The 66,803-nt window shown below is 35.0% G+C and overlaps 3 protein-coding genes across 4 annotated transcripts; all 3 read right to left on the bottom strand.

The window, feature by feature from the left end:
• Positions 1–7,097: 7,097 nt before the first annotated feature.
• On the bottom strand, positions 7,098–15,298 carry LOC131154952 (uncharacterized). Of its 2 annotated transcripts, XR_009136710.1 has the most exons (3): positions 14,940–15,298; positions 7,493–8,320; positions 7,098–7,286 (listed from the first exon to the last, which is right to left on the bottom strand). XR_009136710.1 is itself a non-coding variant. In XM_058107799.1 (2 exons), the coding sequence occupies exons 1-2, from the start codon at positions 15,156–15,158 to the stop codon at positions 8,207–8,209; spliced, it is 333 nt and encodes a 110-aa protein (XP_057963782.1). In that variant the 5' UTR covers positions 15,159–15,298; the 3' UTR covers positions 7,999–8,206. The 2 variants fall into 2 exon arrangements, 1 of the variants encoding a protein (XP_057963782.1); XM_058107799.1 differs by lacking the exon at positions 7,098–7,286 and having other exon boundaries at positions 7,999–8,320.
• A 3,704-nt stretch (positions 15,299–19,002) lies between these two features.
• LOC131155912 (uncharacterized) lies at positions 19,003–20,181 on the bottom strand. The gene has a single exon (XM_058109361.1). It carries the CDS (start codon positions 20,179–20,181, stop codon positions 19,003–19,005), a length of 1,179 nt encoding a protein of 392 aa, XP_057965344.1.
• Positions 20,182–22,110: 1,929 nt separating this feature from the next.
• On the bottom strand, positions 22,111–46,857 carry LOC131154951 (uncharacterized zinc finger CCHC domain-containing protein At4g19190). Its single transcript, XM_058107798.1, has 7 exons — positions 46,480–46,857; positions 46,306–46,368; positions 46,035–46,186; positions 45,778–45,903; positions 26,539–26,740; positions 22,898–23,012; positions 22,111–22,784 (listed from the first exon to the last, which is right to left on the bottom strand). Exons 1-7 carry the CDS (start codon positions 46,693–46,695, stop codon positions 22,366–22,368), a joined length of 1,293 nt encoding a protein of 430 aa, XP_057963781.1. The 5' UTR covers positions 46,696–46,857; the 3' UTR covers positions 22,111–22,365.
• Positions 46,858–66,803: the final 19,946 nt, after the last annotated feature.

The raw sequence follows: 66,803 nt of genomic DNA, 5'->3' as shown, positions 1-66,803 counted from the left end.
TTTATCCAAAACCTAAGCACATTGCACTTTGCATTTTAGTTATTCTTCACAAGTGCTCAATCTTCTTTTGCTCACTTATCTTATAAGATTCATACCTTGAGAGAATAGAGTAAGGATTTGGTTGTATTTCATATTGGCTCATTTAGGGAGCATTAATTTGTATTCCAATCTCCCGTAAGTTTCTTTGTGAACCATTGTTGTAAGGTTCTTTGTGAACCAAAGCAAAGGCTCTTAGTGACCGCGGTAGGGATTTGTTCCCGAGTGTAGGGATTTATTCATGAGTTGTAAGGCTTTTCCGCCGGTGAAGGAGTTTCCTTAGTAGATTGTGGAATCCTTGGCTTGATGCTAAGGCGTGGACCTTGGTGCCAAACCACGTAAAAATATCGGTGTTGTTCTTTCTCTCCCTCACACTCTTTATTTTATATCTTGTGCATGATTTATATTTATATTGTGATATAATTTCTTGTATCTTGCCAAGAGTTTTTATTTTGTAGAAAAATACATATTCCGCGAAAAGAGTCTATTCACCCCCCCTTTAGACTATATACCCCCGGGGCTGGGATAACTAACAGAATTTATCACTAATACTCTACTATTAGTGACGATTTTGAGCCGAGCCAATGTAGAATTTATAATGACGGTATTAGGGTTTTAGTGATGGTTATAATCTATCACTAATACTCTATTACTAGTGACGGTTTTTAAAATTCGTCACTAATAATAGTTAGTAACCGCAGTTATGGAAACTAATTCAAAACTATCACTAATACTTATGGAACCGTCACTAATAGTATTAGTGACGGTTTTATGATTATTAGTGACGATTTTGATCTTTTACTAATAACCTTACTTTTTGTAGTGGGCTTTTTTAGCCTCATATGTCTTAGTTCTGAGGAATACCCTATGACGGGAATGGTGTATTGCCAAAAAGGGGGGGGGGGTGAATTAGATATTTAAAACTTCCTAGGTCAATCATGTCCTATTTTTGATTCACAATCAGTATACTGCAACCTAAGGTCTTTCTAAGCAATCACCAATTCCATAGATATAAAGATATGCAAACAATTAAATCACGCGCAATAAATTAAATATATCATTTAAGTGTGGAAATTAAAGAGATAAGAAAAGAGAAAGCTTAGACACGATCCTCGCGACCTTGCCTCTTAGTCCTCGACTCTCTAGGTCTTCCGACAACCTCGAGCTTTCCGACTACTTCTCTGGCTCCAGTGTCCTTATTCTTATTCTGGCTACATGAGGATTTACTTGCGTGTGCTCCAAGTGTTAGAAAGAATAACACAAAGGAACTAGTGATTCACATTGCTACGACTTACAGAACCAGATTTGATCGAGCTATAACGAATCTATTGGAATGGTTTGCTGATGTTCATTTGGAGATGTTGATTTCGCTCATTTTGACAGGGAGGATGTTTATGTGTTTGTTCGCATTGTCTTGCGTTTGTCGAAAGTCTAGTGTTTTTTTTTTTTTTTTTATGATAAGATTTCCTTATTTCTGATTGCCTGTTCGGTTTTCACTTATGTCCGGTTCTAGTGTTTGCTTGTTTTTCAACTCACTGTTGAGGTTGTCCTTGTTCTAGCGCCCGTCTTATAATGCGGTTGCATTTTCGAAGCTCAGTACCTATGTTTTCTTTGATTTTTTAGTTACAAAGATTGTCAGTCTAGAGCCTCGCACTTCCAAGTGACTTCATAGCTCTCCACTCTCATCTCTAGTTTGATCTGCTAGTCACTGTCGTTGTCTTCGTCTTGTCTCCAGCTCACTCGTATTTGGTCTGATATGCTGCTCAGCGATTCCTTCTCTCTAACTATGTCGTGTCTTGTCACTCCTCCTCAGAGACAGCTGATCTCTTCGTTTGAAACAACTTCAGATCTTGCCTCGGAGTTTTCAATAAATTTCAGTTGATGCAGATTTATGGATCTGCTTTGTCTTCTTCTTCTTCTTCTTCTTCTTCTTCATAAATTTCTTTTTGATAGACCGCACTGTCCTTGATCAACACCAAGTATTTTCTCTTGAGCATCAAGTTCCAGTAGTTCTTGTTTCACATTATCAGTTCGTTGAGTTCGATTGAAGAATTCGTATTCTACACAAGCTAGAGTTTCTTAATTTTTCGAAGGAAGTTTTTTTGCAGGATTTTCCTTCGTTTTGTTTCGTTGTTGCCTTCAGCTTGGCCATATTTTTGTTTTTCACTTTGCAGCAATTTTTTTCTTTGTCGACATCTCATCATTCGACATTGTTGTCTTTGTCGCCTGCTCTGTGCATCGGCATCTCCTCCTACGGATCATATCCATCTGTGCTTCACATCAATGGAGTCTTTTTCATGATCTTTTACCATGGAGATGTTAAATATTTATTCACCATTTCCATATTGAGGGGGCGTATTAACGAATATTGTATTCTTGAATTGTTAGTTTAGAGTTGTTAGTTCAGTTGCTAATTCAATTGTTAGTTCATTACATGTACTAGTATAAATACTGTCACTTGTACAACTTTTCATCATTCTGGAATATAAAAGTGTTGGATGGTCTTGGGTCTTCTCAACTCTAAAAGCTAGCTCATAGGGTGAGGTTTTCCCTCACACTAAATTATTGACCACCAACCCCTTCCACAACCGATGTGGGATAGTTCCAATAATCTCTCCCTCACATCAGGCTCCAAATCGGCCACATACTCGACATCCCGGGGAGAATGTTGAACCATGAGTTCTGATACCAGTATTGGGTGGCCTTGGGCCTTCTCAACCCTAAAAGTTAGCTCTTGGGATAAGACTTTCCCTTACACTTAATAACTGACCACCAACCCCTTCCACAACTAATGTGGGATAACCCCAACAATCTAAAAGAACATCATTAATGATCTCAAAAATAGACTTTGAAGGTGATATTAATCTTGAAAAAATCTCAAAAATCCTAAACCTAATGGAAATTTTAGAGATAAATGCTAAAAATTCAAATTCTAAAATAGTCAAAAGAATACAAATGTTTGACGAAGCTAAAGCAAGACTTCCCAAAGAAATTTTTAGTAAAATTGATACAGAAATTAATTATTAGAAGATTAAACGAATCCTTGAAGAATTCAGAGATTGTTTTGTTTATAATGATTTTTGCCATATGAAAAAAAAAAATTAAAATTTGATCTCCAATTTGACAAATGGAGTATAGAATCCACTAAATGGGATCTTGTGAGCAAATTTGTTTTTAATCCACTAGAACATCTAGCATAAAAGGATTTCCTACTATTGTTAAATCAGTTAAAAAAATAAGATGCTCAAGAGCTACAAAAGAAAAATTATAACGTTCGAAATTTACAGCTCTCTGGGATGGAGAATGAAAGAAAAATTCTTCCAGCCATATCAAATTTGACATCTTCATTCCTTTTGGACTATTCAAGATAATAAAATTCTTTCCTATCGAATTGATTCTATGGGCAAAGTTAGAAGAGATCTTGCTATTGGTTAAAAATAAAATTTGCAGGAATGGCAGCTAAAGGAAGAAGATTAATCACAAGATTTTTATTAGAGTTCATCTATAACTTTCATGAGAATCAAAAAGAAAAAATTAAAACTTAACAAAAGTAAGTAAATTAACTGAGGTTGATCCACCAATTGAAGTACATCTTTCAATTAATGATTTCAGTAAAGAAAATATTGCTAAGATGAACTAATTAAATCAAGAAGCTAATGACAGTTATTGGAATATTTGCACATTGAAAGATCTCCAAATATATTTATACCAGAGTACTAATTACCTTTATTACAACGATATCTCCAATATCAAGATTAACAGCCCTAAAATTTTAAAATATTAAAAACATAACTAATTAAAATATTTCTCCTAACTAACTCTTCTATCCCACCCATGCTTCCGCTACACTACTCTGATTTCGATTAGACTCCTCAAGGTATCTGAAATGTTAGATAATAATGTGGTGACACACCTGTCAATAAGTAAGGATTAGATTATTATCAGTATGTGGCTAAAATGAGCTTGACAATATAAAACTATATTTAATAATTTTACTTTAATAAAAACTGCATTTATAAACCGTATGTCACATATATAATTAAATATACGGACTCTTCTTCAAAACATCATTTAAGTCTATTATTGTTCACAATCACATAAATATATAAATATGTATAAAAAAACTCCTTTTGACCTATGCAGGTCATGTTTACCCCTATGACCGGATTGTGCGGTCCGAAAACTGGGCTTAACTCGTTAGCCAACCAACCAACTAGACTAAGTCAAATATCATGTCCGTAAGTTGGATTTGCCTATCACATTCATACTCATTCTCATATTCATACTCATACCCCATGCCAAATCCACTATCCATCGTCAATACTGTTTATGCAATTAAACAGTATAATAATCTAATCATGTTCTCAATCAAACACGTAAAAAATATAACACCGTAAAATTCACAATAAAACACATAACAAATATAACACCACAAAAATTTCAAACTTACTCAAATATGCAATAAAATAAAATAAACTCATGTCACACAATTTGTATAATAATTATAATTTCATATAATCAATCTCACATATTTAATTTAATTTTAATATATTCAAAAACCCCGATATAATCCAATTCCCACGGTTTAATTGAACTCAGACATATATTTAAATAATATAGATATGATTAAATTTACGTAATCAAATTTAATCAAGTATAATTTTATTTGATATAATCTAACCCACTTACATTAACCCTAGAATGGTGCCTACGACGTGTGGATAATGAAATTTTTCCAGTTAAACTATTGAAGAGCGGAGTTATGATCTGAAAATGATATCCGTTCTTCAATTTTGCAGAGAAATGGAAGAAAAATTGAGAGAGAGAGAGAGAGAGAGAGAGAGAGAGAGAGAGAGAGAGAGAGAGAGAGGCTTCTCTAGGGGGTTCTTTTGATATCCGCTTGAAGGAATGTTATACATATATATTATTTAATTAATATTAATAATTTTTAATTAATTTATTTATTATTATTATTATTATTATTATTATTATTATTTTAACATCATTTCACTAATTTTGTATATATATTTTTCAGGTCATTACATTATCCCCTCCTTATAAAAATTTTCTTCTCGAAAATTTGGTAAATATAACCCTATTTGAAATCTAACGTAACCTTAGGTTTAAAACTATCTTAATCTACTCATTCTTATCCTTGTTCTAATTAATACATATATTCTGGTAAAAATCATTCTTAGAATCTCAAAATCTATATCCTAAGCTCTAATACCAACTGTAGCGACTCGGATATTTGCACAGCGGAAGAACTCAAATATTTTTACTAGAGTACTAAAAACCTTTATTACAACGATATCTCAAATATCAAAATTAACAACCCTAAAATTCCAAAACATTAAAAACATAACTAATTAAATATTTATCCTAACTAACTCTTCTATCCCACTCACGCTTCCGCTGCGCACTCTGATTTCGATTAGGTTCTTCAAGGTATCTGAAATGTTAGATAATAATGGGGTGAGACACCTTTCAGTAAGTAAGGATTAGATTATTGTCAGTGTGTGACTAAAATAAGTTTGATAATATAAAAATATATTTAATAATTTTACTTTAATAAAAATGACATTTATAAACTGTAGGTCACATATATAATTAAATATACGAACTCTTATTCAAAACACCATTTAAGCTTATTAATTGTCCACAATCACATAAATATATAAATATGTATAAAAGAACTCTTTTTGGCCTATGTAGGTCATGTTTACCCTCATGACCGGATTGTGCAGTCCGAAAACTGGACTTAACTGGTTAGTCGACCAACAAACCATACTAAGTCAAATATCATGTTTATAAGTGGGATTTGACTATCACATTCACATTCATTCTCATTCTCATACTCATACTCATACTCCATGTCAAATCCACTATCCACCACCAACACTGTTTATGCAATTAAATAGTATAATAATCTAATCATGTTCTCAATCAAACACGTAATAAATATAACACCGTAAAATTCACAATAAAATACATAATAAACACCATAAAAATTTCAAACTTACTCAAATATGCAATAAAATAAAATAAACTCATGTCACACAATTTGTATAATAATTATAATTTCATAAGATCAATCTCACATATTTAATTTAATTCCAATATATTCAAAAACGCCAATATAATCCAATCCCCGCAGTTTAATTGAACTCAAGCATATATTTAACTAATATGGATATGATTAAATTTACGTAATCAAATTTAATCGAGCATAATTTTAAAACAAAATCTGACATAATTTAGTTCACTTACACTAACCCTGAAGTAATGCCTACAACGTGCGGATGATGAAATTTTTCCTGTTAAATTGTTGAAGAGCGGAGTTATGACTCGGGAATGATGTCCGTTCTTCAATTTCGCGGAGAAATGGAAAAAAAAAAAATGGAGAGAGAGAGAGAGAGAGAGAGAGAGAGAGAGAGAGAGAGGCTTCTTAGGGGGTTCTTTTGATTTCTTGAAGGTTATATATTTTTTAATTAATTAATTAATATTTCTTTTTTTTTTTTTCTTTTTTTTTTTATTCTTTTAGTATAATTCTACTAATTATATATATATATATATATATATATATATATATATTTTAAAGTCCTTATACATAATATGTAAAATATTATGAGAGACAAATGACACCATCAGAAGTGTAATGTACCACCCAAGAAGGCAACAAGACAAACAAACCAATCTTTTAATCCTTCCAACTTAGCAAATAAGGATGCTGGATATAATCCATGTGATGTTAGTTTACCCTTCTATTTTATCCGTACTCCTTACTCTGTCTCTATATAAGGAAGCTTGTTATTTAAGTAGAGACAAAGAACCAGTCCATCTCTTCCTCTAAAGTTCTAAAACCTTTTTCCAAGTGTTAATCTTAGTTAATATTTTCTAAGTAATTGTTAGAATTTATAAGAACTAGGTATCTTCTTGTTGTATGAGTCTTAGTGTATTATACTTTCCATATTGTTCTTGTCTGTTTATGTTCATGATGTACTTTTGATTTGTTGTCATTCTTGCAATTACAATATATTGGTATCAAAGCCATCAAGGATGAAGAGATTACGACTCCTGTAATGAAGTATTTCATTATTAATAAAATATTATGCTTCATGTATTTTTATTTTCATATTTGTGCCCACATAAAATTTCTTGTTTTATTGGGCTAACTTTATAAATATCATAATTACATAGTAGGTCCTTGGATCACCACCTGTTCCACAGCCCAAATCTCCTCCAATTGCCTGCATCAAAAGAAAAATAAAAATTGTGACTACTTGATCTCAACCGGGGTTTAAGAAATGGCTTGAAGGTGAAAACATAACTAAAGCTTCTTTTAAAATGCATTTTATTTTTTGTATCCAGTACTAAAATTTTGTTCAAATACTTAAAAAAATAATTTCCATTATATTTGCTCTTCATATCACATACTATTAAAAATACAACTTACCCCATGTGGTTCAAGTGGTAGTGCGGACTACGGAGATGCCTCTCACAAGGTCAGGTGTTCAAACTCTCTCGAGTTCGTTTCCATCCCTGAATTCCTGAATTTACTCTCTTTTTAGAATTATGGGATCAACTTCAAAGGACGCAGGATTAGTTACGTGGACCGTAAAACGGACACGTGAATACCTAGTGCGTAATCCAAAAAAAATAAATACAACTTCACTCAAAAGTATCTAAGAATTAAAATAATCCGAAAACTTCTGTCACCATCATGCCACTTTAGACACCTAATGCAGCACCAAATCCGGGGGTGAATGCTACTCACCAATTGATGCAACCCTAATAATTTACCGAATAAACTTTCAAGGGAGAATCAAATTTGTGACCTCGAGATCACCAAGTATGAAATGAAATATTAATTATGTATAAAATTATATTTTTGTCATTGATTTCTAATATATTTTATTTTCTCACTATATAACCAGATATGAAAAAAAAAAAAAAAAAAAGTTTGTTTATATTTTTTTCTTGCTCTAAATTTTTTCCAAAATCCAAACAACGCTCAAAAGAACTGCAATCTACAGCACATTCTGGTTTTCGTTCTCCCTGACCAGTAGACAGCCAAAGCCATTAAACAGTCAAACCAGAAAAGAAAGCATTTCAGATGAAATATGAGACAATCTAGACTGGATTTCTTTATGTTGCAAAGACAACAGTATCAGTCAGATTTCTCAAAGTACTTGGACAGAAATTTCGCAATCTCCAGGAATCCAACTTTGTCTTTTCCATTGAATAGGGTCCTCAGCTTCTCGTTGCAACGAATCTCCTCCTTCTGCGAAGCGACACAACTACGTTACCAACCACAAAATTTTAATACATAAAGCAAAAAATGGCATTATATATGTCTTTGAACAAAGTAGTTGGATGTTGATTCAATGCTCCCTTACAACAGCTCTCAAACCCCACCAAGAAAAAATTAAATTAAAGTAAAACAAAACATCCAGGAGTATAAGTATATGGAAGCAATCTTCTCTGACCACCTGGCACAGCTCTAGGCAAAAAATATGTACTTGTAATAATTCCTATCTACTGCAATTCATTCACCTTTTACGTCCATTGAAACATTTGTTGTCCATTGTTTCATCAGATCATGACTCAAATCTTCTCAGCATGGGGCAAATATTTGGTTACTTTAATAGAGAACAAGGACAGACGTAGAGAGAGGCAGAAGAAAATAGGCAAAGATGAGGAAGAAGGAAAGAGCTTATCCATGAAGGAGCAAAAATGGGAAAATCTGATTCGAAGCACAGTACTAAAACTGCATACCTACACACCTAACAAACTAAAATTATAAATACAAACACAATGCAAACTAACATAAAATTCCAAACTTCCTAGGCCTACGTGACTAGGCCTAAAGTGAGTCTGCCAAATAGGCAGTCAAGTGGTAGTCCTCATTCATTATGGAATTTGAGTAAACGTAATGAGTCTGTTGTGTTTTAAATCACAATTAGCATTTAAATAAGCTATTGTTTTTTTCAACACCTGTCTAACAAATTGTAATTCAAGAATTTCAATGAAAATGAACTCTAATTTGCTTTTGAATATTCTTATCTCTATCATAGTCACCAGAAAATGCTAACAAACTAGCAAACCACATATTAGAACAAAAGTTCCAAAATGAGCCACATTTTTTTTTTCTGGAACCCTCGAAGCATCCTAAGTTTTAATTCAATATTTTTTACATAAAATATTCTTTTTGTTAGTTGAAGTGGAGAATTATCAAATTAGAATTTCTTCCTAACTCATTATTTAGCCATTCTACAAAAGAAAATATTTTCAAGATTTTGAAATACTTCAACATCCTGCCCAAAATATACAAGTGCCGCTATATACACACACATACATATGTACATATATTATATATTTATATATACACATTCCACATTTTGAGCATGTTCCATACCACAACACCATTCGCTTTTTACCAATATTACCTAGAACGTTCTGCATTCTAGGTAACATTCATCCATCTATTGGAATACCAACTTGTGTGATCAAAACTCCAGCCTAATACTAAACATAGAAAGAACATCCAATAATTATGAAAAACAAAGATAGAAGTTTGCGCAATGTGTTTTGCCCATCTGAAGACGTGACATTAAAATAACTAAGGTCAAAAGATGCAAACCTCCTTTGAGATTTCAAAAATCCCACGGACCTTTCTATGCTTTGGCAAAAAGAAATAGACCTCCCTACGATTTAAAAAATTCCACTGTCCACCCTTGGTATTTGATTTTTGGGACACTTGTAACCCTTCCCTGGTTTGTCTTTTGTCAAATATCATACGAAGTCTATGTCATTTTGCTCAAGGTCTGCAAGATTTTCAAAAACTCAAGGAAGGTCCATGCCTTTTTGCCAACGCTTAGGGAGGTCTAGTGGAATTTTTGAAACCTCATGCATGCATATTTTCGTTAGGGAGCTCAAGATAATTAATGAGATAGGGAGAACTATGACACATACGAAAGGAGGACATGGAGACGGGCATCCAACGAGATACATGTCTCTTTTTTTCTTTTTACAAGCCACACAGTAAGAGGTAGCCCATCTCTCCCATATCTGTTCACGCCCATTCCCAAGGTTCAAACTCAATACCTCAAACATAGAAGTCACAAGCTCTAACCACTAGGATGTCACCCTAGGGGGCATGAGATACATGTTTGACACACTAACAAGCCAAATCTTAAAAAGGGAAATCAAGAAACAACACAGAATGGACACAGGAATTAAACACAAGCACACGTACACAAAATCAAAATAAAACTGCCTTCCAATCTCTCTGAAGGTCGAAAAGGTGTTCCCTTTAAAATAGCCTACTACAAAGTACACGAGAGAAGCCAAGTAACAAATCTGTTCCCAAAGCACAGTACGAGTATATCCTTTCCAGAAAAACACAAGCATTCCTTTCCAACTGAATTTCACATTAGACTACAAAGATCCCAAAAGACCAAAAAGCTCAACCATTGCCACTCTTCCCAAAACCTTAAAAGAAATATGCAATAAATTCTCCGTTGAACCCAGTAAATACATTTCTTCAAAAAACTCCCAACAACTCATTCCAAAGAGAAAGAGCAATGCAGATTTTGAGCTATGAAAACCCAAGAAACAAATATCCGGATATAATGTCTTCAAAGGCTTCCTACTCTAGATTGCTGGTGCTAATTCTATTAAGAAATAAAAGCACTTCTCTTACGAGGGAACTCTAGCTTTCTAGATAGAACAATGGAGAGGAAAGGAAAGTTATAATCAAAATTTCAAAGGAATATTTAAAAGAATAGAAACACGAAGAATCCAAATCCTGAACCCAAATATCTCTCCCACTTGAGAGATGACATCCCTCCAAAACAATAACAAAGAGTGTTCCTCCACCTCCCTATCATTTAGAGACCTACAAAAATGAAAATCCATTTAAAGCAAGAAAGGAAGCAATAACAGCATTATGCGCTAACACTAAGGGAAATATATATATGAGGAAATGAAATGAGAAGAACATAATTCCCCACACCTGTCTTCTCAAAAATGGATCTGAGATCCATTGCCCATGACATCTTTGACATAAGGAATAAGCAAAGAAATCGATCTATGCAACGCACTTCCAAGGATTATCTGCAGAATTTCTTAAAAACCCAAGCCAGCATCCAACAAATTAACCTACAAGCCAAATATGCTTTTTTTTTAGAACTTTATGCCAAAGGGAGTTCTCCTCGAGGGGAATCCACCAGTCATTAGCCCAAGAAAGCATTGTTCTTAGACACCAATTTTCGACCCAAACCCCCTTCCTGCTTGGGTATACACACAATCTCCCTACTAACCAAAAGATCCCTCCTTTTTACCCCCAACCAAAGAAAATATCTTATTATTTTCTCAATTTACGAGCTACCCCTATCATAAGGATTAAAAAACATATTATACAGATAATTATGTTAATAACAATTTTTTTTTATTCAACGGTAAGGTTGTCGCCGTGTGACCTAGAGGTCACGGGTTCAAGGCGTGGAAACAGCCTCTTGCAAAAAAGCAAGGTAAGGCTGCGTACTATATGCCCATTGTGGTCCGTTCTTTTCTCGGACCCCGCATACGCGGCAGCTTTGCGCACCAGGCTGCCCTTTAAAAAAAAAAAGAAAAAAAAAAGACCCATTTTAAAAAACTGAAGCAGTATACAAGCATTCTTCAATTTGCATCAAATGTTCATAAATTCTAATTTTAAAAATAACTTCTCATTTTAAAATGCCGCATTTTTTAAACATGAACCCATAATGCACAGAGCTAATTAACATTAAACCTTAAAAACCATGCATATAAAAGGGCACTAAATCAGAGCTTTTCCTTCTTCCAAGCTATCGTCTCTCTTCGATGACTCCCTCTAGCCTCTCGTCTCTCTCCGGCGACCCTTTCCGACCTCTCGTCTCTCTTTGATTACCCCTGAGCCTCTAATCTCTTTTTGGTGACCTCTAGTGTACCTCTCTCACCGATTGTCGCTCTCTACTTCGAGGTCTCTTCTTTGATTGATTTGAGTCCCTCTCTCTCTCTCTCTCTCTCTCTCTCCAGTCTTGTTCATCTCAGGAGACCCTCTGTCAGTCTGTCTCAAATCTGTCTCATTCTCAAGTCACAACTGAAACTCAGAAAGTCAAGGTGAGTCGCACTTGCAGCTGCTTTTGAATTGTCTTCACTTTTCAATTTTCATGTATGAAATTATGAAAAATTGGAAATTTTTGAAAGAATGAAAGAAATCAATGAATGAACTAATGAAGACTCGCTGATTTAAGAGCTGCTGTTCCAATTTTCAATTTTCAATTTTCACATTTCAATTTTCAGTTACTGCTGTTTGAGCCTGTTTCAAATTTTCACTTTTCAATTTTCAATTTTCATTAGTTACCTCACAAATTTCCTTGCTGTTTGTTTTAGTCTTTCACTTTTCCCCAAATTTTCCACAATGAAAGATTGAAGAGCCGCTGTTTCTCTGCTGCTCTTTTCTCTATTTCCTGCAAAGAGCTCTCAATTCTGAAAAAAAAAAAAAAAATAATTAATTTCCTTCTGCAGCTGCTGATTGTTCCTGTTCAAAAACATGTCTGAAGGTGAATCAAATGGGCAGAAAAAAGATTTTTTTTGGAAATATAGAAAAGAAGTTGATGGAGAAAAATATTTTAGATGCAAATTTTGTGATCAAACTTGCAGTGGGACTGTGACAAGATTTAAATATCATTTGGCTAGTGCAAGAAAGGAAATGAAACCTTGCCCAAAATCCCCTCAAAACGTGAGAGATGAGTGCAAGATCGCTCTTGAAAAATTCCAAGAAGAGAAGTGTAAAAGAAATGATCTTCTTGAAGAAATTGGGATGGGACTAGGAGGAAGGATTGAGAGTGCTTCTTCTCCACTAGTTGGCGATCTTGAGCAACAAAAGAGTGGGGGTGGCCTTAATCCTAGGGCTAGAGGTCCAATAGATAAGTTCGCATCTTCATTGACCAAACAAGCTGCTATAAACTCAAAATGGAAGAAAGAAGAGAGAAATAAAATGTGTAGGAAAGTTGGATGTTGTGTGTTTATCAAAGCTCTTCCATTTAATTTGATGGATGGCATATATTGGTGTGTTATGGTGGATGGTATTGCTAATTACGAGTCAGGTTTCAAGTCTCCATTCTATGCAAGAGATGAGGACATGGATCCTTAAAATGAAGTGAAAGACATAGATGGCATGTTGAAAGAGCACAAAAAAACTTGGAAGGAATATGGATGTTCTATCATGGTTGAAGGACGGACTGATGGGTGTTCAAGGGTCCTAATTAATTTCCTTGCAAGTAGTATTGCTAGTACATGGTTTTTAAAATCTATTGATGCTTTTGATTCTATAAAAAATGGTGATTTGATGTTTAAGTATATGGATGAGATGGATGAGGAATTTGGTGAGGATAATGTTGTGCACATCATAACTAATAATGCGAGGAACATGATAGGTGGTGGAAAGGAGCTTATGGAAAATAGAGAGAAGCTGTATTGAACTCCATGTGCTGCACATTGTTTAGATCTCATGTTGGAGAATATTGCAAAATTGAAGATCAATGAAACCACAATCCTAAAGGTTAAGCAAGTTTTGAAATTTATTTATAAAAATTCCTATGTACTTGCAATGATGAGGATGTATTTCACCACCAACAAAGAACTCAACCGCCCCACAGTGACACGCTTAGCATTTTTAACAGTTCAAAACCTTTACAAACAAAAGTGAGGCCTTCAATCTATGTTCACTTCGGAGATGTGGTGCACTTCAACATATGCAAAAATGCGTGAAGGTATGAAGACTTGCTCGATTGTTTTATTTGAACAACATTTTTTGCCTCACGTGGCTTATGTTATCAAGAGTGTTGTCCCTCTTATGTGTCCTAAGGGAAGTTGATTCTAAGGAAAGACCAGCCATGGGGTTTATCTCTGAGCTGATGGATTTGGTGAAGGAAAAAATTGCTGTGAATTTTTCTAGAAATTCGAAGAAGTATGGATTTGTTTGGAGGAAAATATGTGGTAGATTGACTCCACAACTTCAACACCCTTTACATGCTGCGAGATATTATCTACATCCCCAATTGCGTTATAAGGAGAACTTCTCTGATTGTGAAGAAGTGAAAAAAGGATTATTTGAATACATGGATAGAATGTTGGGATATGAAGAGAGGCTAGCTGCAGACATCAAATTGAATTTGTTTGATAACGTATGAGGGGAAAGTGGGACTTGAGTAGCTATTGACTCTAGAATGCTGAGAAGCCCAGGTAAAAAATAATACTTCAATAACAATTAGTTAATTAGTAATAAAACTCTATCATTGTTTCTTCTTATAACTTAGAAGTGGGTGTTTCTTCTTTTGTAGCTTATTGGTGGAAGCGTTTTGGGGCCAAAACCCTAGAATTGACAAAGTTTGCAATTCGTGTTCTTATCCTAACTTAGAAGTCTGCGTGCTCGCTGAGAAGGGACAGGAAAGATAAAGGAATTAAGATTTTAAAGCTATATTTTATTAGTATTAAGGACAAGAGGAGAGAAACCCGCACCCATAGAGTTACCCATTATGCTGTTCTTTTGGCTCAGTTTTGGCTGCAGAAGCAGAGGCTTGGTTTGGTTCTCGATCTTGAGGAATTTTTTAAGTGCGTAGATGCCAAGTGGAAGCTTAGAATTTAGTAGATGAAAAAGGAGAACAAGCGACACCAATCGGCAATGACAGACGACCTGATCCTCTCTCTTTAGTTAAACATCAGTTAATACATGGTAAAAATAAGAGAAGAATCAAGCAAAACCCCTAAGAATGAAATGCAAAAAGTTCGGTGAATTAATTCCAAGGACATATAACAGGATCAAAACCATCAAACAAGCATTCATGCCGTGTACGAGAGAGAGAGAGAGAACGGACCTGAAGATTGTTAAGCCTGACGTGCCTCATGAGTTTACTGGCGGCACGGGAGCGGGAGGGTAAAGGAGCACCGAGAAAGTTTGCGAGATTAGGGGAAACCTTGGCATTGCGTGTCTTCTTCTTGGTGGAAGCAGAAACAGAAGAAGAACCGAAAGGGGAAGACGAGGGTCTGGACGCCATCAGAGCTCTGCAACCACGCCCCAGAGCCCACTGCGCCATTTTCTACTTGCTTTCCTGCTTCTATCGAATAGACGAATTCCCGACGAGTGTTAAATCGCCAAATGAAGACGGAAAGGGCTCATGAATTATAAGCGGGGGCAGGCGAATGGAAAATGGAATAGTGGAATGTCAATCGAAGTATTCTTTATAAATAAAATAGTTTTTATAAGAGTTATTTATTAGTTAGTGAGGACGTAATGAAAATGTTTCCCAAAAATTAGGTTGAATGAATATCCAATTAATGCACAAAAGTCGTGTTCGCATTCAAATTTTACCTTAATCAGAAAGATTTGAGGGCAGAAGACGTTGATATGTAGGTTTGGTGCCGTACTAGGGGATCCAAAGGATTCGTTGCTGTCTGGAGTTCTTATATAAATTAAAAAAAAAAAAAATAGTTTAGATGGAAAATGTGGCTTTTCAAAATTAATGATTGATGATATTAAGTTTGTATAACTATGTGAACAAAAAAAAAAAAAAAAAAAGCATTTAAAATGAATACTCTGTTATAAGATTTAGGAATAATTTTTTATATTTATATATTTGTTTTTTTTTTTTTGATCAGTAAATGATAAATTATATTGATCAAATGGATATGTACAGAAACTCTGGCATACCCGAGAGGAAGGAAGCAAAACTTCCATTGACAAAATGAACACTATTACATCAAAATCTGGGAATTCCCAAGGCAAAAAGCCATCAACTAACTAAAAATAACCAAAACCAAAATTAAAATGCAATAAAAAATATCTTAGAACTCAAATCATCACTAGACAAAAAGCCATAAAAATGATGGATATCCAAACCAGGAGGAATCAAGGCACAACACCCTCCAACAAGGAAAGCCAAATGTTGAAGAGAAGCATGAAATCTTTAAGTAGCCCTCCAGCTTGAAGTGGACTATCAACTTGGTCAGTACACCATCCATAATGAGAAAGAAGATCAGGCCCAAGATGAAGACTACCTTCAAGACATCAAGAAACTCCAACCTCCTCAGAGTATTCCGAAAACCCAATGAGATAAGAAAGAAAAAGAAAATAAAAGGAATGAAAATGGGAAGAAAGAAAATGGAAATCAGGAAACAACTCTCTTCTTCTTGGTTTTTTTTTTTTTTTTTACTACCAATTGTTAATCAAACACCAATCCAAAAGAGAACAAGTCCCTTCAACCAAGAATCCAATAGCAGCACCTCATACTGAATAAGACCCCAACACTTCATCTAACAAACTGACCTTCACTGTTCACACTAGAGTCCAGCAGCTCAAAGCAGATCTTCCATATTAAACATGATCCACCAGAAATGAGACACCAACTTCTAGCACAACCAGATTGAAACTGTAGCCCAACACAGCAACATCAACAGAGGATAATACATTCAGCCTTGTATTAAACCTGAGACTAGGAACTTAAGAATCCTTCTTCACAACCCCAGAGACATAGTAGCCTGGAGAGTCATTACAGATCAACAGAGCACAGCATAACTCAACCAAAATAAAACATCAAAAAATCAGCAGATTAGGCAAGCAGGCTAAGCCAATGTAAAGCAAGCAGTAAGCATCAACCACTAGAGACACCTAAAACAGAAACTATTACTTTAGCCCCTATAGTAGGCCAACTCCTGAATATTTCTACCATTACAACTCAAAACCATTCCTAAAATCAGAAAAGATCACTCACATTCTGCTGGTTCCCAGGTTTTTACAAACCTGGGAAATCTGTCGAATACAGTTCTGTATGTATGCATTTGAATGACTCGAACAATGACTTCTAGAGGGGTAACCTTACCTTCAAATATCTTCTTATTTCTGAAGTGCCATAAATAATACACTGTGGCAGCAAAACAAAACTTTTTAGCCATTGATTGAACCCCCGTACCTCTAGCTTCTTTATACATCCATTTTAGAGAAGCCTTAAGTGTGGTTAAAGCTCTTGTGATGCCCAACCAACTCCTCAGGTGACCCCAAACTGCCGCTAAAAAAGTGCATTTAAAAAAGAGATGGTCTATTGTTTCCTCCTCCCTATTACAAAAGCAACAAGAATGGTTAATCCCTTCCACATGAATATTGTTAGTAGTTGCTAGTCTACCTTTTGCACCAAGCCAGAGAATAAAGGAGTGTTTCGGAGTGCAACCATTCATCCATACAACATTAAACCACGGAACCTTACTTCCTTTCCTTCTCTAGAAATGATAGACTTCTGAACATGAGATTTTATCACCAATCACCCATTTCCTTAACTGAAAGTCGGCTTCTTGTTGGTCTCTGCAATGTAGCAGTACATTATTTTTAAGTTCAATGATCATCTTAAACAAAGGAGAGTCCTCATGTTTAGAAGAAGCCTCCCAAATGTTACAGCCTCTCAAATAATTCTAATTTATCCATTTCACCCATAGAGAATCTTTTTTATCATGAATATTCCACAACACTTTTATAAGGATAGCTTTATTCCATGTTTTGAGATAAAAAACTCCCAATCCCCCTTCCTCTTTTGGTAAACACACATCCTTCCAGGCCACTAAGGGTCTCTTTCTATCACCTTATAAAAACACCCTACACAGCTTAATAATGTACTCTCTGACAGATCTGGGAATGGGAAAAATTAAAAGCCAAAAGCACTCTGAACCTTGAATAACTGAATTGATTAACTCTAATTTCCTAGCGTAGGAGATAGAATTCTTCGGTCAAGCACCAATATTATTGGATATCTTACTAATTAGTGGAGAATAATGCATTGCATTCAACCTAGTCGATGCTAGAGGGATGCCCAAATAACGAAAAGGGAATTCACCACGAGAAAAACCAGTTAGCTCCATAATTTCATCAAGATCATTATCTCTAATACCTGCAGTAAAAATATTGGATTTCAGTTTATTAGCTTCAAGACCAGAACACTCTGAGAATTTCCTCAAGCAGTCCATGATCAACCGAACTGAGGAAATATCCCCCCTCGAAAACAAAACCAAATCATCTGCGAATGCTAGGTGAGAAATCTTCAATTCCCGACATTTTGGGTGGAAGTGAAATTCAGGGTAAGCTTCAAGAGATTTTAACAATTTAGAAAGGTATTCCATGCAAATTACAAATAAAATAGGGGAAAGAGGATCCCCTTGTCTGAGTCCCTTTTTGCCTTCAAAAAATCCATAGTAACTCCCATTTAGAGCTATAGAGAAGGATGTTGAAGTAACGCACTGCATAACCCAATTAATCATTCTTTCATGAAAATTTAGTTGTTCAAGCATCTCCTTGAGAAATTTCCAAGAAATAGAATCATAAGCTTTCTTTAAATCTATCTTCAGCATGCATCTAGGAGATATTCTCTTCCGAGCATATTTTCTAACCAATTCCTGCACAAGGTATATATTCTCAATCATGCTCCTTTGTCCCACAAATGCAGACTGCGTAGGGTTCACAATTTGGCCAAGGCAAGGAGAAATTCTATTGGCAATGATTTTAGATATAGCTTTGAAAATTACATTGCAACATTATATAGGTCTGAAATCTTGGACTGAGGAGGCATGAGAAGATTTTGGAATAAGGGCAATAGCTGTATGGTTTAATTGTTTAAGCAAGTTACCATTCCTGAAAAATTCTTGCACTGCTCGTGTGACCTCCTTACCAACAATACCTCAAGATTTCTTTAAGAAACACGAAGTAAATCCATCTGGACCTGGAGATTTTTCATTTCCAATACCAAAGATGGCATTTTTAATCTCCTCTTCTGTAATAGGAAGAATCATCTGCTGAGCTTGTTCATTACTTAGGGATTGACCTTGGCCAATAATTTGGGGATCCACAGGAGTGCATTCGACCTCAGTCCCAAGGAGATTCTTATAATAATTAATGAATTCCTATGCCACTTGATCCTGGGAAGTAGTAGGATCCCCATTATCTTTGATAAGTGAAACAATATGATTCCTTTTTACATGCCTCCTCATCAAAGAATGAAAAAAGGAGGTATTTTTGTCACTGTTCATTTGATACTTAATTTTAGCCTGCTGATTTAAGAAACTCCTGTTTGCTTCAGCTAGCTTCATGGCCCTGTCCCTCTTTATCGCAGCTTGCATCTGGAACCCCAAGCCCTCAGGAGAGTTGTGTAATTTTTCTTGAAGTTCCAACAGCTCTTCATTAGCTTTTTCTGCTCTTATAGAAATATGAGAAAAGTGTAGTGCATTCAAATTCTTTAGAGGGGACTTTATGGCTTGCAATTTCTTCACCAGCCGAAACATTTTACATCCTCTGAATTTAATTCCCCACCCTTTTTTAACAGTCTCCATAAAGTCATAGTGATCTATCCACATGTTGAAGAATTTAAATGGCCTTCTCCCCATGCCATTACTATCAACCAAAGAAACCAGACAATTAGAGTGATCTGACAATATACCTGGAAGCTGAAAGTTAACATGAACACCCAAATTAGTCTGGTTCCATTCATTATTAACCAACACTCTATCGAGCTTGCACCAAGTCTTCCCATTTGACCAAGTTAGAAAGCAGCCAGAAGAATTAATATCCATTAATCCAGTTTCCATAAAGCACTCTCTGATATCCCTAGTTTCATATGCTGTAACAGGAACACCATTCAATTTCTCATCTGGGTTTAGCACATTATTAAAATCACCCATGACAATCCAAGGATGACAGCAATCCATACCAGTTTGAACAAGGTTCCTCCACAACTCTCTTCTGTTGACTATAGTGTGAAAGCCATACACAAAACAAACTCGAAAATCATTTAAAGTAGTTAGACATTTAACATTGCAATGAATTACCTGAGCACTGTACTCAATAGCTTGAAGTTGAATCTTTTGAGGGTTCCATAGCACCAAAATTCTCCCTGCTCTATGAAGACTGAAATTATTTATTTGATGCCAATGCTGAAACTTCCTCTTCATCAGATTATCAAGAGTATTCAAACTCAGTTTGGTTTCTAAGAGACCCAAAACATCTACTTTATTCTTCCGAATGAAGTCCAGTACTCCATTCTGCTTTAGAGGCTTATTAAAGCCTCTGATATTCCAAAATGCCATCTTCATTTTCCACATTGGGGAAGAAGGTCCCCGTCCCTTTTAGGCTTCCAAACTTGTTCTCCTCTTTGTCTTATGGTGGCCCCTACACTCATAGATCTTTTTTTTACTCCCCTTACAATACCTGAACCACCTGCATTTTGTGTCTTGGCCAGAGTTTTTTGGTACTCTGTTCTAGATAGATTAGCATGTTGTCCCTCAAGTCCAGAGCTTTGATCTTGGGCTATTTCCTTTCCTTTGTTTTATTAGATAGAGTAGTTTGTAAAGTGCTTGCTATATCCAAGCTACAATTGAGTAAAGTCCACTGCATGCTCAAACTGGACTCATTTCATAAATAAATTTTAAAAATTGAGTCCTTATTAGATTCGTTAATTTAATAATTGAGTTTGAAATGAGTATAAAGGAGACTGGTCTACTCTTAAAATTTTTATTTTTTTATGACCCAAAATTCCTACCTAGACTTCTCCTTTGAACTTACTTAGACAGCGGGAGGATGAAATCATTGTCATCCTTCCATTAGCGTACCCCTAGCAAAGCAATTCATTTAACGAACCACAAATGAGGAATTGAATTTGCAATCTTAGGATCTCCAAGGCTCATTTTCACCCTTATTGCCCATGTAAATCCAGCTAAACCCTATTAAATATTTCATTATATACTAGTGAACTTTACAATTGGTCATAAAGTTGGCCAATGTAAATAAACAAATGATTTAATTCATTAAAAATATAAGTATAATGCTTTGACTTGTGTTCTACTATATTATGTTATGGAAAAATTCTAAAAGATAAATAAAAATATATTATTATTATTAATGCCTAAAGAAAAAATATTATATATATATATATATATATATATATATATATAGGAATATCATTTTAAAATTAAATGAACTCTTAACCATGTATATAAATTAATGAGCTTCTTAATGCACAAACACATGTCAATTTTTAGTCGTATAAACAAAAGAAGTTAAATGAACTTATTTCATTAGTTAAGTTTATTAAGTAAGTTTATTATTCAAATTTTTAAACATGTCAACTTGTGAGCCAATAAAATGAGTTAACTTGTAAACTGGACCAGTCGAGAATCATTTACCTTAGAATTGAATTGCTTAATTTTCAAACTTAAAACGTAAATTTGAGCTTGCTTCACTCATTTTAACAAATGAACTCAACCAAGTCGTTATTAAATTTTTGAGCATGGAGCAATTCATGAATACATTGACTCATTCGCAATTATAATTATATATGGTAATTAATTATATGGTAGTTTACTGTATTTAAGCTATCATTATATGTTATATTTTAATTTCACAAAACTGTGAAAATTGAAATTACATTCAAAAATTTAAAATTATTGTTAATTTAATTTGGCGAAGATTGTCATTTCTTTCAAATTTGAAATATCAAATCTAATGACTCCCATAGCATGTTAAATTAATAGTAACTTTAGGAACATTTTTCTAAATTAAAAAATTTTTAATAAGCAACACCTTTTTACTTATTTATTTATTTGGCACAGATATATTTAAGAAGCATTTTAGACACTGCAGACAAGACATCGTCACCTGTCGCACCAAATAGGTCTCTTGCATTCTCAATTTATTGGCTTCTTTTTCCTTCTCTTTACTCCCCAAGAATTCTAATTTCCCCACTTCTCCACGCTTTCTTGCCAATTCCCCTCAATCTCTCTCTCTCTCTCTCTCTCTCTCTCTCTCTCTCACACCTATTTGGCAATTTTTTTTCATTTCCTTTTTCTTTTGGCCAACCAAATTGGCAATTTGGCTTTTTGTTGTTTTTTCTTGGAAAATTTGTTTAGATCCAACAGTTGGATTTCTCTCCTACCTACTACAACCCAAACAATGATCCGCAAAAACATTAACACCCACAAGGATCTGAAATCAATGTTTTCCTTTTTTGATAACTGCTATTTGGGGCGAGAAATTTCATACTACTTTTATGTTGACAAATGCAAATTCTTCATGTTACAGAAAGGGGAAAATGGGAACTCTCAGCAAGTACAGCTGATGCAAGGCATTTTATATACAGGAGCACCACCCCATGAAAGTTGAGGAACAAAAAAATAAATTCATAAAAGGGGAATATTTTCTTCTCCTTGACATTCACCAGGAAGCTTCTCTTTCTACTAGGTTCTAGCATATAGAATTTAAGAGCCATTACAATCCTATGCTGATAAATCAGAGTGATCCCGATGCCGATGATGATAACGATGATGGTGATGGTGATGGTGACGGTGACGATGATGGTTACCTCTATGATGACCATCAGAGCTGGATTTTTCAGAAGATGAATATGAATGTTTTCGTTGACTCCTTTTGTGACGCTTCTCAAACTGTGATTCATCTGCTGAACTTGATTCGGAGTAATTTCTCTTGCTCTTCTTTTTCTTAAGTTTCTTGTCCTTCTTCGACATCCTTTTTCTATCATCAAAAGAAGATGATGACCCAGACTCGTAAGGAGCCCGAGACTTACTAGCAGATGGCGAGGAATGCCTCTTACTCTTCCCTCTGGAATCCCTCTTCCTAGGTTTGCCAGACGAGAAGTTGGTCAGCAACTCTGGAACATTCCCCCCACAAAGGAACCCTAAGAGTTGATTGAGGAAATCAATTAGCGTTTTAGCATCCCAAGAGAGGACTTTTTTTTTTTTTTAACTTCTAAAAATGAAATTTCTATGTTATAAGACAGGAGATTTTTACCTCCATACTCATCAAATATGTCTTCAGCAACTATTTGTTGGTTGGGATCATCAGGTCTAAACCCTCCACGAGGAGGACTCATTCCTGGTTTTTGCTTCAGCTCCCACTTGAGAGGCTGCAAAACAAGCCAAAAAACATTGAATGCAACAGCAGGAAAAATTTTCTGAAGCATCCTGCAGGACCTGGTTTTTGCATCAAGGGAGCTACAAATGCCATGGCAAAAACAGCTCACAACTTTCAATGAGTCACAATCCAAAATGAAACTCAGAGGCTGAAAGCAATTTCGATAATGCAGATATGGGTATTTATGTAAATATAGCGCATGCACAAATCAACACACAAATAAAGATGAAGGAAGAGTATATACACAGGATGCAACTCAAAGGGTGGAAAGAGAAGCCTCCATGGAGTAAAAAGAGAATAGCATAATTGCAACAGATGCCCATATAAGAATACTGAAAATTACTTTTTGTAGTCAATGAAATTTGACCTGAAAATGGAAATTTTGATTGAAAATTTACTGAAGTTGATATAATCACCAGTAAAAGGTTCAACAAAGTAGACAATTTATTTCTTCTAAAAATACTGCACTGGGATATGCAGTTCAAAGTAACCAATTGCCAGAGTTGTAATCGATGAAATTTGACCTGAAAATGGAAATTTTGATTGAAAGTTTACTGAAGTTGATAAAATCACCAGTAAAAGGTTCAACAAAGTAAGACATTTCTTTCTTCTAAAAAAACTGCACTGGGATATGCAGTTCAAAGTAACCAATTACCAGATTTTTGTTGAAGGAAAATCAAATATTCAGCAACTACAAAAGAAATTATCTCAAGTTAAGCAATCATAGAAAAGTAGAAAAGAATGTCTTAGTTAAAAAACAAGAAAATAGATCAATTATGAGCTAATATCACACCAAGAGAAAGCTCTTGACTAGACAACATCTGGTAAACACCGATGCTTCTGGAAGCTTAAAGTGTCGGTGGCCGGCATGTGTCGAATATTGACACCTGCCTGACATTCCCCAACATGTACCCAACACATGCTGGAAATTAATTAATTTATTTTTGTTTTAGGACATGGCTGAGACACTTTCAGACATGACAAGGACACCTCCAAGACACTTGTTGCACTAAAATGCTACATTTTATTGCCCCCTTTAATTCTGTTGACAAAGTAAAAAATAAAAAATAAAAAATAAATCGAGAAGTCGAGAGACTGAGAACCAAGAGATTCTTAGGCATAAGTGTGATAAGACTTTGGAGCCCTAGCACCAGCGTGCCCAGTCTTGTAGAGCACTTGGACCTCTCAGCTCCCAAAATTCTCCCCTCTCTAAAGCCATCGCCTGTTTGCCACTCTTTATGATTATATATTTTTTTTCTTTTTTTATTTATTGATGAGCCGTGCCCATAGCCCACCATCAGCCATGTCCTTGAGTTGTTTTTTTTTTTTTTTTGGTTTTTGAACCAATATTTTATAATATGAATGTTGTTGATGATTGTATTAGTGAAATTCATAAAATGTGTAATTGATCTTTTGCATGAATGGTGCTTATATTTCATTTTAAATCAAGATCACCACAATATTTTTCATCCAAAAGGAAAAACATGCCCAAATATATATATTTTTGTATCAATTAATTAACATATCCCTGCTGTGTTGCATCCTCTTTTTTTTTTTGAAATTGTTGCATCGCATCGTCAGTATCGTGTTGTATCTGTGTCTCGTGTCAGTATCAGTGCTTCCTAGGACAACATAGGTCTGTTGGTATTAGATAATATCTATTACAAAGGCAGAAGAGAGAATGTAAGAAAGAGATACCAAGAATTAGACAGAAACTTAAAAGGTAAAAGAGTCATCAGATTTACATCAGATATCCAGAGTAGTCATGAATGAACATGCTCGATATAACCATGATAAAATCCCAAGTTGCATATTATTTGCTGACAACAAATTATGAAAAGAAACTCTAGAATCTAAGGACCAGTTCACTTGTTGAAAACAGTTTTATTTTTCCATTCCCAGTTCAAAAAATGCCACCTTGTTTCTCAGTTTTCCAGCATTTTTATAGAAAAGCTGAAAACAGTAAGTGTTTGTTTGGATTAAGGACTTTGCTTGGGGAAAGGAAAGGAAAGGAAAATAAAGAAAAAAATCATTTTCCCTTGTAGTTTCTTTCTTTATTAAATACTATCAAAAATAAAATTTTATTTTATTATAACTGAAAATTATAAAAAATTATATATTAATGATGTGTCAAATCAAAATTTTGTTCATAGATTTAATATATATATTTTTTCTTTCTCACTTTTCTTGATAACCAAACATGAAAATGTGGATTCCTTGGTATATTCTTTTCCTTAAATTTTTCTCCGAATTCCAAAGGGAGCATTAGGGTCAGTTTAGTTGCAGAAAATAGTTTTCATTTTCATTTTCTGTTTTCTAAATAATTGCAAAAAAGCCACCTTATTTTCTAGCTTTCCAAGATTTGCATAGAAAATCTAGAAAACAATAAAAATATGTTCTCTAACTTTCTCATGCAAATTAGGGAAACTAGAAAATAAGGTAGCACTTTTGTAAAAATGGAAAATAAAACTATTCTCCACAGGTAAACAGGGCCTAAAAGTTGTTTTCTAGTAGAAGTTCTTTTTCATCTTTTCTATACAAATGTTGGAGAATTGGAAAACAAGGTGGCATTCTTGTTATTCTTTGAAAACTTGGAAATTGAAAATAAAAATTGTTATCCACTATTAAAACTTGATAGACATTGTTGGCCCACAACCTAATAGCTTAAACTTCTATGTAAAGTGGTAATCTAGCATGATATCAGAGCTAGCTACCAGGAGGTCATAGGTTTTAGTCTTAATGCCCCCGTTTATTGTGTGGTTGGTGTTTAAAAAATTACTGTGTTCCCTATCGTGGTTTATCTCTCCACATGCTGTCGGATTGCATGTGCAGGGGAGTGTTAAAGTTTGATATACATTATTGGCCTACAACCTAATAACATAAGCTTTTAAGTAAAGTGGTAATCTAACATCCACTAAACAGACCCTAAAGGACTCTAGGATAAATGTTGTTGTTTTTCAGCTTTTCAATACAAATGTTGGACAACTAGAATACAAAGTCATTTTTTTGTACTTTTTTAAAAAAAATTGGAAATGGAAAATAAGAATGTTTTCGACAACTGAAAACAGGCCTAAAGGATTTCAGGATAAATGACTAAAGCAGTGAGACAACCCTTAAACCAGTTTAGTGGGCCAAAATCAAATGGACAGGTTGTAGGTTCAACTCCCAAATCAATTGCATCTACCAGTTGGTGAAAAGCTGGGTTATCTAACCCATGTTTGCCGTCTCTGTTGTTATACAATTTTACTCACCAACAGATCAACATTTGAACTAATTTGTCACACATACTCCCAGACTACTCTTACATGTTTTATCTCATTCTTGCATCTACAATAGCTAGCATTCTTTGTGTGTGTGTGCATCAATCCCATGCCTTAAATCCTACATCTTAGCTTGGAAGGGAGTTACACCTCTATTTATACAAAATTCACTATTAATTCAATAAAACGGTGACAAAGTCAGTGTGCTAAGATTCACATTACTCAATTTGTACATTACCAGAATAAAGTAACACTAACCTCACTGGAATCTGTGTGAGCTAGAATAGCAGTCAAAGGGTCGTCTCTTTTCAAACGGCTCTCTTCATTAGGCATTATGGCATCCTTCAATGGACACTCACGATCACCACTTTGATGACCAAAATTTCCACATCTAACACATTTTACATTGCGTATCTCCACTCCAAATGGTTTTACCCTTCCAGGAACACCTGTCTCCAACCTGAGAAACCACATTATTGTCAAAGCTACTTGAGTATGAATGTTCACTAGCACAACGATGCCAAATACATATGTGCAGCCATAACCAAAGAAATAAAATATCAATGCCACCAAAACATTTCCTGCCCTAACTGAAGTTAACTTAGCTCAACGAGTGGCTCACAAAAATGCTGGTGACAATGGCATTTCTTCAACAGATCAATGTTTAGGCACATATAGTGAGCATCAGTTCACTTCATTACTCCACCAACACTTAACAACAAGAAGCGCCTATTGAAGAGTTCCCAGAACAAACTTGATGTTAAAACAATTTCACGGGTATAAATACCCAAACACAAGGTTCATCTCCCTGAAGTATTTGATTGTAGCATTTTACCTTCCTTATCACTCAAAAAAACAATTAACCCACAATGAATATAAACCAACAACCAAATCAGAAGCAAACTCTTTCAGCTGCATAAAGCAACCAGATTTAAGGAGGGATAAATGTAATGCTACATCAAGAATTCAAGGACCCAGAATATTGTAGAATAATGTAGATCATCAGAGAAGGCCAAAAAAGCTTTCTTGCTAAAAAGCTCTAATGTGAAAATAAAAATAAAAATAAAAATAAAATCCTAGCCTTCAATATGCAATACAATAAAACAGTTTGCATGAAAAATTTTCCTTCAGTTTTGAATTGGAATCTCTTGACAGCCTTTTGGCCTTCCCCTATAATATAATCATTACTCTCACTATAAGGGTGAATAAAGCAACGGCCCATTTGCACTTCAGGTAGTTCATCTGCAATTCCATTTTGCCTTCACTTAATAACAAATTCCATATATTTTGAGATGCACTTGAATCTCAAAATTAGGCATTTTTAATTTAGATCATGCAGTTTTTGTTTTTCAGTTTAAGCACTAGTCTTTTTACCTAAGATTTTTCAAAAAATAGAAGTATATGCATAAGCTTTGCGTCCAAATTTCAGTACAAGGCTACAACATTTATTTACTAAATTGTATCTCTCTTCATTCATAGATACTTAATACTCGGCTGTGTAGAAAATGCCCTAAATACCTTTACACATAGCCGGTCCCAAGCTTGGATAAGAGAAGAGGGTTGTGTTAGATAGTTAGCAGTCAGCGTAAAATTTGTCAGTTCTTTACAATATGAATCCTCACCAAAAGTTCACTAGGGCCCCTATAAGTGAAAAATGGACAAGGTGGGCTAGGCCAAGCCATTTTAGACAAGAGAGGGTAAATATGGTAGCTGAGGAAACTCGGATTAGATTAGAAACTTGGAACAAAGGGACTCTCTTATGGGAAAAAGCTTGGAGCTAGTTGATACAATGATTAGGAGAAAAATTAACATAATATGCCTCTAAAAAGACTAAGTGGGTAGGGGAGAAAGCTAGAGAAATAGGAAAATCAAGATTCAAACTTTGGCACACTGGAAAAGAAAAACATAGAAATGGAGCGGGAATTATTATAGACAAAGACCAAAAAGATAATGAGGTAGATGTTAAAATAATAGCGGATATGATCATAAAAATCAAGATAGTTATAGGCCAAGAAATAATAAATGGCATTAGTTTGTATGCTCCCCTACTAGGATTAACAGAAACCTTAACAGACAATTTTGGGAAGATATGGATAGTTTGATAGAAGGGATACTAGGGTCTAAATAAACATTCATAGGAGCTAATTTGAATGGACACATTGGAAAGGATGATAGAGGTTATAAGAGGGTACATGGAGGCCATGGATATGGAAATGAAAATGAGCTCGAAGATAATGATCTTAAATTTCGATGTCATGCAATCTTGTTATAATGAATACCTGCTTTAAGAAAAATAAAGAATGCGTAGGGGGATTGTTTATCTGGTAAGGATAGTAAAGTTATCCCAAGGGAAAGTTTGACTTCACAACATAGAGTTTTATTATTGGATATTTGTTCAAAGAAATGGAAGAAAAAGAGCAACATAAATCAATGCAAGAGTCTCCGACAGCCAAGAAGACAGGTGGTGGAATCAAGATGTTCAAAAGATAGTGAAGTCAAAAAAGAATTTGGTATAAAACATGGCAAAAGTGTAGAAGTATAGAAAACTTTGAAAAGTATAAAGAGGCAAGAAAATAGGCAAAAAGGAGGTCATTAGTGAAGCTAAAACTAAATCTAATGATCAGCTATATGCTAAACTAGATACACAAGGGGAAAGAGACAAACTAGCTAGAGCTCCAATGCTAATTTACGATGCTCTTTGGGGAGTCCATGGAGGTCCATTCCTCAAATCTATCCCTCTTTCAGCCCTCACACTATAGTTGAGGTTGGGAGGGTTCTCAAATTCATTTTTGGAAAGACTCTTGGCTTGGAAATGCACCATTTTCTACTTCTTTCCCTCGTCTCTTTCATCTAAGTTTTGAGTTAAATGAAGCCTTTTTTTTTTGTTGGTTAATTGAGCAATCTTTTGGTTTCCTGGAATCTTCATTTTAGAAGACCTCTCAACGATAGCAAGATGGTGGACTTGTCAACTTTGTTATCTTTATTGAGTGGGAGTAACCTTTCTTTGAGGAGGGATGTTCATTCTTGATCTTTGGGCCAGTCAGGAGTGTTTTCTCGCAATTCTTTTTTTGAATTTTTGATTTGTTCCAACTCTTCTTTCCTACTATACTCTTCTATTTGGAAGGCTAAGGTTCCCCCTAAAATAAAGGCTTTTGCTTGGTTGGTTGTGCTTAATGAGATAAATACTAATAACTTGTTGAAAATTAGGGGACCTATGAAGACTCACTCTCCCGAGTCCCGATATATGTGTGCTCTGTTACAAGAACTCTGGGACAGCTTCTCACCTTCTTTTGCAATGTAAACTTGCTTGGAGTATATGGAAAATGCATTTTGGCATTATGGGAGAAAGCTGGGTTTGTCCTCCCTCAATGGAAGATTCTTAGAAATATCCTTCGTAAGCTTTGGTAGACGAAAGGATAGGGCAACTTTATGGGAGTGTGGTTTTTTCTTAGTATTATGGAGTTTATGGACGGAACGTAATACTCAAATATTTTCTAGAAAAAAAATTAAATCTGATGTTGGTTTTGGGAAAAAATAATAATAATAATAAGTACTTGGCCTCTCTATAGTGTGTCAGTTATGGGTTTTTTAAAGAGGCAAGCTTTTAGGAGTTCAAAAAAGATTGGAGGAACACATTGACTTGATAATCTCTATTTTTTCTTAGGTATTTTTTTTTTTTCAGTCTTGGAGTGTCTCAGTTTGTCTCGGGAGATATCTCATTCTCCCTATTGTAAATTCTTTTTCTATTAATGATATCTTCTTTTGTTATAAAAAAATAAAATAAATAAAACTAGCTAGAGCTAGAGAAATAAAGTGCAAAGATTTAGGGAATGTAAAATGTATAAAGGATGAGAATAATACTGTCTTAGAAGAAGAAGACATAAAAGAGAGGTGGCAAAAATATATTAGTAAGTTTTTTAATGAAAACCAAATTGAAAGCTTAAGCCCAAAAGTGACAAATGAGGAAAAGACAAAAAAATTGAGGTTTATTTGCAATATTAGAGTCATTGAAATTAAGATGGTTTTAAAAAAAATGAAAAGTGAGAAACCTATAGGACCAAATAACATCCAAATTGAAGTTTGGAAATGTCTAGGAGATAAAGGAAATATATGGTTAACTAATCTATTCAACACTATTTATAAAAACCAAGAAATGCCTAAGGAATGGAGGAAAAACACGTTAATACCTATTTACAAAAACAAAGGTATTCAAAATTTAAATAACTACTGTAAAATTAAACTTATGAGTCATATGATGAAAATGTGGGAAAGGGTAATTGAATAAAGGATAAGAATTGATACAAGGGTTTTAGAGAATCAATTTGGTTTTATGCCTGTGAGATCGACTACAGAAGTTATTTACCTACTAAGAAGATTAATGGAAAAGTTCAGAGAAAAGAAAAGGGGCTTGCATATGATTTTCATTCACTTAGAGAAATCATATGATAGAGTACCTAGGGAAATTCTATGGTAGGTGTTATAAAAGAAGGGAGCACATAGCAAGTCTACTGATGTCATTAAGGATATGTATGATAGAGTAACAGCTAGCATTAGCACTATAGGAAGAGAGTCTAGAGAATTTCTAGGTATACATCAAGGTTCTACTCTAACCCCCAATCTATTTGCTTTACTGATTGATGAACTTACTAAAAATATCCAAAATGAGATCCCATGGTGTATGTTATTCGCAAATGATATTGTTTTGATTGATGTAAGAGTGGGGTAGAATCTAATTTGGAACTATGGAGAACAACTTTAGAGTCTAAATAGTACAAGTAGAAATATGATAGAACATATGAGATGTAATTTCAGCCATCTAAGGAAAATTTGTGAAGACAAGAATAAACTTGATAATCAAGAAATCAATCACACTAATAGAATTTGATATCTTGGATCTATTATGCAAGTGGAAGGAGAAATTGATGAGGATTGGTACATGGAGTCAAAGCAAGTTGGATAAAATGGACGAGTGCGTTGAGTGTGGTGTGCAATCATATAATACTATTAAAATTAAAAGGAAAGTTTCCAAAAGACGACTATAAGACCAGTCATGCTTTATGGATCAGAATACCGGACAATTAAGAAACAACACATTCAAAAAATGTAAGTGGCCAAAGTGCGCATGATAAGGTGGATGAGTGGCATAACATTAAAGGATAAATTAAGGAATGAACATATTTGTAGCACTTGTCAAAGATAAGGGGGGGGCATACTAGAGGAGGAAGTAATAGACCTAAAATAACATGGAATGAGGTAGTGAAGAAGAACTTAATTTAGGCGAAGAAAATGCCCTCAATCATGAAAATTGGTAGAAAAGGATTCATATAGCTGATTCCACATAGTGGGACTTAAGGCTTGTTATTCTTGTATTGTTGTTGTATCTTTTGAATTTATTTTATTCCCCCTTGATTTTGTTTTGTTCCCCCTTATGAATAATAGGCCAAAGCAAGGTTTTAAATTTTGGTTTCAACTCAAATTTAGAGCCCTCAAAAATATAGATATTTTGATGGAAATATCAATGTTTATTTTGATTTCAATTTCATTTAAAAAAAAAAAACGATGGAAATTAGCAATAAATCGTGGATTTTTTTTAAACACCAAAACTCCCTCAATACACATTACATAATACTGCATGATTTAGAACTATAATTATAGCAAATAAATGCATCGATAACAAGTCTATGGTATATAAGATGCACTAAACTATAACCATATTAACCATCTTCAATCAATAGTTCAGTATAAATAAATTTTTTTTTATAATTACATTAAAAATATCAAATTATTCAATAAACCAATAAATAGTAGAAGTACTATAACTATTTTATAATATACAAAAACTAAATACATAATATAAAACTAAATACATAATAAATTAAAAAATTAAAAAATTATGAACGAAATTAAAAATTATGCTCCCTCTCGCACAATGAACTACTTAGTTGAAACTAGAAACCCATATCTCACCCCCATCCACCCCGTGATCTCGTCCGCAAGAGTACCAAGTCCTAAATCACTATTCCACACTAGAGAACCCAATCCTAGAACCTTTCACCATTATCTTCACGCCTCTCACAACCTCAATCTCATTTATTATGTAAAACCTCTTTGAAATCAATCTCTTGCAACCTTTGCTATCATTTGCCACCTGTCCAAGTCAAGATAATAAAACCTCGACATTCTTTGACATTGCCTAACCAACATTAGAAAAACCATTAAGCACCTATGGCCGAAACAATGGGAAAAAAAATTTCGATTAACAAAAAATAATTCACTTTTGAAGAGAGAGAGGTAGAGCCTGGTGCACCATAGAAAGAACTAGACGGCATTGTTTCTTCATCTCCCTTTCAGAAGAGGAACGGTGTTGGTTGGGAAAAAAAAACTGTGATAATTTGTCTTCCACTAAAACATCAAACCCTTGGGTGAGGACTTTTAGGGCACTTGACCACATTACCATGCTTCAATTGAGGGTGAATACATTTGATAGTTCCATCTTGTTGGAGACGATACCACACAAGGGGGGCTTGCAATTAGTTTGTGTACCAAACAGTGAAGAAGGGTCAGGTTGGAAAAAGATTTGGGAAGCTTCGAAAGGAAAGGCTAGAGGAAGTAACGTGGCTAAGAACCATCACGAACTGCGATGCCTCAATTGTGACTTATTGAATGTGAGCAAAGAATTCAAATCCAAGAAGCACTCGGTTTTTTTCAAGAATCACACCTCCGCCTAGCTGGCAATGGAGGAATTCCAACAAGGCGCCAAGAATGGAGAAACCCCAAAAAGGGGAAACAAGGAAAACACCTTTGTTGGGGAACTAGTATAGGAGATAGTTTGAAGTTTTTAGTAAAAATTCAAATTCAAGTGTGAATTCTATGATGGGCTCCAAGCCCATTACCTGCTAGCATAAGGCCCACAACTAGGAATACTCAAGATTTCATGAAAGAAGGAAACTGTGGTGGGCAAAAGCCCAAGTGAGTTACAAAGAGGCACTCTTGAAGGGACGGCCCAAACCTAATCCATTAGGGGACAACTGCAAAGCCCAAGAAGAAGTTGGGGCATGCTCCAACAACTGAATGACTTGTCAGAATCAAAAGAAGCAATCTTCAAGAGATTATTGGGAGCTTACAAGAAGATAAAGTCGCATCTAAGAGTAGGGGTTTTCTACCCAAACAAGAGCAAGCAAATTGCCATTTTGAAGGGAGAAGAACTTGACACAAGTCTCGACAAGGATGATGAAGAGACTTCCACTCCTCACCTTCCGAAAATGAAAGGCTTCTACTTAAGCATCTATGCAGGAAAAGTGTGAACTCAAAGGAAGATATGGTACAAACCAGGAGATATCTATTGCAGGGGCTTCTGAACCTGGCAAGGAATGCAGAATTGCCTTTCAAAGATGCAAATAAAAATGAGGTCCGAATTCAAGAAAACCTTAGCCTAAAGGATGGTTACCATCAGAAGGCATGGCCTCTAGATGGTTACCATCAGAAAGCATGGCCTCTAGATGGTGGTTTCCTAGCTTTGTTTTTGTTGGGATTTGGAATGAATTCAGCATGTGAAAATTGTATGAATTCAAATGTAATGCAAAATGGGTAGTTTAAATGTTTAGGCTAAGGTTTTCTTGAATTGTGGACTTATTAGATGACGATACGAATAACCAGGAGGCCCAAGACCTCTTGGATGAGCTGGATCTTAATAAATTCTAGGGAGAAAGGTCTAGGTTGAGTTAAAAGGAGTTTGAGTATAGGCAAAAGGCAAAGAAATTAAGGATGAACTGGATATATTCGGATCATTGGTTAAGAGGAAATTCCTCAAAAATCTTTGTGGTGTAAAATGAAGCTCCTATACTAGAATATTAGAGGGATAGGGGATCGAGGGTAAAAGGAGAGTGGTCAAAGATCTCATAAATAAGGCCAGCCCTAACATTTTGTTTCTCCAAGAGACTAAGCTAAGGGAAGTAGATTCCTTCCCCCTCAGAAGTCTCACGGACAATAGGAACAAAGGTTGGGTTCCCTTACCCTCATCTAGGGTGTCCGGGGGCCAAATTGTAATCTAGAACACAAGAGGCATCCTTGGAGGATGTCCGAGCCCTTTCACTTTGTTGGTCTTGCTAGATATTAGAGGCTTTGGGAAATGGTGCTTCTCATTGGTGTGCAGCGCAAATTCGTACTACTAGAGGAACTCATTCTTTGAAGCGTTGGTAGGGGTTTTTGGTCAATGCAGCCCACATTGAGTTGGGGTGGTGGGTGATTTCAAAGTCACTCGTAGCTCTAAAGAAAATCTAAGGTGCTCTAGAATCCTCTACGAGTATGAGGAGGTATGATTTTCTCATCCAAGACTATGGGCTTAGGAATCTCCCCTTAAGCGGGTGGCATCTAAAGATAGACGAGCTTCCTCTTGCATTGAAAGATTCCTATTTACTAACATGTGAGAAGATATGTTTCCGCATCTTGTACAGGAAACACTTCCTAGACCTATCCTTGACCACAACCTTCTCCTTCTTGAGTCCAATCCAACGCAGTTGGGCCCTTTTCTCTTTGAGAACATGAAGCTAACGCATCCCTCCTTTTGCAAGAGTGTTGAAGATTGGTGAGGTGCGTGTCAAGTCTAGGGGTAGGAGGGTTTTAAAATAATGAAAAGATTGAAGTATATGAAGCTGAAGTTGAAAATTTGGAATAAAGAGATAGATCTTTGGAAACACTAAAGAGGCAAAAATCAATATATTTTTATGACATTGCTGGGTTGGATAGTCCAAAGGAGTGTGGTCTGCAAAACAATAAGTATAGGCTATTAGCCTAGGAAGTCTTCTCTTTGTAATGAGTTGGAGGTGCTCTTTAGTGAGGACCTAAGTTGGTGTCAAAAAGCAATGGTGAAGTGGGTCAAGGAGAGGGATTGCAACTATAGTTATTTCCATAAGACTAAATCAACAAGTTGGAAGTAGACTCGTGGCATGTGGTGGGGGGGGAGGGGGGGGAGAATCTTGGATTGGGGTGAGATTACTAATTTTTATAAACAAATGTTTCCTAAGGAGTCCTTGAATAGATTGATGATGTAGGGTCTTGATTGGAGGCCCAACGAGGTGAGTTCTGTTCGGTGGCTCCAAAGACCTTTTGAAGCTGAGAAATTTGTTGTTTTTTTGTTTTTTTTTTAAATGGTGTTTAAGTTAAGCAACAATAAAGCTTTCGACCCCAATGATTTTATGATGGCTTTCTCTCAGGAGAACTAGGAGGTCTTAAAAGTTGACTTCTTGAAGTTTTTTGAAGAATTTCATCGCAATGGAGTGGCAAATATTAGCAGGAGCTCAATCTTTATTACAATTATCCCCCAAGAGGGGAGATCCTTAAGGGTAAGGGACTTCAAGCCTATTAGTCTTGTCACTAGTCTTTACAAAATCCTCTCCAAAGTCTTAGGGAAAATACTTTGAGGTGTTTTTTTTGGTGGGAGGGGGGAGGGAAATCACCACACTGTCTAGGTTTATTTGAAACAAACAAATTCTGAATGCATTGCTTCTGACTAATAAGGTTGGGATTACGTAACAACAAGGAGGATGGAGGGCTTCTTAGGTAAGGTGATGAGTAGGAAAGGTTTTGGGGAAGTATGGAGGCATTGCATTAGAGGTTGCTTAAGCTTGACTTTTTGTTAATGGTTAACCTGAGAGATTTCAAGGCATCTCGAGGGCTCAAGCAAAGGGGGTCATTGTCTCCTTTCTTGTTCATCCTAATGATGGAAACCTTGAGTAGGTTGCTTTTTGCATACACAAGATTTGGGGTGATCAAGGGCCTTCACATGGGGAATGAAGAAGTGAAGGTAACTTATCTTCAATTTGTTAATGATACCATGCTTTTTTCAAAACAATGATGTGAAATCCCATACGGTTATTTTATCTTATTTAATATCTTTGCGAAGACATGAGGTTTAAAGATCTACTTTTCCAAGAATAGGTTGACTAGCACCAATTTCGGTATTAGGGACTTACAGAGGTTCAGCATTGGCAAATTGTGTTTCCCTTAAGTGACCACTATCTTACCTTGGTCTCCTACTCAAGGGCAACCCAAATTCCATAGCCTTTTGAGTTCCTATGAGAAGGTGGGTAGGAGGCTGGAGGGTTGGAAGAAAGCAATAAGGCATGCTAGTCTCTCAGGGGTCATGTACCACTTGCTAGTGCCTCTTCTTCCACATACCCATATATTTCCTCTCCCTCTTTAGAGTTCTCTTGAAAGTAGCCAGGACTTTAGAGAGGTTGATGCACGACTTCCTATGGTCGGGCTCTTGGGGAAGGGTATAAGAGAGCGTTTAGTCAGTTGGGAGGTTGTAAGTAGGCCCAAATCCAATGGGGCCTAGAACTTGGTAATGTAATATCCAAAAACATCTGCTTGATTTGTAAACAATTGTGGAGGTTTCATCTAGAAGTAAGCTCCCTTTAGCACAAGGTGATGAGGAGTAAATACAGGCTCCAATAGTGGGAGATGAGCAGAAGTGGTATTATTTTGTCATGCATGCCGCTGGAAATTCATATCCCAAATGGCAAGTCTATTCTTCCCTCACATCCATTTCAAAGTAGTAAATGGCTAGGGTTCGCTTTTGGGAGGATGCTTGGGTGGGAGATTCTTCTTTGGAGTTGAAGGTACATTGTTTGTTTAAGCTTTCATCTTTCCACAATGCACCTACCAATTCATTCATTCCGAGGGTAGCACTTTCCATTTTTCAATAATCTCAAGGGCACTTGTTTGATCTAAATGGCCTCTAAATAAAAGCCATGTCTGAATTGATTCACTAAAAAAGTGAATCGGTTAGGCATCAAAACATTTGGTGACAGCTCTGAATTTTATAGAAATTCCTCTAAGAGAACCTGATATGGAAACATATCTAATTCAAATTCAGAGGTCACTTTTCCAATTTTACTCCTTATATAAAATAAAAATGACAAAAAAATCAATAGCCAAGTGATTAAAATTAAAATCATAAATTTTACATTTATACAACAATAAAATTATATTATTTTTATTTATAATTATTAACTAAATATATGACAAGAAAATATTATTCATGTTAAATTAAAAACTTTACCTTATGTAGTTGCTCATTAATTTTACCAAATATTTATGCTCCTAAGCATTGAAAAGGTTTAAATTAAAAAACAATACATATTTAAATATTAGATACCAAATAGTTAAAATAGTTCAGATTTTAGATTCAGACCAGTTCAAGTTAAATCAATGTTCAAATTTGAATTCGGCACTTAACACTTAACTTTGCCAAATACCCCCTTAATGAAAGAGAGGTCAATGAGCTTACCACCTTACTTTTTATATTTGACCACTTTGTTCCTTTCGATAGGAAGGATGATAAAGGTGTGGGAGGGTGATTCTTCGGGGCTGTTCATATTTTTTTTTTTTTGGTGTAGCAAAAAATTTCATTAAAAGATTAGGAATGCACAAAAAAGGATGATAAAGAATTGAAAGTATAAACAGAAAGGACAAAAACAAAAGGCACAAATCAAGCCATGAGATAAAGCCGGTCCCATTGAGAGTCCGAGAAACTCACTCCTTTAAAGCACCCTGAACCAACACACCAAACTGAAGCCAGATAGTGAATCTTCTTCCAAACCAGCAAAGAATTCAGCTTCTTCCCCAAAAAAAAGTGCGCATTACATTCTAACCATAAACCCCACATCACTACATAATAAGCCATCTCCATAGTGTTTCCAAATCCATTCCCCTTCCAAAACCAAAAATGGAAACTGTCAAAAATTCGCAACCATTTCTAGACAAACCCAACTCTCTCCCAATACACTAAATTAATTCCACATTTTCCAGGCAAAGTCACAATGAATAAAAATAGGACTTTGTTTCCAAACTGTTACAGAAAAGAACACAAACATCTAGAAAAAGTGCCTTCAACTGTCTCCTACTCTGCAACAATTATTGACCCTATTAAGCACCCTATTAAGCAAAACCAACCAGATAAAAGCCTTAAATTTTTGGGGAACATTTTGGCTTTCCATATTTTTTTATGGAGTGGAAAAAGAACAATTAGAACGGATCAAAAAATCGCAAAAGGATTTATAATAATAAACCCCCAAAGGATTCATAGACCAAGAATGACCATCCGCTCCCAAGGAAAATTATTCAACATCAATAACAAAGAAGAAAGCTGAACCATCTCCTGCTCATTGAGAGGCATATAAAAATGAAAACCCCATTCAGACAAAGGACCATCCAAATCAACAACAAAAGAAGAAAAAATGCTATTCTGCCCTCAGCTCAAGTGATAGAGGCAAGGAAAACCGGTTGATAGACCAACATTCCCCAACCAGAGGTCTTTCCGAATACAAATACAAGAACCCTCACCCAAAACATACTTAATATGGGGAATGATGAGGCGATAAATCTGAGAGAGATTCCCACAAACTTTCCAAAGAACATCTAGATCCCGAATTGGTATCCCACCAGTGCATGTTTAGACCAAACTTTCTTTTAATGACTATGCCAAAGGGCTAGAGGAACCACCAAAGCCATCTAGCCAAGAGGGTGTTGTTCTTAGACACCTAGTTACCATGACCCAAACCACCCTTCAATTTGACCTATGTACGACATCCCAACACACCAAATGGTCCCAAAACTCCCACCCCAAACCAAAAGGAAGCCTCTCATAATTTTCTCAAGCTCTCTAGCAATCCCCAAGGGAATCCTAAATATAGACAAATAATACCATGAGATACTAGCAAGGCAGGCCTGAACAAGAGTAGTTCTACCCCCCAAGAGAAAACCCTGCAACCATCAAGACGCTTGGACACTATATACTATTGGATCCCAAAAGTTCACCGATCTAGGAACCTGTGTATGTTAAAGCAACCTACTCAAGGTATCCAGACACAAGATCTGAGGGTGATTAGGAACCTTAGCCTTCCAAATGATGTGGCATCAAGGAAAGAGGCTGGGAAAAGGGGGTTTGCCTCCTAGAGAAGGCCTAAATAAGACAGCGTCCAAGCTAAAGAAATGCAACCAGCCAAAGCTTTAAACCTCTTAACCTCACTCCAACCTAAATTAAAGCTGGCAACCCCACTTTTGGACATTTCAATCTTTAATCCGAATTTCATTACAAAAACTCTCAGCAACGTAATGACCTTTCAGAATTTCTCAACATTATTATCCTCAAGAAAGAATACAGTATCATCAGAAGATAAAACACATCCACCACCTCCAAGGTTCTAAAAGAAACATCTTATTTACATACTTGCATCCCACCCATTCACAAGCATGTAATAACCTTATGCCAAAGAGCAGTCTCCTCTAAAGGCCATAACCATTTTGCCATTAAAGCTATTTCTTATGCACTAACTTACCAAGATCCCAACCCCTTTCCAACTTAGACCTGCACATATTCTCCCACCTAACCAAATGATCCCTCTTTCTCCCTTACCCCAAACCAAAGGAAGTCTCTCATAACTTTCTCAATATTTTAGCTACTCCCGTAGGAATTCTAAAGATGGACAAGTAATAAAGAAGGATAATAGAAAAGCAAGGCCAAATGAGAGTAATGTGACCCCCTAAAGTAAATTAAGCACCCTTCCAACCATCTAACCACTTGGACAACCTCTCCACCACTCAATCCCAAAAACCCACCAACCTAGGATTACCACCCAAAGGAACTCATAAATAAATCAAGTGCCGCGGCAGAATACCACACCTAGCTAAACTTGCCAGCTCCATAAATCTACTAGAACTAAGATTAATAAAAGTAGAAATCCCACTCTTCCCAAAATTAATTTTTATCCCAGAAATCTGCTCAAAAAATTGGAGTAAGAACGTTAAATAAAGAATCTCTATTATTATCTAATAAAGCATAGTGTCATCTTAAGGTGAGACACAACTACCCCTTCTCTATCCATGCCAATCCTTGTATCAATCCCTCATCCACCACTAACTGCCCTACCTAATAGTACACTCAAACATTAACAACAAGAAGAAATAAGAATGGAGATAGTACATCCCCTTGCCTAACACGCCTCAACACCCCAAATCACAACTTAAGTTCACCATAAAAAATTACGGAAAAGAACGCATTAGACAAGAAACACCTCATCCAAGACCGTCACCTCTTACCAAATGCCTTGCTAACGAATATCTTATCCAAGATATCTAACTAACCCTGTCATAAGCCTTTTCAAAATCTAATTTAAATATAATCCCCTTTTCATTCCTCCTATGAACATCCTTTGCTACCTCATTAGCCCTCAAAATAGCATCCAAAATTTGCATACTTAAAGCCTAAGGAATAGTACCACCTACCACTGAACTCAACCTATTTGCGAGGACCTTAGCAATAATAATGCTAATAGGTTGAAAGTCAACAACCATAATAGACCTATTCATTTTAGGCACCGAAGTGATGAAGCAGAATTAATACTCTTACCCAAGATCCGATTCCAATAAAACTCATTAAACTCCATCAACAAGTTCACCCTAATAGCATCCCAACAATCTTGAAAGAAGGCCATATTGAAGCCACCCGAATATGGAGCCTTATCCCTCTTCATCCCACACATATTACCCTCACTTCACGTCTTTCCAACCAATTCACCTGATTTCTTGAAATGGGATTCCAATTCAGACCCCCAATCATAGATCAACATTCACCCTCGGTGTAAAGATTCAAAAAGAAACCCATAGTCTCATTCCCTATCAAAAGAGAATCAAATATAATCAGCACCTCACCCTCCCTCAATTCCAATTCCCTAATCAAGTTCCATCCCATCTTCCTTGAACCTAAAAATTTTGAATAACAAGCACTCTCTTCCACACATTTAAATTTCGTCTTTGGCATCCAACTCCTCACTTTCTTAAAAACCATCTCCTCTTCCTAGAACCTAAAAATTTTGAACAACAAGCATCCTCTTCCACACATTTAAATTTTGCCTTTTGCCTCCAACTCCTCACTTTCTTAAAAGCCACCTCTTCCAAATTGTACATCAACAAAATGCTCTTATCTGCCTCACTCTCCAAAAGACGCCCTCCTTCTTCTTTTCTATCCAAGTAATCAAGCTCGCTTGGAATTCTAGCCTTCCTAGTCCTAATATCCCCAAAAACCTCACCACTCCACTTCTTCAAAGCCTATTTAAGACACTTAAGTTCCTTACAAATTTCCTCTTGATGAACCTAAATCCTTTCCAACCACTCTCCCAATCGTCACAACAAGAATCCTAACCAAAGAGAAAAAGGATTCAGGATCAAGCCACATATTCTCAAACTAAAAAGGAGTCTAGACTCCAACAGAACATGAAAGTGGTCAAACACTAGTCCAAACAAAACAACCTGTGAAAGATTAGAAAACTCACCCTCTCATCCACTATAAAACAAAAACCTATCCAAGTGACTGCCCTTTCTCCACCCACTGACCAAGAAAATAACACGATATCCAAAAGAAGATTTCTCAAGCTACAGTCTTTAATAAACCTACCAAAATTCTGCTTGAGGTAATCCTCCCACCCTTTTTTTCTCCCAGGGAAATGTTCCAAAATTATTTCAGTGAGGACTGCTCCCCTCCCATTCCTCTTCAGCCCGACAGCCACAGCAAACATGATGAAAATTTAAAAACAAAATAAAGCAGATATTTTTGTTCTATCATCCATGTGATATTTCTTTTCTCTTTTTTCATTTCCTTATCAAAGAGGGGCCCTAGCGGCTAGGGAGTACCATCCACCCAAGAGAACAAAAACCATAGACAGTGTATAACTCATCTCAAAAATAAGACCTAAAAAGGATTATAAACTCAAGAGAACAATCATTAACCCTGCCTTTCACGTCTAGCAAATCTGCCACAAAAAACCTTCGAGACTATCAATTCTATAGATGGAACAAGTATCCCAAACAATAAGAATACCCTCAACCACCCCTAAGAAAGGAGAAACTCCCACTCCTTACACCTACCCTCCCAAGCAATCCTCAATACTCCCATCCACATTCTCATTAGTTTCTTGTGAGAAAACAATTTCATAAGAATGTCAAATCAAAACCTCCCTAATCAGCCTCCTCTTCCTAACACCGTAAGCCCCTAATATTCCAACTAACAGTCATGCTCCCCCATCCCCCGCCCCCCCAAATTCACAAATGTGCCTAGCTTATTCAATTCCTTTTTTAAACCCTCTTTTTTCCTCTTGTGGGTTTTAGGACTAACCACCACTTTCAATTCTAGCCCTCAATGACTCACTAACTTAGTAACATTCTCTCTAAAGAGATCTTTGAGTCTCGATTGTCACCGTCACTCACTTTGACTAATCGCAACAACTCCTCCTTATTAGATCCCTCGTTTTGGCATAAGGAATCATCAATGAATTTTGACAAGTAATGAGGGGAAAATATGCCTTCTAGGGGAATTGAGTTCCCTAGGTTCTTCAATGTAGGCTCTTGCATGTTTTCATCTGCCACCCTATAAGAAATGGGATCATGCACAATTTCAATGGAACTTACTCTTATGAGTTGGAATGATGGTGAAAGATCCCTCCTCAATCAAGCTCTTTACTCAGCTTTTACTATTCTTCAAATGATGAACACAAGTATGTGCTTCTTCAGTGAACCTCCTAGAATCATCCTCCCTAACCATTAAAATTCACCCAAATCTACTAGATTATTTGAATCTCCATCAAATATGCATCAAGGATTTTTAGGAATATTATTATTTTCTTCCACCACATTTTTTGTCGACAATCCTTAATTAGACTTGCACATACTCACATACACTCATATCATCTTTCGACTCAAATGACAAGCTTCCCTCGGCTCAAGCCCCTTATTGGACTATGATACCACAATTTTGGGTATTCACTAAATCTTTTTAGGTATAGGCGCCTTTCTTCTAGTATTCAAGGCCCTTTATTTTGGGGGTGTATATGATACCTGGGCTCCAAAGGGGGAGATGTAAGAAAAATTACCAACCTGACCCTTAGCCCAAGTGTTATATTTAGTAATTTACTAAAATCTCCCTTTGGGGGAGAAGGATGGATTGTTAGTGTTGACAACTTGGAAGATATAATCAGAGGACATGTATGGTTAGGTTCCATTTGTATGCTTGGTGGAATCTGGCATATCTTAACCAAACCCTTTGCATGGGCTCGTCATGCACTTGTAAGGATCCAAAATCCTTGGCTCTAGAATATTGTTGTTGACTTGTTTATCTATTTCCTTACCCCTTGACTTCCCTTTGTGAAGATTGTTTCTCCATCTGCTGCAATTACTTGGACCACAAAACCTCCCCTCTATAATGTAGTCATAAGGCAAGACACCTAACTTCAACTTGGGTTGTTTGGCCCTTTCCTGAACTAACCACACCAATTGATGGAATGGGCTTGGCTAAACCCAATAGCTTTAAATCAATCTCTGCACCTTTGGGCTTTAATTCCCCTTCACGTTCAACCCACATACAAAAAATCCTTCCCGTTGTGCCCGCTATCCTTAGGACCAATACCATTGAACTCATTTAGTTAAAATTTCAAATCATAACTCCAATGGCCATGATCCTCTCCATTCTCTTTCCTTCCATATTGCAAATAGAATGGAACCTTTCCCTATTGGTTACTCCTCATATCCTTGTGATTCCAAATGAAAAACCTTCCTTCGAGATTCAACTCCTTTGCTAGAAGTTTTTTGTAAACATCTACGGAACTCCAAGTGATATCCTCAAGAAAACACTTAATCTTCTCTCCATTATCACCATCTCTTATATTAACTTGCCCACAATCATGCATTGCAAATTAGGCTCTACTTTCTTCTTCACACAAGTTGCTGATATGATAAGAACTATTCCTTTCAAAGCTTGGAGAAGCATCCACCACGTTGAGGGATCCACTTCCTCTGGGTATCAAATAGACAAGGGACAGTATTTCACATTGACCCTCTCCAAACACAAAAATTGACCACTCCCATTTGATAGCAATTTCAAATTGATGCCTGCCCCCGTCAAGAGAAGGCCTCCTAAACCCTTATCTAAGCCACAAGGTCCACACTAAGATAAGGCCACATGCCTTAATAACCATTAAAATTCACTGTTACTCAGCAACAACCTTCCAACGAGTTCATAAATGCGTATGGAGAAATTATCAAAACAATCAATGTTAAGCGCCTTTCTATCAAGCATCAGCTCTAGAAGTATGATGGTAACTTGTACTAACTCCCCAACAAATGCTCATGCCTAGATGAAGAGGCTCATGGCTATCCACCAATAAAAATCATTCTTTGAAGTAGATTGAGAGTGTCTCCTAAGTGATTCTTCCAAGCAAAGAAAAGATAACAAGCCATAGCCATAATGATATGGATTTCCAAGGAATCACTCTTAGAAGAAAAGAACCATATCAATGACAACAATTTTTCCTTTCAAAATAATACCCATTTCAAATCGTCTTGCTCTATAATTTCATGGTTTCCAAATCCTATCTTGTTGTGTTGTGTCCTCTCTCATATTCTTCTCTTCCTCTGTCTCCCTCCCCCTCTTTTCTCTTTACTTTTCTTCTCTTTCCCTTTTATATCAACTAGTCTCACTTGTTCTTAGATCTATCATAGTTGATACCATGCAAGGGCCACTAAGAAGCAAAGGGTACCTAGGGCCTACACACAAGATGAAAAGTGCAACATGCCTAAGAAAGAGGAAATGCACCAAAGGGTCTTGAAGTTGACTTTTGTTGCTAGTTGTGGTATTTTAGAGTGGTCTTTGGCCTATTTAGGAGTCCTTTATGGAGGTCAACCACATTCCTTAGCTTTTTGGGATCCAATGGGTGACCAAGATAGCTAAAAGGTTGGATAGCTAGAAAGAAGCTTTGCTTTCCTCAGGTGATAGAATTACCCCACTTAGGACAACTTTACTACAAATTAAATCAAGGATAACAGAACAGTTTTTCTACCATGCTTCAACACATTTATAACACTTACAATAATGCAAAGACTCAAAATGTGTGCCCAAACAAGTGGCTTTGTGTCACACAAGACAATCTCAGCTTGTAATGCACAAGAACACATGTAGAAGGCCAAAGTAAAGAGCTTTCAAACACTTAAAGACATTATAAAATTAGGGTAACCAACCTCAACTAGTCCAAGGAAATATTTCAACAAATCTAGATGGGCAATGCATGATCTCTCTCTCTCTCTCTCTCGTATTTTAATCATAAGAGAGAAGTATTTCATTTGTTCATACATGCTAATATTTGAAAGAAAAAAGCAAAAAAAAAAAAAAAAAGAACAACAATTTTTAAAAGAAACAAAGATGAGCAAGAATGACAACTCAATCATTATATAGATGCAATGGCAAATCATGCAGCTAAGATTGTTTTTTCATCTACTTTTTGGCTTGCTTGGAACCAATTCTTTTTGACACTAGGGGCCAAGAATGACAAAAACTTGTGGGCAGCTTGACTGCAGAAATCTACTTGCTCAAATTTATTCATCATCCAACTACCACAAGCATTTTGTAGCATATATTACTTATTATTATAGAGAAGCAGCAGTGGAACATACCGTGGGGCATTTTTAAGAACTTCAAATTGTTCTTCAGTTGGCAAGGCCCGCCCAAAAACATCTTTGGGCCGTGGTTTCTTCTTTTCTCCAATAGAAGGATCAGTGCCATGCACGGATTCTGGTGGCCTACAACACAAACACAGCGATGAAACAATGTTCTGCCGCAAAATCATTTCTTTCTCATATGAATTTTTTGGACAATTAAATTCAAAATAAAATGAAAAAGCAGGAAGGCATACATTAAAATATGTTCTTACACTGCATTGGAGGTCCCACCCAGAGTGTCTTCGGTTGGATTGTTCTGCTCCAGCCTTTTCCTCTCATCAGCAATCTCTGCAGCCTTGGCACTCTCGGAATTATAACCAGGTGGGCGCACATACATGAAGCTAACAGCTTGCATCATCTCCACCTATGCACATACAAAATCTGTGATGAGAAATTTGAAATTTCCTGATAATTTAGCACCGAAATCTTTTGGGTTTTTCAGCTGTTCCTACACTAATAAGTAATAACAACAAACATAAATACCTTCTCCTTCTCTTTCTTGGAGATGAGACTTGTCTGGCGGTAAAATTCCTGCTCCTGGGCATACTGCAAATAGGCAAAACGCAGAACAAAGAAGACGGAGAGAGGGGGGGAGGGAGGAATCGTCAGGTTTATAGAGAGAGAAAATCGAGACACAGAGAGAGAGCGAGAGAGAACCTCTCGAGCGACTTCTTCGGTGCGGCGATCGCGCTGGGCGTGGGTCTGCTCGGCGATCCATTTGCGGCGTTGGTTGGGATAGGAGAGAGGGTGCCATGGCTTCTGGTTGAGGTAGGAATGGCTCCAAGCAGTGCCGGCTTTGGTCTTGTAATCAACTTCCCCATCCTTCTTGTCCCCGAACCTCTTGCTCAGCCTTATCCCTCCTTCTTCCTCCATTCTCCCTGTTTCTCCCTTCCTCCCCTGCTCTTGGTTTCGACTCGGTCGGGGCTCCAGTAAAGAATTGGCCAATCAATTCAGGGCAGGAGCATGACTCGCACAAGCAAAACGACGTCATGTTTTAGGGCTCCATAGCCTCATCTAGGTAGGGTGGCAAAAGCCAAAAGGGTCTAAAGGGATGATAAATAAATGGACGAGGGTTAAATGGGATTGGGTTCTAATTAATTTATTTATTAAGAGATAAATAACTTATATTAGAACCAATAAATAGATCATAAAAGGGTATTCATTAAGTACTCATTTAAAAATATAATTTATTTATTTTAATTTTTTTTCTGCCATTTCATCAAAATTGGCTTAATTTTTTTGTAAAAATCAACACTCATTTTGTCATTTGTTTTGTTTATTAATATCTTAACAAAAAAACTTAAAATTTAAAAATTGTACATCTCCTTAAATTTTCTGAAAAAAAAAAATGATTTAAAATTTTAAAAAATAACACTAATATAAATATAGTCTATCACTTGTGTTGTATATCATTTTTTCTTCTTCAAATTTTCAATAAATATAATTATATGACTTGTAATTATAAAATATTATTTATCTAAAAGTTCAAAAGTAAAGATAAAAATTATAAAATACTTTTTAATGTAAACGGGTGACCCGACGGGTACCCGACTTAATCCCTTCTAACCTGTTTATGGTACAGGTTGGGTTTGAGTTGACTCGTTTATAAACAGATCATCTCCTCACAAACCCAAATCCAGTCTAAACAGGCTGATAACGGGTCACTTGATGGGTCTTGTAATGACCCGAAAAAAATAATAATAATAAATTGGGTTTGGTACAAGACCAAACCGTTAATGGTTTCAAGGAGTTCAGGAAAACCGTTGACGATTTTAGACAACCGAGAACTTATATGTAAGAACACAGAAAAATTGGTTTAGTGTGAGACCAAACGGTCGACGGTTTCAAGCAGCTGAGGGTCTTAAGTGGGGAGGTCTTATATATATATTTTTAAAACACTCTCATCTCTCTCTCTCTCTCTCTTTTTTTTACTGTTTTAGGCTTTCTCTCTCCCATCTCACTCTCACTTGTGTCTCTCTCTCTCCTAAGCTCTCTCGGGTCTCCCTCTCGCTCTCCGGTCGTCTCTCTCCCCTCTCACTCTCCAATCGTCTCTCTCCCCTCTCGCTGTCCAATCCTCTCTCTCTCCTCGTCAAGGGTTAAGGAAGTTAGGGTTCGTTTTAGGAAACATAGTAGGCATATCTTCAAGAATAGGTAAGAGAATTAGATTATGTCAGTTGTTTTGAAGTTTTAGCCGATTAAAATTGATTATACAAGTATGGAAATATTATGTCGGATATTCTGAATGAAACAAGTGTTTGAAACTAGTGATGTTTGTTTTATTATATATGTATCTAGGAAGAATTAAAGTGAATAAGGTTGATTATCTCTATTTTCATTCAAAATATATTTTTGAAGTTAAATTAAATTGTGGAGGTAATCATACCCTTATTTTCAGTAGAATATACCAAGTATATTATGATATGCTTTTCTCCGGCTAGTTTATGAAGTTATGAATTAACACCCAAATTGTGTGGAATGAGTATAACCCGTTTTTATTGTATAATTCAATCTATTGGAAATTTTATGGTGTAGTATGGTAAATGTTTTGGTATGATACTGATTGCTTGAATCGTTGGAAATAATGCGGAGATTGTGAATTTGACGGTTTTATACTGATCCCAAGAATTGCGGGAAAATTGTGGAAAATATTTTGTGAATCATATGTTGAAAAAAATGAGATCATTTTATCTGTTTTATTTTGCAAATTGCAATATATGGTTTAAGAACCCTAATGGGCCAGGTGTGATGAAAGCTCGATACCGTAGCTAGTGAGATTACTAGTGCAGCCACACTATTGTGAAAGTGTAGGCGGTGAAAAGTCAATTTGGCCTGAGAAGGGTTGTGTACCCTCCTATGTCTGGACCAGAATGCGGTAGGCAAATCGTACTTGCAGATGGTTACTTGACTTAGCTTAGTGGTAGGCCAACCAAGACTAAGTCTAGTCTTCAGACCGCACAACCCGTCATAGGGGTTAAACATGTCATTAGTCCAAAAAGGGGAGTTCTTCTATGCATATTTGTGGATTTATGTTAATGGGGCTATTATTGAGCAGGAGTTATTATCTAAAGGAAAATGTGTATTTAATTATATGTGTGTGAGTTATAGTTTTATAAATGCAGTTTTATTTAAAGTTAAATTAATGGAGGTTTTTTGCTCACACTAAAACTCATATTAGATACACAATGATAATAATCTATTCCGTCTTACTAAAAAGTGTCTCACCCCAATAATTATTTCACATTTCAGGAAATACAGGAAATCAAGCTTAGCGAGCTTCAGGGTGGGGTTTATATAGTATAGTTAGAGTAAGTGTTTGTAGAATACTGAATTAAGTATGATTATATATCTCTTGGGTTATAATATTGTTATTTGGAGATACCTATATGTTTGTGAGGTATAGTACTCTAGTATAGTATTTGAGGTTTATTTTGTTTTCGCTGGTTATTTTAAATTAAGTTTTGGAAAGGCATACCCTGGAGAGCCCAATGGGATCCAGGTCATTATAGTTGTGGTATCAGAGAATGGTTTTCTATGGCACTCTAGACCCCCACCGGGTTCGGGGCGTTACAAGTCCTGACCTGTTTTGCCACCCTTATATTTAGGAATGTAAATGGGGTATTTTTGGCTTGGAGGGTGTAACATCAAAATTCGTAACTTGAAAAATAAAGATAGAAAAATTAGTATAAAACTTTAATTTTATATTGAATAAAAAGAATGGGTACAATGAATTAAAATTGTCTTTTAATTCAATCTTCTTGAAAATGGATCCGCTAATTCAAGATCTCGTGGAAGACAATGGTGGATCTGCTAAAGGATCAATCTGACAATTTGAAAATGTTGGATTTCTTAATCTTGAATTTATTTGACAAGATATATTAATTTGACAAAATGGATTATGGATCTTTTGAAGGATTAATTTGACGATCTGTTGAAGTTAGATTTGTTTGATGTTTGATCAATTTAATAAGATCCATTGATTCGATGAAGTTAACAATCCCTTGGAAGATCAATCTATGTCTAATCTAAGTATGTGTGAGTCTAATCACGAGCAATGGATTATTGGAAGAAAAATTGATTGCCTGAAATTGAAAATAATTTGAGTATTTTTCAACTATTAAAGTTGTCGAACATAAAAGCTTGGTCCCTAACTTTGTGTTTGCCTTATCCTTTCTCCAAGTTTCTTCTTTTTGAAAAGTAAGGTATATTCCTAAGAGAGAGGTGAATTGGGATTTAAAAATTTCTTTGCAGATTCTTTTTATAAGTTCCTTTAGTTAATTTTGAATCCCAAATATGTTTCCTTTCAACTGTCACACACAAACACAATGATTAAGAAACCTTTGAACTTTAACCAACTCAATCACACAAGTATAGTTTGTAACGTTCCTCAATTTCTTAACATAAAATACCACATAATAAATAAAATGGTCAACCCGAACCCGTGGGTAACAGGGACACCTGTCGTACACAGCGAAAAAACCAAGCAGCAGTAACCATAAAAATCCATACATCCATCCATAAAACATAATACTAGAGCTTTTATAACATTATGATACTGTACTACTATACATCCTCATATACATCAAAATATCTCTAGGGTCAAACACAAAATAACTCTGATCTTATTACAAAATCTTAACCTTCTCACAGGGTAATCTCACTAGCTCAATGGCGACCCTGACCCGCCGGTCTCTCAGGGGCTCCTGAAAAATTAATTAAGTTTGGGGGTGAGACACTTCTCAGTAAGAGAAAATAAACTAAATACAGCTGTATGGCAATATGAATATTTAATGCATTTATACGTATATTGTGAGGACCCAAAAAAAATATATATATATATATATATGATTAAAGTACAATAATAATAAAATAATAAAAATAGTCATTAAGTTAATATCAATATAGAAGTGTTTTCTATAGGATCCTTAATTCCATGTTTGATGCCTAAGAAAGACCTTGTCTTAGCGAGTGCTCAGAGACCATTGCGGCTCAGTCGCTCCCTGGAGGTCGGCCTAGTCAAAATGGAATTTCATAGGATAAACAGGATAGACACTGTTTGTACACGTAAATAAGTATATATACATAAAATAGTATTTTGACAGACATAATTTGTAGAAATACATAATAAGATGATAATAATATAGGCATCATATGTGGGGCCCAAGAGACTATGTGGGGTCCACATGAGTCCCGGAGCCACAAGACAATGTTTATATACGTAAATAAATACACAAAATAATGTTTTGACTGATATAATTTGTAGAAATATATGATAAAATAATAATAATATAGGTATCCTATGCGAGGCCCACAAGACTGTGTGGGGCCCACGTGAGTCCCGAAGCCGTATGGAGGTTTACACGAGTCTCAAAGCTATGTAGGATGCATAAAATCATATGAGAGTTATTCGAGTGACGTATGATCCATTCGGGTCTCGAAGTTGTGTGGGGCCCACAAGACCATGTGGGGACCACATGAGTTTTCAAAATTTAAATTTAATTCTTGTTCAAAAATAAATAATAAAATAAATAAATACTAAAAGTAGTTTAAAATTAATAACAATGATAATAATAATGATAATAATGATTAGGAAAAAAATAATAAAATAATAAAATAATTAATTAAGTAATTGATTAATTAATTAGGTAAGTAATTAATTAAAAAAAAAATTTATTTAGTGGGATTGGTGGCAAGCACTCCCACATGGCCTCCATCCCTATCCCATACACAACCCATACCTTGCCCATTCTTTAATTTTTAATAATTATAATTTCACCCATCTCCCCACACTTTTACAAATTTCATTTCTTCTCCAAAATTTTCCTATAAATAGGAAGCTCTCAACCTTCATTTTTCACAACAATTTTCCAAGGAAGAGAAGAATTAGTGAGTGACAGAATTTGTGGTGGAGAGAATTTTTGAATAAATTCTCAATCACCCACTTTTTCCGATCTCATTTCTTAAAGATAATTATTGTATTCGTAGCACACGGTAAAAGAAGAAGGTAAGTAAATTTTGATTATGTTAGTTTCTTTTTATTTTAAATTCATACCCGAGTTTATTATGTACGTAAATTTTAATTATGTTACTTAGTTCCACAAAATTTTCATGAGTTTATTTTTACGCATATTTAATTATACCAGTTCTATCTTTAATATACTTGCATCTATTTTTTGGTTAAGAAATGTTCCAATCCCCTCGGGTAAATTTTCAGCATTTCTTTCTATTCAAAAATAAAATTATATATATTTTTAACACAAAAATTGTGTGGCATGAGTTTATTTCTACGTTACATTTTTTTATGTAAATATGAGTAAAGATGAGATTTTCACGATATTATTTTAAATTGCATAAATTATAATAAGATAATTTTCAAACCCCTTATGGCAACGAAAGTTCAAAGTTACAGATGCTCGGTACCGCAGCTTAAAGTTTATACGGATCAGAGTGCACCCACACTGTTTACAGAGTGGTTATTTATGTTAGTGGATTTCTCCTGAGTGCACACCTGGTTCCGGACCAGGACTTAATAAGGAAAATCTCACTTAAAGTTTACGTACGTTGATTTAGTTTGGTCGGCCAGCCAGCTAAGTCCAGTCTTCGGACCGCACAACCCAGTCATGGGGGTAAACATGACTTACGGCAAACAGGCCTAAGGGTTGGTTTTTACAATATATGTTTATACATATTTAATTACGTATACAAAGTTACTGATAATTTGAAGGAAAAGTGTAAATTTACGTGAAAATGATCATTTTGGTGCTTATATGACGATCTAAGGAAAACGTATAAGGAAAAGTATATGTATGTTTATCATTAAATATTTTTACAGTTTTAAAGTTAAAAGTTTAATTTAGCAGTTATAGTATATGATAAAATTTACTGTTGAAATTGATGACAAAAGTTTTATGCAGAAATTGTTAAATTTATGTTTATTCTAAAAGCAAATCTTGAAGTTATAGTATTCATTATTGTTTTACGAAATTCTTTAAAAACTCATTTTGGCCACACACTAATAATAATCTTATTTACTTACTGAGTGTCGTCTCATCCCAATCATATTTTATTTCAGATAACTCTGAAGGACATGTCGGGAATTAGGCTTAGCAAGCATGCGGGTGGGGATTAGAAAAATAAAGATTGATTAGAAATATTAGTATGGTTTCAGATATTTATGTTTGTGTAATTTTCTTTCTTTTGAAATAAATGATTGTAATATGGATAATTAGCGCTCTAATTTAATAAGAATTGAGTTTATTTTGCTTCCGCTGTAAATCAGTAGTAAAGAGTTAATATCCCAGGCCCCTCGGGGTCGGGGTGTTACATTTGGTATCAGAGCAATAGGTTATAGGTTCTGTAGACTTTAAAGAAATAATTTTACCAGAGCATAGGATATAGGTTCTGTATAATCTAATATACAAATTTTATCAAAGCATAGGTATAAAATATGATTTGGGTAGTTTAAAATATTTATTTTAGTTTGTTATATTATTATACGTTAATAATAGATTTATGATTTTAAGATAACATTTGATCATTATTTAAGAATGGATCCTAAAGATAGTAGCATTAGAGGAAATGAGATTTACGTGAAGGCTCCCAAGGATAAGTAATAATTATAAATTCTCTAAGAAAAATAGTAGTATTATCGAAGACACGTTAATTAATTTAAATATGTTATTTATGTTTGTAGAAACACGTACCCATATTAATGATTTATAATTAATTGTCAAATGCATTATTAATTTAAATTTTTTTTATATATAAATATAATAATAATATCTGAGATTTAATTATTTTCACTGTTGTTATTTTCACTAAATAGATAAGAAATAACCCATTAAACCCTACTGAATTTAGAAGTGCTACACATACAAATAGATATGAACAAATGGTCTATTATGAAATCTGAATTTACCCAAAATTTCTTTGCATATATAAGTTGGATATGAATATGTATTTTTTTTTTACATCACATATTCAGTTATCAACAGAACATTCAAGCTTAATTTAGGAAAATATATTTTAGAAAAATCTTTAATTTTAATTTTGTATTAATTTATAAGGAATTAAATATAATTTAAATATTATATATATTTAAATTCAATATATATATATAATCCCTTAGCATGTGCAAGTTAAATATATCTATTTTTTTTTCATTACATATTTAATTTCCATCAAATATCCAAGTTTAATTTAGGAGTACAAATTTTGATGAAACCTTTAATTTTGTATAAATTTATAAAAGTTAATACAACTTAAAATTTTCTATATAAAAAAATATACATATATATTTTTTCTAATGAAAGCAATATAAAAGTTTACTAATTTCTTTCAAATAACTAACCAATGTCAAATCATCAATTGGCTAAACATGCCCAATATATATTTGATCTAATAATAATAATAATAAAAATAATTTTAATTTAATATATATATATATATATATATATATATATATAAAAGGGGTACTCTTGTGGTTAAAAAAAAAAAAAAAGGAGCCTCATCGGTGGAAATCATCGGCCATAGCTCACTTACCCCCGAATCAAGGTCAGGGCATGAGACCACTTGGGCGTAGTGGGGATTCGAACCCGTGATCACATGGATGCACGGCCGGTTCCTTACCACTAGGCCACTCACCCAAGTAGTGACATAGGGATGAAATTAATTATAGTTAAAGCATTAATAAAGATGTAGAAATATAAAAAGAACCTTGAGTCTGCAAATTTTGCAATGCATGTCGCTTGCTTGATTTCCGCGACACATATCGCTCTCCCTCGATTTTTGAAAAATGCATCACTCGAGGCACGCATCGCACCCTCTTTCGGTTCTCGCGACACACGTCGTTCTCCCTCGATTTGTGCAAAAAGCGTTAAACGATATCCGTGACACGCATCACCCTCTCTCGGTTCTCGCGACACACGTCATTCTCCTTCGATTTGTGCAAAAAGCGTTAATTGATATCTGTGACACGCGTCACCCTCTCTGGGTTCTCGCGACACATATCGTTTTCCCTCGATTTGTGCAAAACACGTTGCTCGATATCCGTGACACGCGTCGCTCTCCCTCAAATCTCGCAATACACTTCGCTCTCTCTCGATTTCCAAAACATGCGGTCATCCCCTTATAAAAAGGGTACGCCCTCCTCGAACTCTAAGCATCACAGTTTTCTATCATCTTGAACAATCACATTTCGGTTTGTAGTGATTAGCTCTTCCCAACTTGTCTCTTAGTTGTCTCATTACTCGAAAATGTTGCCAAATCACCCAACTCCCCAAGTTGCTGAGAGTAGCACTAGATCGTCGATTCAAAGATGGAAACCCAGTAAGGCACAACTGGAGATTCTAGAGGAGGCCTTCCACAACAGTTAAGGGGAACTCCCTTCAGTGGAGCAGACTATCTTGCTTGCAGCACAACTCCGACGGTATGGTCCAATCGAGCCGAAAAATATACGCTTTTGGTTTGAGAACCGTAGGCGTAGGCAGGGATCAGTTGGAGAAGCCACTATCTCAACTACTGCCCCAACAATTCTCCATATTACCTCCTCCGCCACTACCGACCCGAGCAGTGCCCCTGCCATTCTTCCAACCCTCTTCCCTATCGAGAATATTCCGACTGTGAAACTTACAACTAATATCTCACCAATGAGTCATATCCCTTACAATGGCAATATCGCAGTCACCACACTAAGGGTTTTGGATAATGTTGGTCTACTTCACCATTTCAAGGAAACCCGATTCGCAATGAGACTCATATACGGTCCACCAATAACTCGGGAAGTGAGCATCTCTTCCTCCTTCGCCGAACAAATGGGCGTCCTCTCCCTTTTTTCGACCCAAGCCGGCGACATTATAAGAGGTCAACTCTGTCAAGAAAGAACCCAAGCGGTTAGCAGTGACACCGCTAGTACTGCGATAGATGTTGACGTTGATCTAAGGCTCTAAAGGCCAGATCTCGTATATTTTTATTTATTTATAGGACATGTATAATATATATACGTATATATAATTATCCTTTTCCACATCTTCTGAATTTCTTTTCCATTTCAACCACTATTAGACCGACGATTCACACTTCAATTCTCAAAATAAAATACTTCGTCAAATTGACCCTCAATCTATTCTAAGACTTAATTAAATCGTTAATCAATTTATTCTTTCTAATAGCGCAAACCAATTATACAGTACTCATTTTAAATTAGCAAATTTTGAGGACGAAATTTTTATAAGGAGGGGAGATTGTGAGGACCCAAAAATATATATATATATATATGATTAAAGTACAATAATAATAAAATAATAAAAATAGTCATTAAGTTAATATCAATATAGAAGTGTTTTCTGTAGGATCCTTGATTTCATGTTTGATGCCTAAGAAAGACCTTGTCTTAGCGAGTGCTCAGAGACCATTGCGGCTCAGTCGCTCCCTGGAGGTCGGCCTAGTCAAAATGGAATTTCATAGGATAAACAGGATAGACACTGTTTGTACACGTAAATAAGTATATATACATAAAATAGTGTTTTGACAGACATAATTTGTAGAAATACATAATAAGATGATAATAATATAGGTATCATATGTGGGGCCCAAGAGACTATGTGGGGTCCACATGAGTCCAGGAGCCACAACACACTGTTCATATACGTAAATAAATACACAAAATAATGTTTTGACTGATATAATTTGTAGAAATATATGATAAAATAATAATAATATAGGTATCCTATGCCGGGCCCACAAGACTGTGTGGGGCCCACATGAGTCCCGAAGCCGTATGGAGGTTTACACGAGTCTCAAAGCTATGTAGGATGCATAAAATCATATGAGAGTTATTCGAGTGACGTATGATCCATTCGGGTCTCGAAGTTGTGTGGGGCCCACAAGACCATGTGGGGTCCACATGAGTTTTCAAAATTTAAATTTAATTCTTGTTCAAAAATAAATAATAAAATAAATAAATACTAAAAGTAGTTTAAAATTAATAACAATGATAATAATAATGATAATAATGATTAGGAAAAAAATAATAAAATAATAAAATAATTAATTAAGTAATTGATTAATTAATTAGGTAAGTAATTAATTAAAAAAAAAATTATTTAGTGGGATTGGTGGCAAGCACTCCCACATGGCCTCCATCCCTATCCCATACACAACTCATACCTTGCCCATTCTTTAATTTTTAATAACTATAATTTCACCCATCTCCCCACACTTTTACAAATTTCATTTCTTCCCCAAAATTTTCCTATAAATAGGAAGCTCTCAACCTTCATTTTTCACAACAATTTTCCAAGGAAGAGAAGAATTAGTGAGTGACAGAATTTGTGGTGGAGAGAGAATTTTTGAATAAATTCTCAATCACCCACTTTTTCCGATCTCATTTCTTAAAGATAATTATTGTGTTCGTAGCACACGGTAAAAGAAGAAGGTAAGTAAATTTTGATTATGTTAGTTTTTTTTATTTTAAATTCATACCCGAGTTTATTATGTACGTAAATTTTAATTATGTTACTTAGTCCCATAAAATTTCCATGAGTTTATTTTTACGCATATTTAATTATACCAGTTCTATCTTTAATATACTTGCATCTATTTTTTGGTTAAGAAATGTTCCAATCCCTTCGGGTAAATTTTCAGCATTTCTTTCTATTCAAAAATAAAATTATATATATTTTTAACACAAAAATTGTGTGGCATGAGTTTATTTTTACGTTACATTTTTTTATGTAAATATGAGTAAAGATGAGATTTTCACGATATTATTTTAAATTGCATAAATTATAATAAGATAATTTTCAAACCCCTTATGGCAACGAAAGTTCAAAGTTACAGATGTTCGGAACCAGGTGTGCACTCAGGAGAAATCCACTAACATAAATAACCACTCTGTAAACAGTGTGGGTGCACTCTGATCCGTATAAACTTTAAGTTGCGGTACCGAGCATATGTAACTTTAAACTTTCGTTGCCATAAGGGGTTTTAAAATCATCTTATTATAATTTATGCAATATAAAAATAATATCGTGAAAATCTCATCTTTACTCTTATTTTCATAAAAATGCAACGTATAAATAAACTCATGCCACACAATTTTTGTGTTAAAAATATATATAATTTTATTTTTGAATAGAAATAAATGCTAAAATTTTACCCGAGGGGATTAGAACATTTCTTAACCCAAATATAGATGCAAGTATATTAAAGATAGAACTGGTACAATTAACTATGCGTAAAAATAAACTCATAGAAATTTTGTGGAACTAAGTAACATAATTAAAATTTACGTACAAAATAAACTCGGGTATGAATTTAAAATAAAAAGAAACTAACATAATCAAAATTTACTTACCTTCTTCTTTTACCGCGTGCTACGAACACAATAACTATCTTTAAGAAATGAGATCGGAAAGAGTGGGTGATTGAGAATTTATTTAAAAATTCTCTCTCCACCACAATTTCTTTCACTCACTAATCCTTCTCTTCCTTGAAAAATTGTTGTGAAAAATGAAGGTTGAGAGCTCCCTATTTATAGGAAAATTTTGGAAAAAGAATGAAATTTATAAAAGTGTGGGGAGATGGGTGAAATTATAATTTTTAAAAATTAAAGAATGGGCAAGGGATGGGCAAGGTATGGGTTGAGTATGGGATAGGGATGGAGACCATGTGGGAGTGCTTGCCACCATTCCCATTAAATAATTTTTTTTTAATTAATTACTTACCTAATTAATCAATTAGTTAATTAATTATTTTACTATTTCATTATTTTTCTTAATCATTATTATCAATATTATTATCATTGTTATTACTTTTAAACTATTTTTAGTATTTCTTTATTTTATTTTTTGAATAAGAATTAAATTTGAATTTTAAAAACTCATGTGGGCCCCACATGGTCTTGTGGGCCCCACACAACTTCGAGACCCAAATGGATCCTACGTCACTCGAATAACTCTCATATGATTTTATGCATCCTACATAGCTTTGAGACTCGTGTAAACCTCCATACGGCTTCGGGACTCATGTGGGCCCCACACAGTCTTGTGGGCCCCGCATAGGATACCTATATTATTATTATTTTACATATATTTCTACAAATTATATCAGTCAAAACATTATTTTGTGTATTTATTTACGTATATAAACATTGTCTTGTGGCTCCGGGACTTATGTGGACCCCACATAGTCTCTTGGGCCCCACATATGATGCCTATATTATTATCATCTTATTATGTATTTCTACAAATTATGTCTGTCAAAACACTATTTTATGTATATATACTTATTTACGTGTACAAACAGTGTCTATCCTGTTTATCCTATGAAATTCCATTTTGACCAGGCCGACCTCCAGGGAGCGACTGAGCCGCAATGGTCTCTGAGCACTCGCAAAGACAAGGTCTTTCTTAGGCATCAAACATGGAATCAAGGATCCTACAGAAAACACTTCTATATTGATATTAACTTAATGACTATTTTTATTATTTTATTATTATTGTACTTTAATCATATATATATATATATATATATATATATATATATATTTTTGGGTCATCACAATCTCTCCTCCTTATAAAAATTTCGTCCTCGAAATTTGGTAATTTAAAATGAGTACTATATAATTGGTTTGCGCTATTAGAAAGAGTAAATTGATTAACGATTTAATTAAGCCTTATAATAGATTGAGGGTCAATTTGACGAAGCATTTTATTTTGGGAATTGAAGTGTGAATCGTCGGTCTAATAGTGGTTGAAATGGAAAAGAAATTCAGAAGATGTGGAAAAGGATAATTATATATATGTATATATATTATACATGTCCTATAAATAAAAAAAAAATATACGAGATCTGGCCTTTAGAGCCTTAGATCAACGTCAACATCTATCGCAGTACTAGCGGTGTCACTGCTCACCGCCTGTGTTCTTTCTTGGCAGAGTTGACCTCTTATAATGTCGCCGGCTTGGGTCGGAAAAAGGGAGAGAACGCCTGTTTGTTCGGCGAGAGAGGAAGAGCTGCTCTCTTCTTGAGTTATTAGTGGCCCGTATATGAGTCTCATTGCGAATCGGATTTCCTTGAAATGGTGAAGTAGGCCAGCATTATCCGAAACCCTTAGTGTGGTGACTGTGATATTGCCATTGTGAGGGATATGGCTCATTGGTGAGATATTAATTGTAAGTTTCACAATCGGAATATTCTTGATAGGGAAGAGGGTTGGAGGAATGGCAGGGGCGCTGCTCGAGTCAGTAGTGGCGGAGGAGGTAATATGGAGAATTGATGGAGCAGTAGTTGAGATAGTAGCTTCTCCAACTGATCCCCGCCTACGCCTACGGTTCTCAAACCAAAAGCGTATATTTTTCAGCTCGATTGGACCATATCGCTGGAGTTGTGCTGCAAGCAAGATAGTCTGCTCCACTGAAAGGAGTTCCCCTTGACTGCTGTGGAAGGCCTCCTCTAAAATCTCCAGCTGTGCCTTACTAGGTTTCCATCTTTGGATTGGCAATCTAGTGCTGCTCTCAGCAGCTTGAGGAGTTGAGTGATTTGGCAACATTTTTGAGTAATGAGACAACCAAGAGAAAAGTTGGGAAGAACTAATCTCTTCAAACCGAAATGTGGTTGTTCAAGATGGTAGAAAACTGTGATGCTTAGAGTTCGAGGAGGGCGTACCCTTTTTATAAGGGAATGGCCGCGTGTTGTGGAAATCGAGAGAGAGCGACGTGTGTCACGGATATCGAGCAACGCGTTTTGCACAAATCGAGAGAGAATAATATGTGTCACGAGAATCAAGAGAGGGCGACGCGTGTGATGGATATCAATCAACGCATTTTGCACAAATCGAGGGATAACGATGTGTGTCGTGAGAACCGAGAGGGGGTGACACGTGTCACAGATATCGATTAACGCATTTTGCACAAATCGAGGGAGAATGACGTGTGTCACAAGAATCGAGAGAGAGCGACGGGTGTCACAGATATTGAGCAACGCGTTTTGCACAAATCAAGGGATAGCGACATGTGTCACGGAAATTGAGCAAGCGACATGCATTGCAAAATTTACAGACTCAAGGTTCTTTTTATATTTCTACATCTTTATTAATGCTTTAACTATAATTAATTTCATCCCTATGTCACTACTTGGGTGGGTGGCCTAGTGGTAAGGAACCGGTCGTGCATCCATGTGATCACGGGTTCGAATCCCCACTACGCCCAAGTGGTCTCATGCCCTGACCTTGCTTCGGGGGTAAGTGAGCTATGGCCGATGATTTCCACCCATGAGGCTCCCTTTTTTTTTTTTATAACCACAAGAGTACCCCTTTTATATATATATATATATATATATATATATATATATATATATATATATATGTATATATATTCCATTAACATTAGTATTATTATTATTATTATTATTATTAGATCAAATATATGTTGGGCATGTTTAGCCAATTGATGATTTGACATTGGTTAGTTATTTGAAAGAAATTAGTAAATTTTTATATTGCTTTAAAAAATATATATATATATATTTTTATATAGAAAATTTTAAGTTGTATTAACTTTTATAAATTTATACAAAATTAAAGGTTTCATCAAAATTTGTACTCCTAAATTAAACTTGGATACTTGATGAAAATTGAATATGTAATGGAAAAAAAAAAAAATAGATATATTTAACTTGCACATGCTAAGGGATTATATATATATTGAATTTAAATATATATAATATTTAAATTATATTTAATTCCTTATAAATTAATACAAAATTAAAATTAAAGATTTTTCTAAAATATATTTTCCTAAATTAAGCTTGAATGTTCTGTTGATAACTGAATATGTGATGTAAAAAAAAAATACATATTCATATCCAACTTATACATGCAAAGAAATTTTGGGTAAATTCAGATTTCATAATAGACCGTTTGTTCATATCTATTTGTATGTGTAGCACTTCTAAATTCAGTAGGGTCTAATGGGTTATTTCTTATATATTTGGTGAAAATAACAACAGTGAAAATAATTAAATCACAGATATTATTATTATATTTATATATATAAAAAATTTAAATTATTAATGCATTTGACAATTAATTATAAATCATTAATATGGGTACGTGTTTCTACAAACATAAATAACATATTTAAATTAATTAACGTGTCTTCGATAATACTACTATTTTTCTTAGAGAATTTATAATTATTACTTATCCTTGGGAGCCTTCACGTAAATCTCATTTCCTCTAATGCTACTATCTTTAGGATCCATTCTTAAATAATGATCAAATGTTATCTTAAAATCATAAATCTATTATTAACGTATAATAATATAACAAACTAAAATAAATATTTTAAACTACCCAAATCATATTTTATACCTATGCTCTGATAAAATTTGTATATTAGATTATACAGAACCTATATCCTATGCTCTGGTAAAATTATTTCTTTAAAGTCTACAGAACCTATAACCTATTGCTCTGATACCAAATGTAACACCCCGACCCCGAGGGGCCTGGGATATTAACTCTTTACTACTGATTTACAGCGGAAGCAAAATAAACTCAATTCTTATTAAATTAGAGCGCTAATTATCCATATTACAATCATTTATTTCAAAAGAAAGAAAATTACACAAATATAAATATCTGAAACCATACTAATATTTCTAATCAATCTTTATTTTTCTAATCCCCACCCGCATGCTTGCTAAGCCTGATTCCCGACATGTCCTTCAGAGTTATCTGAAATAAAATATGATTGGGATGAGACGACACTCAGTAAGTAAATAAGATTATTATTAGTGTGTGGCCAAAATGAGTTTTTAAAGAATTTCGTAAAACAATAATGAATACTATAACTTCAAGATTTGCTTTTAGAATAAACATAAATTTAACAATTTCTGCATAAAACTTTTGTCATCAATTTCAACAGTAAATTTTTAAATCATATACTATAACTGCTAAATTAAACTTTTAACTTTAAAACTGTAAAAATATTTAATGATAAACATACATGTACTTTTCCTTATACGTTTTCCTTAGATCGTCATATAAGCACCAAAATGATCATTTTCACGTAAACTTACACTTTTCCTTCAAATTATCAGTAACTTTGTATACGTAATTAAATATGTATAAACATATATTGTAAAAACCAACCCTTAGGCCTGTTTGCCGTAAGTCATGTTTACCCCCATGACTGGGTTGTGCGGTCCGAAGACTGGACTTAGCTGGCTGGCCGACCAAACTAAATCAACGTACGTAAACTTTAAGTGAGATTTTCCTTATTAAGTCCTGGTCCGGAACCAGGTGTGCACTCAGGAGAAATCCACTAACATAAATAACCACTCTGTAAACAGTGTGGGTGCACTCTGATCCGTATAAACTTTAAGCTGCGGTACCGAGCATCTGTAACTTTGAACTTTCGTTGCCATAAGGGGTTTGAAAATTATCTTATTATAATTTATGCAATTTAAAATAATATCGTGAAAATCTCATCTTTACTCATATTTACATAAAAAAATGTAACGTAGAAATAAACTCATGCCACACAATTTTTGTGTTAAAAATATATATAATTTTATTTTTGAATAGAAAGAAATGCTGAAAATTTACCCGAGGGGATTGGAACATTTCTTAACCAAAAAATAGATGCAAGTATATTAAAGATAGAACTGGTATAATTAAATATGCGTAAAAATAAACTCATGAAAATTTTGTGGAACTAAGTAACATAATTAAAATTTACGTACATAATAAACTCGGGTATGAATTTAAAATAAAAAGAAACTAACATAATCAAAATTTACTTACCTTCTTCTTTTACCGTGTGCTACGAACACAATAATTATCTTAAAGAAATGAGATCGGAAAAAGTGGGTGATTGAGAATTTATTCAAAAATTCTCTCTCCACCACAAATTCTGTCACTCACTAATTCTTCTCTTCCTTGGAAAATTGTTGTGAAAAATGAAGGTTGAGAGCTTCCTATTTATAGGAAAATTTTGGGAAAGAAATGAAATTTGTAAAAGTGTGGGGAGATGGGTGAAATTATAATTATTAAAAATTAAAGAATGGGCAAGGTATGGGTTGTGTATGGGATAGGGATGGAGGCCATGTGGGAGTGCTTGCCACCAATCCCACTAAATAAATTTTTTTTTTTAATTAATTACTTACCTAATTAATTAATCAATTACTTAATTAATTATTTTATTATTTTTTTCCTAATCATTATTATCATTATTATTATCATTGTTATTAATTTTAAGCTACTTTTAGTATTTATTTATTTTATTATTTATTTTTGAACAAGAATTAAATTTAAATTTTGAAAACTCATGTGGGCCCCACATGGTCTTGTGGGCCCCACACAACTTCGAGACCCGAATGGATCATACGTCACTCGAATAACTCTCATATGATTTTATGCATCCTACATAGCTTTGAGACTCGTGTAAACCTCCATACGGCTTCGGGACTCACGTGGGCCCCACACAGTCTTGTGGGCCTCGCATAGGATACCTATATTATTATTATTTTATCATATATTTCTACAAATTATATCAGTCAAAACATTATTTTGTGTATTTATTTACGTATATGAACAGTGTCTTGTGGCTCCGGGACTCATGTGGACCCCACATAGTCTCTTGGGCCCCACATATGATACCTATATTATTATCATCTTATTATGTATTTCTACAAATTATGTCTGTCAAAACACTATTTTATGTATATATACTTATTTACGTGTACAAACAGTGTCTATCCTGTTTATCCTATGAAATTCCATTTTGACTAGGCCGACCTCCAGGGAGCGACTGAGCCGCAATGGTCTCTGAGCACTCGCTAAGACAAGGTCTTTCTTAGGCATCAAACATGGAATCAAGGATTCTACAGAAAACACTTCTATATTAATATTAACTTAATGACTATTTTTATTATTTTATTATTATTATACTTTAATCATATATATATATATATATATATATATTTGGGTCCTCACGTATATAGTACATTTCATAATTCCATAAACATCATCATATCGTACAGGGTAAACATATATTTTCACATCTGTTAATAATTCATATCATATATAAAATCATCTGTTATAACTATAGTACTAAAAACAAACCCAAGATGAATAGCTAGCTGGTGTCATGTATTACCCCCCATGACAGGTTGTGCAGCCCAAAGGCGGAACCCGACAATGGCTGGCCGACCACTGCCGAATCAAATATGTGTGTAAGTACGATGAGCCCGCCACACCCTGGTCCGAACTGCCAGGTGGACGTCTACACTCTACTGAAAGCCACATCGACTATCCATCTCCCATCCCCTCGTGGGACGGTAGCACTAATAAGGCCTCATGCCAAAATTAACCCATAACTATGGTACCGAACTCCTGGTCTGAGCTAAACTAACATCCTGGTTGTGAAAACATATAATACATGATCATACCTAACATCATTATGGCCTCGTGCCAAAAACATAGATACGGCCTCGCGCCGAAATCATACATATGGCCTCGCGCCGAAATCATACATATGGCCTCGCGCCAAAATCATAATAAATATGGCCTCGCGCCAATAGCATAAATACGGCCTCGTGCCGATAACATAAATACGGCATTGTGCCGATAACATAAATACATGGCCTCGTGCCAATAACATAAATACGGCCTCGTGTCGATAACATAAATATATGGCCTCGCGCCAAAATTGTTTCAGGTATATATATATATATTCTGAAAATATATCATTTATCACATAATCGTCAAAACCATCACAATATAACTCATATTTTCATAATACCTGAAATCATGCTTTTTTCGTAAAATCTTTCACATCATAATACATTTCACACAAAATAATATTCATGCCACACATATGTTGTTAAAAGTCATACTTCATATTCTAAAATCGTGAATTACTTACATCTCATACATACATATACATTTTAATCATCATAACAGTATTTTCCCAATCGTACATTTCATTCGTAATACACAATATAACATATGCTTTTCTGAAAATAAATTTACTCATAATCAGTAATAATTTGTATAAAAAATCACTGCTTTAGTTTATTCCCTTACCTGACTACTGAGAAATTCCTTAGGACCCAAAATTTCACGCCCTTGGCGCCCTAAATTTAACTCCTTCAATTTACATTTTTCCCTAGATTAATTAATCTATTTCTCCAAAATAATACTCATCTAGCCTTCCCTAAGCTCCATATACCTCATGTAACACCCCGACCCCGAGGGACCTGGGATATTAACTTTTTACTACTGATTTACAGCGGAAGCAAAATAAACTCAATTTTTATTAAACCAGAGCGCTAATTATTCATGTTACAATCACTTATTTCAAAAGAAGAAAATTACACAAACGTAAATATCTGAAATCATACTAATGTTTCTAATTAATCTTTATTTTTCTAATCCCCACCCGCATGCTTGCTAAGCCTGATTTCCGACATGTCCTTCAGAGTTATCTGAAATAAAATATGATTGGGGTGAGACGACGCTCAGTAAGTAAATAAGATTATTATTAGTGTGTGGCCAAAATGAGCTTTTAAAGAATTTCGTAAAACAATATTTAATACTATAACTGCAAAACTGCTTTTAGAATAAACATAAATTTAAAAATTCCTGCATAAAACTTTTTCATCAATTTTAACAGTAAATTTTTATAATCATATACTATAACTGTTAAATTAAACTTTTAACTTTAAAACTGTAAAAATATTTAATGATAAACATACATATACTTTTCCTTGTACGTTTTCCTTAGATCGTCATTTAAGCACCAAAATGATCCTTTTCACGTAAACTTACACTTTTCCTTCAAATCATCAGTAACTTTGTACACGTAATTAAATATGTATAAACATATATTGTAAAAACCCACCCTTAGGCCTGTTTGCCGTAAGTCATGTTTACCCCCATGACTGGGTTGTGCGGTCCGAAGACTGGACTTAGCTGG

This window comes from Malania oleifera, chromosome 5, assembly GCF_029873635.1.
Source record: "Malania oleifera isolate guangnan ecotype guangnan chromosome 5, ASM2987363v1, whole genome shotgun sequence".
NCBI classification, from domain to species: domain Eukaryota; kingdom Viridiplantae; phylum Streptophyta; class Magnoliopsida; order Santalales; family Ximeniaceae; genus Malania; species Malania oleifera.
Note: the sequence above shows the minus strand (reverse complement) of the source record. Positions and strands in the feature narration are given on the sequence as shown.

Excerpts from the sequence above, each read along its gene's own strand:
- LOC131154952 (XM_058107799.1), bottom strand. The coding sequence starts at position 15,158 with ATGGCGCAGTGGGCTCTGGGGCGTGGTTGCAGAGCTCTGATGGCGTCC. Across the intron at positions 8,321-14,939 it reads TCAGGCTTAACAATCTTCAG|AAGGAGGAGATTCGTTGCAA; the intron begins GTCCGTTCTCTC and ends GTCGCTTCGCAG.
- LOC131154951 (XM_058107798.1), bottom strand. The coding sequence starts at position 46,695 with ATGGAGGAAGAAGGAGGGATAAGGCTGAGCAAGAGGTTCGGGGACAAG. Across the intron at positions 46,369-46,479 it reads CCGAAGAAGTCGCTCGAGAG|TATGCCCAGGAGCAGGAATT; the intron begins GTTCTCTCTCGC and ends GCCTATTTGCAG. Across the intron at positions 46,187-46,305 it reads CCAAGAAAGAGAAGGAGAAG|GTGGAGATGATGCAAGCTGT; the intron begins GTATTTATGTTT and ends GTATGTGCATAG.
- LOC131155912 (XM_058109361.1), bottom strand. The coding sequence starts at position 20,181 with ATGGCATTTTGGAATATCAGAGGCTTTAATAAGCCTCTAAAGCAGAAT.